Below are 65,178 nucleotides of genomic sequence, written 5' to 3' on the forward strand. Positions count from 1 at the left end.
CAAAGGGTAGTAGAAATCTGGAATTAATCCCCCAAATTGTTGTGGATGCTGAGGGACAATTGGAGCTTTCAAGGCTGAGATCCATCGATCTTTGTTAGGTGAGGGTCCCAAGGGATGTGGAGTTTGAGGTGCAGAGGAGCCATGACACTCTGCTTACCTTGAGACACACACAAGTCTAATAGTCTCCGTGGGCCCCTCCTGGACCCCTGGCTATTTGGGGGAATGTCTTTTCTTCTCCCCAACTGTACTGTTGAACGAGTGTTGGGCTTCATCTCAGTCTGTCCTTCGTTGTTCCGGCCAAGGCAGCGGTCTCCCGAAGCAATGCCAAAGGAGGGCCATTAAGGGGTGTTTTTTCTATGATCCTTTCCGTTTACCTGTAAACCACCCTTGAGCCAGGGAGGATTTGTTTAAACGCCAGCACGCACGCATACACACAATACGGTAAAAGTTCAAAGTCGAACGCACCCATAGATATTTAAATAAATATCATTGGGGCATTCGAGAGGCGCCTAACTAGGACAAGGTGGTAAAATGATATCGCAATTCAGACTTCCCTCAAACGGTGAGTAGCCGACAACCCCCCTCCCCCTCCTCCCCTTTCCCAGGTACTGGCGAGCGATGCTTGGAAAGTAATCCCAAGGGTCCGCGTCAATACCGCCGCAGACTGGTCAGTTTCCGTGCTGAGCCTGTAGTTTCACTCGGTCAGTGTTGCGATCCACTCTGGGCAGGACGGCAGGTTTAACCTTGATACGCCTGCCAATGGAAGTTCCCTCTAATGTTAATTAATGTCCCTTTGTCTTACTTATTTGCAAAGTGTCTTGCTTTGTCCTCCTTCCTCCCCTTTTCCTGCTCTTCGTCTTCTTTCTCAACCGGAATTGGCGAGCTCTCTGAGATTAGGAATCCACCCCACAGGTGACAGGTGAGCTGTATTTGTGTCTGACTGCTTCGGGCTTGAAGCTGCGAATAGGGATTGCAATGTTGCCTAGGCTCCGGTTCCAGCAACACACACCGCGAATGATTTAGAGCTTCTGAATTAGGGGGGGGAGGGAGGAAATAACGTGGCATTTCGGGTTAAATCGAGCTTATTAAATTGGGAGTGTGGCTCCATTTTTAACCTCGCTACTGTCAGGCTGATCTCCCTGTTGCACTGGTCTAACAAGCACATCTTGGGTGCAACAGACCTCACCGGGAAGTTGCAGCGTGAGGTCTGGGTGCAGAGCTGAACCGTGGAAGTTGAAAACGGCCCCACCATCACTTGTTTGCTTCGCCTGCCATTGGGTTTGAGATCACTTGCAGGTTAACCCCAGGGCAGTGTGGAGCCAGATTTACAAAGCCTGCATTTTATTCCCTCTTGTTTTAAGAATGAATACTCGGGATGTGGACGTCGCTGGCAAGGCCGGCATTTATTGCCCATCCCTCGTTGCTCTGTGACGGCAGTGAAGCAACCCAGTGGTTTGCTAGGCCACGTCAGAGGTAGGGATACCAACTCTGGTTGGAGGTATTCCTGGCGGTTTCAGCCACAAGACCTCTCGCCTCCAAGCGCCCCGCCCCAGTCAAAACCCACCTTTACCCCATCAGCAATATTTTTCTAATAACTAATAAACGAAAGTTTCCAAAGAAAATGACAAAGCTCATGACTTGTTCCAATGCCACGATGATTTTGTTTCTGATCCAAGATTGCAGAGCGGACAAGCGGCCTTACAAGCATCACCGGCTGGAGCTGGCTGGGGGTTTGTAAGCGAGCTTTGCCTGAGGGCCTCAAATGCTGCGAATCATGAGGGGCGCAGCCGGGCCATCGATCGCAACCACCGATAAGGGCCGCACTCGGGCTGAAAGGGCAGCGGCTGCAGAAATTGAAGGCGCGAGAGCCGCGGTGCACAGCGCGGGCCATCGATCGCGATCGGGAGATAAGGGCTTTGGAGTGCGAGGCGCAGCCGGGCCATCGATCGCAAGCACTGATAAGGGCCGGGCCGCTTTCAAGTGCGAGGCGCAGCCGGGCCATCGATCGCATCCGCTGATAAGGGCCGCACTCGGGCTGAAAGACAGCGTCGGGGGACGGGTGAAGACCGTCAAGCGCGGGAAAACCGCCATTGAAGTGGGCGGGGAGAGCGAGAAGCGCGGGAAAGCCGCCATTTTTCACGGGAAAACCGCTGGGGAAGAAGACAGAAGCGGGAAACCGCCATCTTAGAAAATTAATTAGAATTTTCAGAAAGGCTGGTGTGTTCTCAAGAAGAGAGGAAAAATAAGAATAAGTAAAGCAATACTTGTGTTCTCAAGAAGAGAGGAAAAATAAGAATAAGTAAAGCAATACTTGTGTTCTCAAGAAGAGAAGAAAATTAATAATAAGTAAAGAAATACTTGTACTGTACTCGAAAAGAGAAGAAGATGCCTAAGCGAGGAAATATTAATGATTTTAATGCTGAAATAGAAGACTGGGCCACGTATGTGGAACGCATAGAAATATATTGCGTAGCCAACGAAATTGAGGATGACAACAAGGCAATAACTTTGTTAAATTCGATGGGAGCAAAAACATACGGGCTTTTGAAACATCTAATAGCACCAGTTAAACCAGTGGACCAGACTTTCGAAGAGATCGTAACAGTGTTGAAGGATCACTTGAACCCCACACCGTTGATGCTGGCTGAACGATTTAAATTTTACGCCAGAACCCAGAGGCAAGATGAAAGCAATGCGGAATACTTAGTCGAACTGCGTAAGCTAGCGAAATACTGCCAGTTTGGAGGGAATTTGACAGAGGCGCTGCGGGACAAGTTCGTATGCGGCTTGGCCAAAGAAGGAACGCAGAAGCGACTTCTGGAAGAAAACGACCTCACACTGGACAGGGCTGTCCTCATAGCTTCATCGCACGAAGCCGCAGCGAAAGGAACGGCGGAAATGCAGCAAAAGGCGGCGGCACTCGGGGTGGACCAAATTACTGCAAGCACTTCCAAATGCTACCGTTGTGGAAAGACAACGCACGACCAGAATCAGTGCTGGTTTAAGAACCAGGAGTGCAGGAAATGTGGCAAACTGGGTCACATCGCGAAGGTATGCAGGTCCGGAAAGAAGACCAACAAGCAAAGGAAGCCACCACCACAAGAATAGTACAACAAGGTGCATCAGGTGGCTGAAAAGAGTTCAGACGAACAAAATTCAGACTCAGACCCAAACAGCCAGGAGCTGGATAGTCTGAGAATCCACAATGTGGGTAAAGTAACTGATCTACAGATGATCTGGGTCACACTAAAAATAGCGGGAGTCCAGGTACGAATGGAGCTGGACACGGGATCAGCTGTATCAGTCATCAACTAAAAGGACTATCACCGGCTGTTCTCTCACATACCCTTAAGAAATACCAAATTCGTATTACAGACATACACGGGGCATAATGTATACCCCATGGGAAAAATACGAGTCAAAGTGAGAGATAGGGGCAAAGAACACCCACGAATGTATCTGTACGTATTACCTGAGGGAGGACCACCACTCCTAGGGTGGGAGTGGATGCAGAAAATAGACATGGAATGGCACTACCTACAAGCAATGACGAGTGAGGACTCGGTGCAGACAAGCAGCTCAGACTCCAAGCCGGAAGACGATAAGTCCAGCTTACGTATGAAAAACAAGGTTAACATGAACTCACGGACTAAGGTTGGAAAATCGATGGCGTGCATAAAGAGAGAGAATTCTGAGTCTGTTCAAGTTACAGACATATGCATTACGGAGGAACACCGGGCTCGAACTCAACGTTATTTCAAAGTACAACAACAATTAGAACAATTAAGTTACCGCCTCGTACAAGAGATGAAAACAATGAAAAAGTTCTATGACACCGAATGGGAGAGGCTGGAAAGACAACAGAACCTACTGGCTCAAGCAGAGAGCGACCATAGAGCCATCGTGACCAATTACCGATCACATCTCCCTTATGATGTTCAGGAGTTAGAATATTTGCATGATCTAGAGATACAGCAGAAGGGCAAACCACACTACACTGAGGATTTTGTTCTGCAATTAGAGATGGAGCTAGTGCAGGCAAGGTTAAGAGAAGTTGAATCGCAGTGTGCTCTTAAGGAGATGCAGAAACAAATCTTGGACATGGAAAAGAGAAACGCTTCTTTACCTGATGTGAATAATGTGGACATGTTGCGAGAGGGGATTATTGAGGCGAAACTGAAAGAAGCTAAGCAAAGGATGTTGGAACTTGAAACACAGAACCAAATCAGCAGAAATCAGCTATGTCGAGCAGAGAAGGAGTGCTATGGTCTACATGAGAAGGTGCAATATCTCTCAGCCCAGAATAAGGGGCTACTCACTCAGTTAAATGAGAGTAAATGGGAAATGGCTGAGATAGACTGCAAGAATAAAGAAGAATTGATGGCAGTGAGACTTCGAGAGGCAGATAGCATAGCAGCCTTGGCTGAACTCCAACAGGAAATTGCAAAAAAACCAATTGCAGAGGAATCTTCAGGAAGCCAGGATTTTATTCCAGTCCTTCTTTACGACTCCTTACAAGCAGAGTGTGAGAAGTTGAAAGAACAGTATGGACAGGCCCAGGCTACAATTCTGGAGGGGATTAACTCGGCAACCCCCGAAAAGCTAGTTTCAGTAGAAGCATATGAACAACTAAAGGTTGAACATGAGCAAGAAGTCCAAAGGCTGCAGGAAATGTTTGATGAGCTCCAGGCCAAGGCTGCCTCATCGGTAAAGATTCCATCCATAGATGAAACATTAGTGGTGGAAGAGGAGAGGGGTTTGGAGCTCTCAAAAGTTATGGAAATAGCTGAGGTTGCAACACAGACTGAGAAGATGGCAGCAGAGCAACCCTTGGATACCAAAAGTACGCTGACTCACGTCAATGTAGAACAACAGACCGCTGAAACAGCTGCTCTGGTAGAGGGATTGAATAGTCCGATCAATCAATCTCCAAAGGAAGTTGAAGTATTAAAATCACAAATGAGGTCATTAGTAAACGACTTGCTGAAAGCCCAGAAAAAGCTGGATGAAGAGGTACACATGAAGAAGTCTCTTCAGGAAAGATGTCTGGATTTGGAACAAGAGCTGGCTAACGTCCAGCTGGGTATGGAGGAAATAGACGACCCTCTCGCTGGCCTAGCTCAGGACGACACCGAATATTACCATGACCTGGTGGACTACACCGAATATTGCGATGTCCTGTCCTGCCCAGCTTGTAACTTCGACTCCCAAAGTGCAGAAATCATGGAGGAGCACCAAAAGTCTACGGAACATCGGGTGAAGCTGGCTCTATGACGGAAACAGGAGGCAGAGAAGGAGGAACTGCGCAGGCAGCTGGCAGCTGACAGTGGAGCCCAGAGAGTCTCCAAGAAGCAGAAAAGGAAAAGTCGAAACAGAAGATGACCCATCTGAACCATTATCACCTCTACCAGATCACACACGTGGTCCCTCCGAACGGAGCCAAATCAGTTCGGAAGTTCAAACTGTTAAATCCATGGAAGGACTATTGAATGAGTCACTTCAGCAATGTGAACTGTTTTCCGCAGAGACTGAATCTGTGATCTGTTTTGACATGAAGTTATATATGTTATGTTAAACATGAAGTTATATGACGTTGACTCCATCGAGAGTATATCTGTAAATTGTTATATGATGTTGACTCCATCGAGAGTATATCTGTAAACTGTTTATATGAAGTTGAAGATTGTATGTTTAAAGGGGATTCTGTAAGTAATAAGCTAAAAAGGGAGGAGTGTTGTGTATGTAACCGTTTACCTTTAAGGGAACTATAGAATGTAACCGTTCGCCTTTAAGAGCACTACTTTAGGGTGGCACTATTTGTTGGCTCATGTATACTGTAATACCGATAGTGACCACACCAGTATATAAGGGTTGTGATACGTTAACTAGGGCAGAATCGCCCGAACCTCTGAATAGTAAAGACCTGTTTTATTTTGTTAATCGTGGAGTCTGTATTATTTACAATACAACCCACAGACTTAACAGTGGCCAACCCTCCAGGATTATCCTGGAGTCTCCAGGAATTAAGGATCACCGCTGCAAGCAAACCAGGAGGGAAAACCAGAGGGGCATTTAAAAAAATGTGGGTTTGTTTCACTTTCTTAGAACAATTTCATTTATTTTCCTACATTGCAACAGTGACTACCCTTCAGAAGTACATCATTGGTACAAAGGCTGTTTGACTGGGTGGGGCGGCTGGAGGTAGAAGGTGAGGTGATGAAACATCCAAGAATGCGTCCGCAGTTGCCAATCTACGGCAGCACCTCCCAAACCCGTGACCTCAACCACCTAGAAGGACAAGGGCAGCAGGCGCATGGGAACACCATCACCTCCAAGTTCCCCTCCAAGTCACACACCATCCTGACTTGGAAATATATCGGCCGTTCCTTCATCGTCGCTGGGTCAAAATCCTGGAACTCCCTCCCTAACAGCACTGTGGGAGTACCATCACCACACGGACTGCAGCGGTTCAAGAAGGAGGCTCACCACCACCTTCTCGAGGGAAATTAGGAATGGGCAATAAATGCTGGCCTTGTCATTCCAAGAATGATAAATAAATTAAAAAAACATTGGAACACCTTGAGAGGCAGGAGAAAGGGAGGCAGGAAAACAGGCAAGGGATGACCCAAAACTCTAGTGGCAGCCTATTAAAAGAAATTTAAATTCGTTTAAAAAAATTTAAAGATATAAATAAATAAATGAACAAGTTAAAAGGTTACTTCCTTCCAGCAGCTTCAATCAGAAAAACAAGATGGAGTCCCACTCAAGAGACTTGAGCACAAAAATCTAGGCGGACACTCCAGTGCAGTACTGAGGGAGTGCTGCATTGTCAGAGGTGCCGTCTTTTGGATGAGACGTTAAACCGAGGCCCCGTCTGCCCTCTCGGGTGGATGTAAAAGATCCCATGGCACTATTTCAAAGAAGAGCAGGGGAGTTATCCCCGATGTCCTGGCCAATATTTATCCTTCAATCAACATCACTAAAACAGATTATCTGGTCATTATCATGTTGCTGTTTGTGGGAGCTTCCTGTGCACAAATTGGCTGCCGTGTTACCTACATTACAACAGTGACTACGCTTCAAAAGTACTTCATTGGCTGTAAAGCGCTTTGGGATGTCCTGAGGTCGTGAAAGGCGCTATATAAATGCAAGTCTTTCTTTCAGCTGTGCTGAAAGTTAAGAAATGTGATACAGGGCCACCTAGTGGCCACAAAATGGGAAAAATTAAACAACAACAACTTGTATTTAGCACCATTAATGTAGTAAAATGTCCCAAGGCGCTTCGCAGGAGTGTTATAATTGAAAAAATTTGACACCGAGCCACATAAGGAGAAATTAGGCAGTAGCGAAAAATATAAAAATGGTTTGTAAAAGCTATAGGTATGTGAAAAGGAAAAGACTGGCGAAGGTAAATGTAGGTCCTTTAAAGTCAGAGACGGGCGAATTTATAATGGGGAATGAGGAAATGGCTGAGAAATTAAATCAATACTTTGTTTCTGTCTTCACGGATGAAGACTCAAAAAACTTCCCAGAAATACGAGAAAACCAAGGGTGTTGCGAGAATGAGGAACTTAAGGAGATTATTATTAGTAAAAAAACAGTACTAGCAAAATTAATGGGACTAAAAGTCAATAAATCCCAAGGACCAGATGACCTACATCCTAGGGTTTTGAAAGAGGTGGCCATTGTGATAGAGGATGCATTGGTTGTCATCTTCCAAAATTCTAAGATTCTGGAACGGTTCCTGCAGATTGGAGGATAGCAAATGTAACCCCGCTATTTAAGAAAGGAGGGAGAGAGAAAACGGGGAACTACAGACCAGTTCGCCTCACATCAGTAGTTGGGAAAATGCTGGAATCTATTATAAAGGATGCAATAACTGGGCACTTAGAAACGAATAGTAATATTGGGCAGAGTCAACATGGATTTATGAAAGGGAAATCCTGTTTGACAAACCTATTAGTTCTTTGAGGATGTAACTAGTGGAGTAGACAAAGGGGAACCGGTAGATGTGGTGTATCTGGATTTTCAGAAGGCCTTCAATAAGGTCCCACACAAGAGGTCGATGAACAAAATTAGGGCACATGGAATTGGGGGTAATATACTAGCATGGATTGAGAATTGGTTAACAGACAGAAAACAAAGAGTAGGGATAAATGGGTCTTTTTCAGGATGGCAGGCTGTGATTAGTGGGGTACCGCAAGGATCGGTGCTTGGGCCCCAGCTATTCACAATCTATATCAATGATTTGGATGAGGGGACTAAATGTAACATTTCCAAATTTGCTGATGATACAAAGCTAGGTGGCAGTGTCAGTTGTGAAGAGGATGTGAAGAGGCTTCAAGGGGATCTCGACAGGCTCAGTGAGTGGGCAAGAACATGGCAGATGGAATATAATGTGGATAAATGTGAAGTTATCTACTTTGGTAGAAAAAACAGAAAGGCAGAGTATTTCCTAAATGGTGAAAGATTGGGGAATGCAGATGTTCAAATGGACCTGGGTGTCCTTGTCCATGAGTCACTGAAAGTGAATGTGTAGGTGCAGCAAGCCATTAGGAAGGCAAATGGTATGCTGGCCTTCATTACAAGAGGATTTGAGTACAGGAGTAAAGAAGTCTTACTCCAATTATATAGGACCTTGGTGAGACCACACCTGGAGTACTGTGAACAATTTTGGTCTCCTTACCAAAGGAAAGATATACTTGCCATAGAGGGAGTGCAACAAAGGTTCACGAGATTGATTCCTGGGATGGTGGGACTGGCATATGAGAAGAGATTGAGTAAACTAGGCCTGTATTCTCTTGAATTCAGAAGAATGAGAGGGGATCTCATTGAAGCATACAAAATTATTACAGGGCTTGATAAGGTGGTTGCTGGGAGAATGTTTCCCTTGGCTGGGGAGTCCAGAACCAGGGGCCACAGCCTCAGGATAAAGGGTAGGCCATTCAGGACTGAGATGAGAAGAAATTTCTCACACAGAGGGTGGTGAATCTTTGGAATTCTCTACCCCAGAGGGCTGAGAAGGCTCAGTCATTGGGTATATTCAAAACAAGTCGATAGATTTCTGACTAGTAATGGCATCAAGGGATATGGCGATAAGGCCGGTGAATGGAATTGAGTCAGAAGATCAGCCATGATCTCATTGAATGGTGGAGCAGGCTCGAAGGGCCGAATGTCCTACTCCTGCTCCTATTTCTTATGTTCTTATGTTCTTAAAAGCTTGGTCAAAGAGGTGGATTTTAAGGAGCGTCTTAAAGGAAGAAAGAGAGGTAGCGAGGCGGAGAGGTTTAGACAGGGAATTCCAGAGCTTAGAGCCTAGACAACAGAAGGCACGGCCACCAACTGTTCAGCGATTATAATCAGGGATGCTCGAGGGCAGAATTAGAGGGGGTTTGTGGGCTGGAGGAGATTACAGAGATAGGGAAGGGCGAGGCCATGGAGGGATTTGAAAACAAGGATGAGAATTTTGAAATCGAAGTGCTGCTTAACCGGGATCCAATGTAGGTCAGTGAGCACAGGGGAGATGAGTGAATGGGACTTGGTGCGAGTTAGGACACGGGCAGCCGAGTTTTGGATCACCTCAAGTTTACGTAGGGTAGAATGTGAGAGACCAGCCAGAACTGCGTTGGAATAGTCAAGTCTAGAGAAATCAAAGGCTTGGATGAGGGTTTCAGCAGCGGATGAGCTGAGGCAAGGGTGGAGACAGGCGATGTTAAGGAGGTAGAAGTAGGCGGTCTTAGTTATACGGCGTATATGTGGTCGGAAGCTCATTTCAGGGTCAAATATGACACCAAGGTTGCGAGCAGTGTGGTTCAGCCTCAGACAGATGTTAGGGAGCGGGATGGAGTCAGTGGCTAGGGAACGGAGTTTGTGTCGCGGACCGATAACAATGGCTTCAGTCTTCCCAATATTTAATTGGAGAAAATTTCTGCTCATCCAGAACTGGATGTCAGACAAGCAGTCTGAGAATTTAGACACCGTGGAGGGGTCGAGAGAAGAGGTAGTGAGGTAGAGCTGGGTGTCGTCAGCGTACATGTGGAAACTGACGCTGTGTTCGGATGATGTCGCCAAGGGGCAGCATGTAGATGAGAAATAGGAGGGGGCCAAGGATAGATACTGGGGGGACACCAGAGGTAACGATGCTGGAGCAGGAAGAGAAGCCATTGCAGGTGATTCTCTGGCTACAAATAGATAGATAAGAATGGAACCAGGGGAGTGCAGTCCCACCCAGCTGGACGACGGTGGAGAGGCGTTGGAGGAGGGTGGAGTAGTCAACCGTATCAAAGGCTGCAGACAAGTCAAGAAGGACGAGGAGGGATCGTTTACCTTTGTCGCAGTCACAAAAGATGTCATTTGTGAATTTGATGAGAGCCATTTCGGTACTGTGGCAGGGTCGGAAACCTGATTGGAGGGATTCAAACAGGGAGTTGTGGGAAAGATGGGCATGAATTTGGGAGACGACAACACGTTCAAGGACTTTGGAGAGGAAAGGGAGGTTGGAGATGGGGCGGTAGTTTGCAAGGAAGGAGGTGTTAAGTCTGTGTGTTATATTGCGAATTACTACACAGACCACAAGAGTAAACTTTAACAGGACTTTACTATTCGAAGGTCAGGGCGGAACTGCCCAATAAATCATTACACAGCACTTATATACTGGTGTGGTCACCGCCAGTATTACAGTATACAGCAGCCAAGATAAAGTAGTGCAACTCTTAAAATAGTTCTCTTAAAGGTGGAACGGTTACATACAATAGTTCTCTTAAAGGTGGAACGGTTACATACACTACAATCCTCCCTTTTTAGCTTACAATATATATATTCCCTGATGTAAGAAAAAGGAGACTTACCATCAAGTAACTTTAAAGTAAGCTTTAAGTAACTTATAAACACACTATATACAAGAGAGGTCTTTACCATGCCTCTGGTAGAAGCCTCTTACAATACTGAACAGACCAGTATTTATACCAGTCCAACAGGAAGTGACACATGACAGGAAGTGAGGTATGTACACAGTTCATAGTTCACAGTTCACAGGAAGTGATGACATAACTTCCCGGAAGTTATTATTTTTATCACATTCTTCCCTCCTGCAGGTTTAGGAGGCTGTGGTCTACCTTTTGGTCCGCAGCCGCCGAACAAGGAAGAGTCGCACCCGTTTGGATTCCCGTCGTTGAGGGTCGCTGGTCCGCTTACATGCGGTTGGCCATTGGCCAGAGTCCGTGTGGCCTGGATTGCCCTGTGAAGGGTCGGGGAGATCATGGCTTCGAGTACGAGCCCCAATAGGTTCAAAGTCAGACTGCCTCTGTTCAGAGGGAGGTGCAGAGCTGGTCTCTGGCAGACCAGTACTTTCATGCGTGGTACTGGGAGGGTCGCAACCTTGAGCACGGGGTTCTACCGGCACCAAGCTAGTTGGTGTCTGATCAGGATCCTGGAGAGGGGTACCCGATAGGTCCCAAGAGTTTCCTGGTGAAATGCCATCACCCGATGTCCCACTAGGTCCTGGTGGGCAGGGAGCCAGATCCCGTAATGATACGGTAGATTCTCGGCCGTCGGAATATCGTATGTTTGCATAGGTGGGGTTGGCATCGGTTAGTTCGACCTCGTCTACAAGAGGGTCATTTTTAGATGTCCGAACGTATCTTCGGAGTAATACAGGTCCAGGAGTAGTTAGCCATGACGGGAGTGATGTCCCATGAGATGAGCGACGCTGGAATCCAAAGAACCGCTCATGAGGTGTAGTATTTGTGGCTGTAGAAAGCAGGGACCGTATAGAGTGCAATGCATCCGGAAGCACTGTTTCCCATTGCTGGTCTGGTAGGCCCCGAGATCTTAAAGCGAGACGTACGGAATTCCAGATGATACCGTTATACCTCTCTACCTGCCCATTTCCGATGGGATGGTATGGTGTTGTTTTGCTTGTAGCAATTCCCCGTTCTGAGAGGTAGTCCTTGAGTTCCCTCGACATAAAGGATGGACCCCGATCTGAGTGAATATAAGCCGGCATGCCACAGAGAGAAAATACCTGCTCAAGGCAGCAGATTACGGTGGACGCCAGCATATTGGAGCAGGGGAAGGCAAACGGAAAACGTGAATATTCGTCGATCATGGCGAGCAAATATGTGTTCCGAGTTGAAGAGGGCACTGGGCCCTTAAAATCGATGCTAAGTCGTTGCATCGGTTGGGTTGCATGTATGAGTATACCATCTGAGGGGCGGAAGAACTGAGGTTTTAATTCCGCACAAAGCCGGCATTCTGAGCATATTTTCTTTACATCTCCAGTGGAAAAAGGGAGATTCCGTGATCGTACGAAATGTAGCATGCGCGTAACGCCAGGATGGCACAAACCATTGTGGACATCCATGAGGGTGGAGGATGACATAGTGGAGCAGAATGCCCGTGTGAGGGTGTCCGGGGCCACATTCTCCTTGCCAGGCCGATAGAGAATGGTATAACCAAAAGAGGCCAGTTCCATCCTCCAAAGTTGTATTTTATTATTCTTAATTTTGGTTCGTTTTCGATTATCGAGCATGAAGGCGACTGATCGTTGGTCCGTGATCAATGTAAAGTGCTGGCGAGCTAGAAAATGGTTCCACTTCCGTACTGCCTCTATGATGGCTGTGGCTTCTTTCTCAACCGGAGGATAATGTAGCTCGGCACCTTGTAAGGTCCTGGACATAAATGCTACAGGACGACCTTCCTGATTCAGAGTAGCCGAGATCGCCACCTCCGAGGCATCACATTCAACCACGAAAGGGAGATTCTCATCAATGGAGTGAAGAGCCGCTTTCTCCAACTGTTTTTTGAGAAGGTTAAAGGCTGCAACAGCCGCTGTTCCCAGTGGAAATGATCTAGCATGCAGCAAGGGTTGGATTTTGTCCGAAAAATGAGGAATCCATTTAGCGTAGTATGCAAACAGACCGAGAGCCCGACGTAAAGAAGCTGGATTCTTAGGTGACGGGAGCTCTTGGAGCGGGCGAAGTCTTTCTGGGTCTGGCTTAATGATACCATTGCCTACGCAGTAGCCAAGGATGTTGATGGTCGGTTGCGACTCAACAGATTTGGATTCATTCAGGGTCAAATTACGGCGATGGAGGGCATCCCGAAATTTTTGGAGGTTGGAGTCGTGTTCCTGTCGATCGTGACCTGCAATGGTAATGTTATCAAGATAGGGAAAAGTGTCCCTTAGGTTTTCCTGCTTAACCAGGCCATCCATTGCCCGTTGAAAGACAGCCACTCCATTAGTAACCCCGAATGGGAGGCGACGAAATTGGTACAGCCGTCCATTAGCCTCAAAGGCTGTGTACTGCTTATCTGAGACCTTCAAGGGTAACTGATGATAGGCACTTTTTAAATCGTAAGTTGAGAACACTTTGTATTCGGCCAGTTTATTAACCATATCATCAATGCGTGGCAATGGGTAGGCGTCCAAGTCGGTATATTGATTGATGGTTTGCGAATAATCGATGCATAGTCGCTGTTTGTGAGGTTTTAGAGGGTTCTTGACAATGACGACTTGAGCCCGCCAGGGCGACGAACATGGTTCAATGATATCCTCTGCTAGAAGTCGAGAGATTTCAGCCGCAATAAAAGATTGGTCTTCCTGATTAAAGCGCCGCGATTTCGTTATTATCGGTTGGCATTGAGGCGGAATACTGGCAAATAATGAGGGTTCATCAAGTGAAGCTGCTGATAATGCACAAAATGGTAATTTAGATGGTATATTAGAAATAGTAAGTCCGGGTTTGGATCCACCAAACTCAATGGTGAGTTTCTTATGCTGTTTTTGGAAGTCCAGCCCTAAGAGGAGATCACTACATAAGTCTTTGAGCACCGAAAGTCGGGTGGAGGGATACATACGACCATGAAGTGTCATATCAACAACACAAAAGCCGGAGATTCTGGTATTAAGTGATGACTGGGCCATCGCAATTGCCTGGTCCGATGGGAAGACATGTAGTTTCAATTTCGCAACAATCTGTTCCTTAATGAAACTATCAGTACTTCCTGAGTCAATTAAGGCATCTAAGGTATGCCCTTTAATTGAAATTTTTGTGGCTGCCTGAGACAGGTTCTGTGGGCAAGCAGCTGTAATTGGTGTCGTTGCACAGAGAGTGGCTAAAACTCTCGGTGTGCTTCTTCGGGAGAGAGCTCGAGAGGAAGCTTGATAGGTCCTAGCTGGAGCATCTTGATAGGCCCTAATTGGGGCAGTTCGGTAGGCCTTAGCTGGATTGGCCCTCGTAGAGGCCCTTGATAGGCAAACTTTAGCAAAGTGTCCTTTTTTCCCGCAATAACTGCAGATTGCATTGCGAGCAGGGCAGGTTTTCCTAGGGTGAAAAGCATCTCCACAAAAGAAGCATTCCTTCCTAGATTGCCAAGAGGCTGCTAAAGTGGGGTCGTCCTCCTCTTCTTCATCAGAATTATCAGAATTAGATTCCCCCATGATAGGGTTCACCTGAGACCGCTTGAATTGTCTGGTTGCAGCTACAGCAGCAGATCGAGATCTGGGCAGCTGATAGAGGTCTGCATTTCTCTTTGCCAAATCCAGTGAACAAGCTAGGTCAAAAGCTTTTTGTAGCTCAAGTGTTTTACTTTCTAGTAGACGCTGGCGTATAAATGGAGAGGCAATCCCGCAGATGAAAGCATCACGAATCATTTCTTGGCGGTACAGCTCAGCTGAGGCTGCCTGAAAGTTACAATCTACGCTGAGCCTGCGAAGTTCTTGCAGGAATTCGTCAATTGATTCCCCTGGCCCTTGTCGGGCTGTGGCCAGTAGATGTCTAGCATAGACCTCATTTGGGGTCTTCGCATACAGTTTCTTAAGTGCCCGAATCACCTCTTCGTAATTATCCCATTCATCAACATATTCGAACACTTTTGGGGTCACATAATTGACAAGTATCTTCAATTTAGCAGGAGCATCCACTTTACATTCATCCAGAAAATTCTCAAAAGTACGATACCAATGCTTCCATACCCTGCCAGCTGCTGGTGTATTCGGGTCCAAGTCCAGACGAATAGGTCTAAGGATTTTCTCCATGATGGGTGGTTCCCTGGATCCTTAACTTCCGAGTTTGTCTGAAGGTCTAGTATTTGTCAGTGTAAATACTAAGTTACTTAAATTGATGTAAGAAAAAGGAGACTTACCATCAAGTAACTTTAAAGTAAGCTTTAAGTAACTTATAAACACACTATATACAAGAGAGGTCTTTACCATGCCTCTGGTAGAAGCCTCTTACAATACTGAACAGACCAGTATTTATACCAGTCCAACAGGAAGTGACACATGACAGGAAGTGAGGTATGTACACAGTTCATAGTTCACAGTTCACAGGAAGTGATGACATAACTTCCCGGAAGTTATTATTTTTATCACATTCCCCATTAAACATAACATCATAACATAGATACACAACTTCATGTAAACAGTTTACAGATTCAGTCTCTGCGGAAAACAATTCACAGATTCAGTCTCTGCGGAAAACAGTTCACAGATTCAGTCTCTGCGGTGGCGCCTCCTGCGCTTCCTGATTCGGTCCGGATAACGCCTCGGTGGTGTAGTAGTTTTCGATGGTGTAGTAGGTTCTTGTTGCTGGGGTGACTCATCTAATAGTCCTTCACTGGACTTAACAGCTTGAACTTCCGTAGCTTCAGAACCAGCTTGAACTTCCGTAACTTCAGAACCAGCATTGCTGACTTCTAAAAGCTCGAGTACCTTGGGAAGTTTTTCTACTTCCAAACTGATTTGACTCAGTTCGGAGGGACCACGTGCGTGACCTGGTAGAGGTGATAATGGTTCAGATGGGTCATCATCTTCTGCTTCGTCTTTTCCTTTTCTGCTTCTTGGAGACTCTCTGGGCTCCACTCCCAGCTGCATGCACAGTTCCTCCTCCTCTTCCTCCTGTTGCCGTAGTAGCGCCACCATCTCCCGGTGTTTCTTAGACTTTTCGTGATTCTTCGTGGTTTTTGCACTTTGGAAGATTTCCCCACAAGCTGGGCAGAACAGGTCGTGGTAATATTCGGTGTCATCCTGAGCTAGGCCAGCGAGAGGGTCTTCTATTTCCTCCATGCCCAGCTGGACGTTAGCCAGCTTTTGTTCCAAATCCAGACATCTCTCCTGAAGAGACTTCTTCATGTGTTCAGCTTCATCCAGCTTTTTCTGGGCTTCCTGCAAGTCTTTTACTAATGACATCATTTGTGATTTCAATACTTCAACTTCATTCGGAGATTGATTGATCGGACTATTCAATCCCTCTACTGGAGCAGCTGTTTCAGCATTCTGTTGTTCTACATTGACGTGAGTCAGCGTACTCTTGGCATCCAAGGGCTGCTCTGCTGCAATCTTCTCAGTCTGTGTTGCAACCTCAGCTATTTCAATAACTTTTGAGAGCTCCGAACCCCTTTCCTTTGAAGATTGAAGCTCGTGTTCAAGTTTTTCCCATTTCAGAGTCTTGTCCCTCAGCATATGAAGAAGTTGGCTGACCGTTAACTCTTCTGACATCAGACGTTTCCCAGTATCGTCGTCATGTGTTTTTGACGTATAGGCTGCAGGGCTGTTTGTAACCTTGCACTGGGGCTCCTTTGCTGCTTTTAATTCGCCATCATCCGCAGCCTCCACCATTCGAATTTCAACAAATGAATCGTCCGGTGATGCTGCACCCAACTTCAGTAGGAGCTCGGAATTCATGGCAACCAAATCAGCCTTTTCTGCCTGCAACCTGCTAACAAGCGCCTTCAGTTGCTGAACATCTTGCTCCACCAGATTAGAGCACGCACCTTCAGAAACCGAATCAGCTTTGATTCGTTTGGCCTCCTCGCGCAGACGGTTTGTGTGTTCCTGCTCCATTTTCTCCATCAGCTGCTTCTGCTGTCTTTCCAGATTCTCCCACTCTGTGTCAAAGAACTTTTTCGTTGCATTCATCTCTTGCTCAAAACGGCGAATCATTTGTTCTAATTGCTGTTGTAGTTTGAAATGGAGTTGAGTTCGAGCCCGGTGTTCCTCAGAAATGTGCATGTCTGTAGACTGGACAGACTCAGAATTCTCTGTCAAACTATGTTGTTGTTGTTCAGTGGAATTCTGTTCTGATACTTTGTTCTCCTCTGAAGCATAAGCATTTATGCACTCCTTCGTTTTTCCATCATTAGTCTGCAAGTCCATTTTAGACTTGTCTTTTGCACATGGGCTCGTCTTACCATCATCAGTTCCAGAGTCTGAGCTGATTGTCTTCACCGAGTTCTCACTCTTTATTGCTTTTAGGGAGTGCCAGTCCATATTTATTTTCCTGATCCACTCCCGTCCCAGAAGTGGTGGACCTCCCTCAGGTAGTACATATAAGTCCATTCCTTGGTGTTCTTTGCCCTTGTGTCTCACCTTGACTTTTATCTTTCCGATGGGGTATACTCTTTGCCCCGTGTATGTCTGCAATACAATCTTGGTATCTCTCAAGGGTATATGTGAGAATAGCCGCTTGTAGTCCCTTCGGTTTATGACTGTTAGGGCTGATCCTGTGTCCAATTCCATTTTCACTTGGACTCCGGCTATCTTGAGCGTGACCCAGATAGTTTGTAGGTCAGCTTCCTTACTCACATTATGAATTCTCAGACTACCCAGTTCCTGGCTGTTGGAGTCTGAATCCGAATTCTGTTCATCCGAACTCTTCTCAGCCACCTTATGTACCTTTCTGCACTTTTCCTGCGGTGACTTTTTGTTGCTGGTCTTCTTACCTGACCGGCATACGTTAGCTATGTGACCAAGCTTGCCACATTTTCTACATTCCTGGTTTTTAAACCAGCATTGGTTCTGATCGTGTGTTGTCTTTCCACAACGATAACATTTCGTTGTACCCAAAGCCATTTGATCTACGCCGAGTACCGCTGCCTTCAGCTGCATTTCCGCCGTGCCTCTCGCTGCGGCTTCGTGCGATGCTGCAATAGAGATAGCCTTATCAAGTGTAAGATCATTCTCTTCGAGCAGTCGCTTTTGTGTTCCTTCCTTTGACAACCCACACACGAACTTGTCTCTCAGTGCCTCTGTCAGATTTTCCCCAAACTGACAGTATTTCGCTAGCCTACGCAGTTCAACCAAGTACTCCGCGTTGCTTTCCTCTTTCAGTTGCGTTCTCGCATAAAATTTAAATCGTTCCGCTAACATTAGCGCTGTGGGGTTCAAATGATCCTTCAGGACAGCAACAATATTAGCGAAAGTCTGATCCGCCAGTTTAGCTGGTGATAGAAGATGCTTCAATAGCCCGTATGTCTTCGCACCCATTGAGTTTAGTAAGGTTAGTGCTTTATCATCATTTGATATTTTATTTGCCTTACAATATATCTCTTTGCGTTCTACATACGTGGTCCAATCTTCCACATCGGGATCGAAATCGTTGATGTTACCACGCTTAGGCATCTTTGCAATCTTTTTGAGAAACAACAACGAAATTTTTCTTTAACTTTTTTTTTTTCAAAAATGGCGGTTTCCCGCGCTTATCTTCTTCCCCGCCTCTGAGAATGGCGGTTTCCTGTGCTTGTCTTCTTCCCCGCCTAAATGGCGGCTTCCCGCGTTTCTTCCTCTGGCGGGAGGGGTAAAGCTTTGCCCTCGGGCGACGACCGCTGGCTTTCGGGGTTCGCAGCCTGCGCGCCGGCTTCAGTTTATTCTGAAAGCGCGAGAACAGCTGATTGAGTTCCTTGTTCCCTTTCCCGACGGGCAACCGGGCGCTGGGGACAACCAGTTGGCGGCGGACAGTTCCAGCTCTTGGTCCTTTGCGGAAAGCTGCTGTAAGCCGCTGGGCGGAAATCTCGCTCGGTCTCCCTCGCTCGGTCCCGTTCTCCCTCGCTCGCTCGGTCTCCCTCGCTCGGTCCCGTTCTCCCTCGCTCGCTCGGTCTCCCTCGCTCGCTCGGTCTCGTTCTCCCTCGCTCGCTCAGTCTCCCTCGCTCGCTCGGTCTCTTCTCTCTCCCGCTCGCTCGGTCTCGCTCGCTCGCTCGGGCTCTGTCTCTCCCTCAGCGGTTTTCAAGCGTGCCTCCCAGCCCCTCTTGCAGTCCGGTCCTTTCCCCCCCGGCTGCGGCTGAGTTCTCCGCGGTTTTTTTTTTTTTTTTTAATTTTCTCCCGCGCCTTACGATCCCGGTTGCTGCGCCTCGTGGCCTCGGTAGCTGCCCAGCCTTTTTCACCGGTCGCGGTCGAGCTGTCTCTCGACGCTGTTGCGTCTCCCAGCCCGCTTGTAGCCCGGTCTCTCACACCGGCTGCGTTCCCGCTTGTAGCCCGGTCTCTCACACCGGCTGCGTTTGCCTTCACCGCGGCTTCCGTGCCCTACGCTGCCCCAGTCTCAGCGCCTCTGGCCCCGACTTCTGTCCGGCTCCTTTCCCCGGCCGTGGTCGAGTTCTCCGCCCTTATATCCTCCGTTTTTTTTTATTTTCTCCCCTACTCACAGTCAACGTGGCCGACTTGCTTCTCGTCGCTGATCGGTTCACCCACCACCGTGATAGAAGGGACGATCACTGCCTGTTGCTGATGGAAGGCTTCGTGTCAGAATTCTTCCTTCTTTGCTCTGCAGACTCGAGTCTTCTCTCAGCAGAATGACGAGGGCGGATGCCTCTTCTCGACGCCCGTTAAACTGCCTTGGATGTATCTCTGCCGCAGGGTAAGATCGAACTCGTCGCCACTGTTAAGTCTGTGTGTTATATTGCGAATTACTACACAGACCACAAGAGTAAACTTTAACAGGGCTTTACTATTCGAAGGTCAGGGCGGAACTGCCCAATAAATCATTACACAGCACTTATATACCGGTGTGGTCACCGCCGGTATTACAGTATACAGCAGCCAAGATAAAGTAGTGCAACTCTTAAAATAGTTCTCTTAAAGGTGGAACGGTTACATACAATAGTTCTCTTAAAGGTGGAACGGTTACATACACTACAGGAGGGATCAAGTGTTGGTTTTCTTTTGAGGAGAGGAGTGATGATGGCAGATTTGAGGGAGAGGGGGACAGTACCTGAGGAGAGAGAACCGTTAACAATGTCGGCTAACATGGGAGCCAGTAAAGGAAGTTGGGTTGTCAGCAGTTTAGTGGAAATAGGGTCGAGGGAGAAGGAAGTGGGTCTCATGGACAAGATGAGCGTGGAGAGGTCATGAGGAGAGATCGGAGAGAAACTGGAGAAAGTTGTGAGTTCAGGGCTAGGGCAGGGGGGAACCTTAGAGGAAGTTTGGCCCACTGGGCTAGGGGAAGGAAGGGAAGTGGCAGAGGCAGCTGAACGGATGGTCTCAATCTTGGAGACAAAGAAGTCCATGAGCTCCTCACACTTGTTATCGGAGGTCAGGGGGGGAGGGGTTTAAGAAGACGGTTAGCAGTAGAGAATAGGAGCCGGGGTTTATCTTTGCATTCCAGAATGATTCTGGAATAGTGAGCAATTTTGGCAGACGAGAGCAGGGCCCGATAATGCTTTATGTGGTCCAGCCAGATCTGGCGGTGAATGGCTAAACCGTCATATTCGTTCAAGTCTGCATCCCTTGGACTTAAGGGAGCGAAGATGCAAGTCATACCAGGGGGAGCGGCCAGGGTGAGAGAGAGTAATTGTTGTATTAGGGACTAGGGCATCATAGGTGGTGGTGAGGGTGTGGTTGAGCAGATCGGTACCTGCAGAAATATCGTGCTGAATGGGGAGGGCCAAAGACTGGACAGTTGTGATTTCATAAGTGCATTTGTAAGAGAGTTGGGAGAGCGTTTTTTCCAGGGGCGGACACAGAAGGAAGTAGGGTTGGCGGGGGGTTGGGGGGGCGGTGGAAGGGGGATGTGGGTGGAGAGCAATACGAGGAAGTGGTCAGAGATGGCTTTATCTGCGATTGACACGATGGTTGTAGCGAGGCCACGAGAGATGGCAAGGTCAGGGGGATGGCTGTGAATATGGGTTGGGGAGTTTACACGGAGGGAGAGATTAAGCGAGGATAGAAGGGTAATGAATTCAGAGGAGCGAGAGCATGATGAATTGAGGTGGAGGTTGAAATCACCGAGGATGAGAAGTCATTCGGTGCTAAGGGAGGAGCGCAGTGAAGCTATCTCGGTAATAAAAATGTTATGGTACTTGGGTGGGCGGTAGAGAACAAGAATTTTAAATGAGAGGGGTGGAATAGGGTGAGATGCTCAAAGGAGGAGAAAGTGTGAGAGAGGAGGGGAACAGACCAAGCTGTGATTTGGTGATGAGAGCCATACCACCACCACGGCGGTCTGAGTGGTGGAAGGTATAGCCAGGTGGGGAGGCTTCATTTAAGGATAAAGTGTCATCACCCCTCAACCAAGTTTCCGTCAGGGCCTGAATGTTGATGCAATCATCCACAATAAGCTCATGGATGGCAAAAAAATTGTTCGCAACTGAACGGACATGCTGGAGGGAGATGCAGAGTGTGTTGGTGATGGCTGCCCCACTGCCAGCGTCCACAGGGTCAGCGCTGGGGGGGATGAGTTGGATGTGGAGGAGATTGGCAAGATTTGCCCCCAGTGGGTGCGCTGGGCGCGAAGGTCAGCGAGAGAGTAGGATGGGACAGTTGGGGTTGCTGCTCGTAAGGCGGCAGCGATGAGTGCCTCGATGGGCCCTTCGTAGGATGCCAAGAGAGGCACAGAGGGAAGCTGTGGGCTTATCTAAGAGGGAGTCAAGCCTGGGATGACAGCAGGAGAGTAGGAAGGTCGAAGAGTAATGAAGGATTGCGGTAGGGATTTGGGAGGGCAGTGTATCCGAGAGAGGAGAGATGAAAGGAAGCATAACGACAGGAGAGAGCGGTCAGGGAGGGATAGAGAGAAAAGAAAAATAGAGGGAAAAGTGGAATGGCTCGGGTCCGGAGCGGCAGCCAAAGTGCGCATGTGAATGGACACAGGAAAAGCTCAGGTTACATAGGCCTTTTTAAATGTAATATTTAATGGAATACATATTTCCTGGTAGCAGGTAATAGGTTGGGGACAATAGTAGGGAGACTAGGGTCAAAGTCAGAGGTCCCGTGGAGGGACAAAGCCAACGTGAGCAGGATGGGGCCGGTACGGAGCATCGGCGCACCGCTGTCCAAAGCAGGCGAGTGAAGTCCAGGAGCTATTTGAAGGGTAGAGAGTTTGACGATGAAGGTTGTTGCTGTAGGAATGAAAGTCGGTAGCGGTGCAGAAAGATGATGGTGAAATTGACGCAAGTTGGAGGTCACCGTAGATCAAAGCAGCAGAGAAAAAGTAAAACCACAAGCTAGCGACCAGCAAAGCTGAAAACCGGTAGAACGAGTCACTGGCAGCTGCTACCAACAAGCCAGCAAAGCTGAAAATTCAGTAGAACCAGTTCAGCAGAGACACAGCCGGAAGTTTAAAGGTAAAAATCTTTTAGCAGCAGAAATAGAGACACAGCAGGTAAGTTTTACAGTGTAATCCAGTGCAGAAACGTAGTGTAATCCAGTGTAGTTCAAAACAGAAATGTAGTCCAGGTGTCCAGAGATCGGAAACCAATAAAGGAAACTTTCAACTTGGGAGGATTCAATATGAAATGTCGACAGAAAAACTTTGACACAAAAGTGTGATGCCAAATCGTGAAAACAATGGACAGGAAGTGCATGCCCTACACACAGATTTGCTTATAAGAAATAGAGTCACAGGGCAGGATTTTCATTGGGCCGTGGAGGCGGGATTGGAGGCGTGTGGGGGGTTAAAATCTCGAAATCGGGGGGCACGAACCCATCCCGGCCCCAACCCGCTTCCATGCCAGTTTCAAAGGAGGCGGTTACCTGCCCTGCGCTGGGACCCACCTCCCCAAGGCGGGAAGGGGATTAGTGCCAATTAACTGCCTGTTAACAGGTAGTTAACAGGCAGTTTTTAGCCTAATCCCTATTTTTATTGCTGAAGTGTAAGATTCCCGACAGCTCCAAACCACGCCAAGTTAGCGAGGTGGGCCGTCGGGCTGAAGGGCTTGGAGGGTTCGAGATGTCCGGTGTTCAGGTGAGTGATGGGTGCATGAGTGCAGAGGTAAGTGTGCTTGGTGTGTGTAAAGTGTTTAAAGAAGTTTTACTTACATTTACTTACCTTTACAGCCTTCCTTCCTTCAGGTCTCGGGAGTCCCTCATCTCACCGGCACAGAAAGTAGAATGGCCGTGAGCTGTCAAAAGTTGCAGCATTCAGCTTTCTGTTCCGGGGAGATCTCGAAATCAGCCTGAGAGGAAGGAATTAACTTGGAGTACAGATTGTCAGTGTTTGACAGCTTCAAACAGCTGTCAAATGCTGATATTTCATCTGTCAAAAGCTTTTGACAGATGAAATGTCAATCTGTGACATCACCTGTTGCCGGGTGGCCCTTAATTGGCCTGCTGAGCCCGCTGGGCGGACTCAACAAGGTCAATCAAGTGACAATCGTGTGGGTTGTCCACAACTCGATGGAGGCGGGACTACAACCCCAAAAGTTGTTGTCCCGCCTCCTACACGCCGCCTCAATGAAATTCCAACCCATATTTTTTTCAGATAATAGAGTAGGTCTTTGAACAAAATGTACCATATGCCCACAAAGCTTTCCTTCCCCTTGTATATTAGTCAGATATTATAAAATGTAATTTTTCTTTCTTTTCAACAGACCATTTCAAGTTTGTATTGATTATGGCAGGCTGTGTTGTAGCATGGTATACGGGCCAGCTATTGGCAAACAGCATGATGGATGGCTTAGTACAGCGGACCTTCAACACAATTCAGAAGGCGGCGCAGAAAACTGTTATTATAGGTAAAAAAAAAATTGCTGTTTAGTCTGCAGGTTCTGCAGTAGTACAGATTCCAAGTTTGTTGCTCTCCGTCCAGATTAGACCATCATGTCCAATGATGGAACATCCAGTACCATAGGTGCTGGGATAGAACCATAGATATTCACTAGCAATGAAGGATTCCATACAGCCCTTCACAGCTGTGGGATTCATCCCACTGCTCTGATCTTGTATCTTCCTCTGCTTCAAATGATTATCCAATTTTTCTTTTTTTTCAAAAAAATGCAATGATGTCAGCCTCAACCACTTCCTGTGGCACAGAATTCCACACCCCAGCTATCTCTGCATGAAGACATTTCTTCAAACCTCTCTCCTCATTCTCGCAGTGACAATCATGAATATCCCTCGTCACTTACCAGAGGAAATGGACCTTTACTAATCGCCCTATAAAGGCACTTAATCATTTAAAAATCTCGATTATATTTCCTCTTAGTCTTCAGTACCTCAAGTCTCTCCTCATACCTATAGTTTCCCATCTCTGCCCTCACCCTGGTGAATCTATGCCCAACACTCTCTGTGGCTTTAATGTCCCTTCTATAATCGAGTGCACAAAATTGCGCACAGTACTCTGTGTGACCTAGCTACTGTTTTGTATAAATTTATCATTGATTCTTTACTCTTGTACTCTATGCTCCTAATTATAAAATCTAGATTCTTATGGCTCTTTTTTTAATGCCTTTATCTACCTGTACTCGTGCTTTCAGTAAATTATCTATCTGAACCACTGAGGGGTCTCTGTTCATCCACAGTCTCCATTATCTTTCCATCACTGTAGAAACTAATACATAATCGAGGCTGACACTCCAGTGCAGTGCTGAGGGAGCGCACTGTCTTTCGGATGAGACGTTAAACCGAGGCCCCGTCTGCCCCCTCGGGTGGGCGGAAAAGATCCCAAGGCACTACTTCGAAGAGGAGCAGGGGAGTTATCCCCGGTGTCCTGGCCAATATTTGTCCCTCAATCAACATCACTAAAACAAATTGGCTGTCGCGTTTCCTTCATTACCACAGCGACTACACTTCAAAAGTACTTCATTTGCGGTAAAGTGCTTTGGGACGTCCTGAGGTCGTGAAAGGCGCTAAATAGATGCAAGTCCCTTCGTTCTTCTTTACTAGTCCAGTAACATAACCAGCACGCTTGAGCAAGTCGGGGGCATATTTCACTCCTGCTGATGACTGGAGCTGGCTGGGGCTTTTTTTTTTATACGCCCCATTACTTGTTTTTTTTTTCTCCTAAACTATATTACTCCCTACTTGTGTTCCCAGAAACAACAAGCAACTTCATCGAGAGAGAATTGGAAAACAATTTTTTTTTTGCCAAGTGATTTTCCTTTTCAACGTGTTATAAATATATCTTTCACTACCTGTAATATTTTCAGCACCTCCCCCAAAGCGACATAAATGTGATCACTGGACACCGTGCCCTACTGGAACCTTTGCCTTCCTGGTGTTGAGTGGCGGTGCGAAATCCAAACCTCCTAAAATTTGTTTTGAGGATGAAATGTGAGTAACACTGATTCCTTTTCACTTTTGATTGCAACCCCTGTGATCAAATTATTACCCTCAGCAACTAGGTGTTGATTATTTAACTTGACACTATAAGGGGTAATTTTAAAAATAATAAAGGGAGGGGGTTCTCTACGACAATTATGTGCCCACCTGGTTGAGCAATGTCAGTGTGGGAATGAAATATTTATTTTCATTTTTCTTACACCGCAACCAGTCCAGCTTCCTTTACTCAGCCCCAGAAATGTGCCTTAGCTCCCAATCTCTGAAGAGCACAGCCTACTGCACTGTGGTGAATAGTTCCAGTTCCCACACGAGCTTTTCTTACGGTTTACACAAGAACAGGAGGAGGCCATTCAGCCCCTCGCGCCTGCTCTGCCATTCGATTAGATCATGGCTGATCTGCATCATAACTCTATTTACCCGCCTCAGTTCCACATCCCTTAATCAGCCTGAAGTGCCGAGTGGATGATCTATCTCGGCCTCCTCCTGAGGTCCCCACCATCACAGGTGCCAGTCTTCACTTGATATCAAGAAATAGCAGCGCGCACTGAATACAGCAAAGGCTATGGGCCCCAACAACATCCTGGCTGTCGTGCTGAAGACTTGTGCTTCAGAACCAGAGGTCAATCATCTCAGCCCCAGGACATCACTGCAGGAGTTCCTCAGGGCAGTGTCCTAGGCCCAACCATCTTCAGCTGCTTCATCAATGACCTTCCCTTCATCATAAGGTCAGAAGTGGGGATGTTCGCTGACAATTGCACAGTTCCATTTGCAATTCCTCAGATAATGAAGCAGTCCGTGGCCGCATGCAGCAAGACCTGGACAACAACCAGTGCTTTGTGCATTGAGTGCTGTTGGAGTTTTGCTAAGTGGGAGAAAAATCATTTAAGTGTATTTTGTGAATTTTAGTGTGTTAAGAAGTCAATTATTTGAAGTAAGTTTAATTTTTTAAGGGTTTTTTAAACTCTTGGGCAGTTTAAACAGGAAGTAGAATCCAGGTATAAAAAGGGAGGGGCTAGTGCGGTGCACGGAGTGCTTTGTGCATTGAGTGCTGTTGGAGTTTTGCTAAGTGGGAGAGTTCGGATAAGTGGGAGGTGAGGGTGTGTTTTTTGCTCTGTTTTATTCCCCACTCCCAGGCTTAGACAGCACTGCGCAGGCGGAGCAGCGAGACGAGTCAACCAAACAGGCTCCACAGACAGTATTCAAGGAGGAGGTTGGTGATCAGCTGGTTGGTTGGTTTTCTTCCTTCTCTTCTCTTTCATACCTTTAAGTTGGTAAGTCCTATTGAATAGTGGTGTGATATTATCATATATATCCGGGCAGGGTCTTCATAACTAATAATAAGAAATTTAATTAATTATATAGAATGGAGCAGGTGATGTGTTACTGTTGCGAGATGTGGGAGCCGGTGAACCCCATTGAGGCTAACGGTGATTACACCTGCGACAAGTGTTTGCTGCTAGAGGAACTCAAGTTCCATGTTATGGAGCTTGAGACCGAGCTTCGGACACTGCGACACATCAGGGAGGGGGAGAAGTTCCTGGACTCTATGTTTCAGGAGATGGTCACACCTATGAAGTTAATTACTGCAGATGTAGTCCGTGGTCAGGGACAGGACGGTGTGACTACGAGTGAGGAAGGTACAGGGATCCAGGATGTAGTGTTGAAGGAGACGCAGCCCTTGTTCTTGTCCAGCAGGATCGAGGTTCTTACTCCCTGTGAGGGCGGGAGCGGGGACTGCAGGGAGGATGAGCAACCTGGCCACAGCACCGTGGTACAGGGGGCCATTCAAGTGGAGGGAGTAAAAAGAAATGTTGTAGTGGTAGGGGATAGTATCATTAGGGGGATAGATAGGGTTCTCTGCAGTCAAGAGCGGGAGTCCCGAAGGCTGTGTTGCCTGCCTGGTGCCAGGGTTAAGGACATCTCTTCTGGGCTGGAAAGAAACTTGCAGTGGGAGGGGGAGGATCCAGTTGTCGTGGTCCATGTTGGTACAAACGACGTAGATAGGACAAGGAAGACGGTTCTGTTAAAGGAGTATGAGCAGCTAGGGGTCAAATTAAAAAACAGAACCTCAAGGGTAATAATCTCTGGGTTATTACCTGAGCCACGAGCGAATTTGGCTAGGATAAATAAAATTAAAGAGTTAAATGCGTGGCTCAAAGACTGGTGTGGGAGAAATGGGTTTTGCTTCTTGGGACACTGGCACCAGTACTGGGACAGGAGGGAGCTGTTCTGTTGGGACGGACTCCACTTGGCCAGTGCTGGGACTAGAGTCCTGGCGAATCATATAACTAGGGCTGTAGAGAGGGCTTTAAACTAATTAGTGGGGGGGAGGTTTCTAGAGAGCAAATAATAGAAATGACAACAGAGAAGGTCATAGACTTAGGTAGCAGTGGGGGAATTAAAAAACAGAATGTGTCAGGAAGGGACAGAAGGTATGGAGTAAAAAGTAAAGTACTAAAAAGGGAAAAAACAGGAACTAAGTGTTACAAAACATATTTGAGAGTTCTTTATCTGAATGCACGTAGCATTCGTAACAAAATGAATGAGTTAACGGCACAAATAATGACATATGGGTATGATCTTGTGGCCATTACAGAAACATGGCTGCAGGGTGACCATGACTGGGAATTAAACATACCAGGTTATTTAACAATCAGGAAGGACAGGCAGGAAGGGAGAGGAGGTGGGGTGGCTATGTTAATAAAGGAAGGAATCACTATAATACAGAGAAATGATATTGGGTCAAAGGAGCAGGATAGTGAAACAGTTTGGGTGGAGGTAAGGAATAATAAGGGGAAAAAAACACTAGTGGGTGTAGTCTATAGGCCTCCGAACAGTTGCAACTCTGTTGGACGGAGTATTAATCAGGAAATAGTTGAGGCTTGTAATAAGGGAACAGCTATAATTATGGGGGATTTTAATTATCATATTAACTGGACAAATCAAATTGGGCAGAGCAGCCTTGAGGAAGAGTTCATTGAGTGTATTAGGGATGGGTGTCTTGAGCAGTATGTAACTGAACCGACCAGGGGGCAAGCAACCTTAGATTTGGTCCTGTGTAATGAGACAGGATTAATTAAAAATGTCCTAGTAAAGGATCCCCTTGGAATGAGTGACCATAACATGGTTGAGTTCCATATTCAATTAGAGGGTGAGAAGGTTGGATCTCAAACAAGCGTGCTGAGCTTGAATAAAGGAGACTATGAAGGTATGAGAGCGGAATTAATTAGAGTGGACTGGGAAAATAGATTAAAGGGTAAGACGGTACATGACCAGTGGTGTACATTTAAGGAGTTATTTTACAACTTCCAAAAAAAATATATTCCACTGAGGAAAAAAGGGTGTAAAAGAAAAGATAGCCATCCGTGGCTAAGTAAAGTAATTAAGGATAGTATCCGACTAAAAACAAGGGCATATAAGGTAGCCAAATCTAGTGGGAGGATGGAAGATTGGGAAGTCTTTAAAAGACAGCAAAAAATAACAAAAAGATTGATTAAGAAAGGGAAGATAGATTATGAAAGTAAATTAGCAAAAAATATAAAAACAGACAGTAAAAGTTTCTATAGTTATATAAAAAGAAAAAGGGTGGCTAAAGTAAATGTTGGTCCCTTAGAGGATGAGACCGGGAAATTAATGATGGGAAACATGGAGATGGCAAAAACACTGAACAATTATTTTGTATCAGTCTTTACAGTAGAGGACACTAAGAATATCCCAACACTGGACAAACAGGGGGCTCTAGGGGGGGAGGAACTAAATACGATTAAAATCACGAAGGAAGTGGTACTTGGTAAAATAATGGGACTCAAGGCGGATAAATCCCCTGGACCTGATGGCTTGCATCCCAGGGTCTTGAGGGAAGTAGCGGTAGGGATTGTGGATGCATTGGTAATAATTTTCCAAAACTCACTGGACTCAGCAAAGGTCCCGGCAGATTGGAAAACTGCTAATGTAACACCCTTATTTAAAAAGGGTAGTAGGCAGAAGGCTGGAAACTATAGACCTGTTAGCCTAACATCTGTGGTTGGTAAAATGTTAGAGTCCATTATTAAGGAGACAGTAACGGGACATTTGGATAAACATAATTTAATAGGGCAAACTCAGCATGGTTTCATGAAGGGGAAGTCATGTTTAACAAATTTGCTTGAGTTTTTTGAGGAAGTAACATACAGGGTGGATAAAGGGGAACCAGTGGACGTAGTGTATTTAGACTTCCAAAAGGCATTTGACAAGGTGCCACACAAAAGATTATTGCTCAAGATAAAAAATCACGGGATTGGGGGTAATATTCTGGCGTGGGTGGAGGATTGGCTCTCTAACAGAAAGCAGAGAGTTGGGATAAATGGTTCGTTCTCAGATTGGCAACCAGTAACTAGTGGTGTTCCGCAGGGGTCAGTGCTGGGTCCCCAACTCTTTACAATCTATATTAACGATTTGGAGGAGGGGACCGAGTGTAACATATCAAAGTTTGCAGATGATACAAAGATGGGAAGGAAAGTAGTGAGTGAGGAGGACATAAAAAACCTGCAAAGGGACATAGACAGGCTAAGTAAGTGGGCAGAGATTTGGCAGATGGAATACAATACTGGAAAGTGTGAGGTTATGCACTTTGGCAGGAAAAATCATAGAGCAAGTTATTATCTTAATGGCAAGAAACTGGAAAGTACTGTAGTACAAAGGGATCTGGGGGTCCTGGTGCACGAAACTCAAAAAGTTAGTATGCAGGTGCAGCAAGTGATCAAGAAGGCCAATGGAATGTTGGCTTTTATTGCTAGGGGGTTAGAATATAAAAACAGGGAGGTATTGCTGCAGTTGTACAAGGTATTGGTGAGGCCGCACCTGGAATACTGCATACAGTTTTGGTGTCCATACTTAAGAAAAGACATACTTGCTCTCGAGTCAGTACAAAGAAGGTTCACTCGGTTAATCCCGGGGATGAGGGGGTGGTCATATGAGGAGAGGTTGAGCAGATTGGGACTCTACTCATTGGAGTTCAGAAGAATGAGAGGCGATCTTATTGAAACATATAAGATTGTGAAGGGGCTTGATCGGGTGGATGCGGTGAGGATGTTCCCAATGATGGGTGAAACTAGAACTAGGGGGCATAATCTTAAAATAAGGGGCTGCTCATTCAAAACTGAGATGAGGAGAAACTTCTTCACTCAGAGGGTGGTAGGTTTGTGGAATTTGCTGCCCCAGAAAGCTGTGGAAGCTACATCATTAAATAAATTTAAAACAGAAATAGATAGTTTCCTAGAAGTAAAGGGAATAAAGGGTTACGGGGAGCGGGCAGGAAGTTGGACATGAGTCTGGGTTCGGAATGGTCATGGCCCTGTGGGTAGTGGAGCGGGCCCAGGGGCCGTGTAGCCTTGTTCTGCTCCTACTGTGTTCTAATTCTGTTAGATTTCAGGAGATGGTTTTATTCCTGTTCCTGGCTGGGGTGGAGATCGCCTTTACAGAAGGTAAGTACTGTAGAAAATATAGGGACAGAGTGATCTCCTGGAAGAATTTCGATCGCCTAGATGGGTCGGAGAGGAATTTCCCAGATTTTTTTCTCCCAAATTGGCCATTGGGTCTTTATCTGGTTTTTCGCCTCTCCCGGGAGATCACATGGGTTCGGGTGGATGCAGAGTGATAGAAGATTTGAGGTTAGGATCAGATCAGCCATGATCTTATTGAATGGTGGAGCAGGCTCGAGGGGCCGATTGGCCTACTCCTGCTCCTATTTCTTATGTTCTTATGTTCTTATGTTCTTAACCAGGCTTGGGCTGATAAGTGGCAAGTAACATTCGTGCCACACAAGTACCAGGCAATGACCATCTTCAACAAGAGTGTAACCACCTCCCCTTGACATTCAATGGCATGACCATCATTGAATCCCCCATCATCAACATCCTGGGGGGTCACCATTGACCAGAAACTTAACTGGACCAGCCACATAAATACTGTGGCTACAAGAGCAAGTTAGAGGCTGGATATTCTGCGGTCAGTGACTCACCTCCTGACTCCCCAAAGCCTTTCCACTGTCTACAAGGCACAAATCAGGAGTGTGATGGAATACTCCCTACTTGCCTGGGTGAGTGCAGCTCCAACAACACTCAAGAAGCTCAACACCATCCAGGACAAAGCAGCCCACTTGATCAGCACCCCATCCACCACCTTAAACATTCACTCCCTCCACCACTGATGCAGCATCGCTGTAGTGTGTACCATACAGCAGGTGCATGGGAACACCACCATCTATCTCCAAGTTCCCCTCCAAGTCACACCATCCTGGTTTGGAAATATATCGCCATTCTGTCATCGTCGCTGGGTCAAAGTCCTGCAACTCCCTACCTAACAGCACCGTGGGAGTACCTTCACCACACGGAATTCAGTGGTTTAAGAAGGTGGCTCAACACCACATTCTCAAGATCAATTTGGGATGGGCAATAAATGCTGGCCTTGCCAGTGACGCCCACATCCCGCGAATGAATGAATAAAAAATAAATACCCTTACCTAACAAAAATCTATTAATCTCAGTTTTGACATTTTCAGTTCAACAACTTTTTGGGGGAGAGAGTTCCAGATTTCCACTACCCTTTGCATGAAGAAGTGCTTGTTGACATCACCCCTGAACAGCCTGGCTCTAATTTTAAGGTTATGCCCCCTGGATCTGGACCCCTCCACCAGAGGAAATAGTCTCTCTCTCTCCCTCTCTCTCTCCCTCGCTGCCCCACCAACTCCTTGTGATCATCTTAAACACATCAAATAGATCACCCCTTAATCATCTAGAAAATAAGAACATAAGAAATAGGAGCAGGAGTAGGCCATTCGGCCCCTCGAGCCTGCTCCGCCATTCAGTAAGGCCATGGCTGATCTTTGACCACATCTCCACCTTCCTGCACTATCCCTATATCCCAAGGAATATTCAAGGAAATACAAGCCTAATCTATGCAACCTGTGCTCCTAATTTAACCCTTTTAGCCCAGTATCATTCTAGTGAAAGACTTGTAACTTAAAATGACAACTTCAGCTAACACAATGAATTAATTTTGTAATGTATTTTTAAACAGACTCTTGGGTAGTGTGAAGAAGAACTTTGACAGGGGCATGAATATTGCCATTGTGGAAGGTGAGTTTTCATTTATCAGAAATGAGTTGAATTACCGTAAAATGTCACACTGTGAGGCATCCGTCGATTTATAGCTAAGGGATATTTGGGGTAGGATAGGGAACAACTTTACATGTTGGCACCAGCTGGCAGCATTGAGAACTCTCGGAGCAGCTATATTATGGTCTGAGGCAGAAACGTTCTGCCTCCCAACACTGTACCTCATTGTCGGAAGAGAACCCCTGCAACACCAGTGTGGATTTTCCACTTCCTAAATCAACCATCCTTGTACAAAAGCAAAATACTGCGGATGCTGGAAATCTGAAATAAAAACAGAAAATGCTGGAAATACTCAGCAGGTCAGGCAGGAGCTGTGGAGAGAGAAACAGAGTTAGCGTTTCAGGTCGATGATCCTTCGTCAGAACTGGAAAAAGTTGGAGCCCTTTTGTGGGCACTCTGAGTGAGATTCCCAAATTGTGAGCAGTTTGTGCTTTGGGCATGCCTGGGAAATTGGTTGGGACTGCCCAAACCCATTTTACTCAAAACCTTAACTGTTATGAGCTTGATTCAAATCCAAGCTCCATAAGAGATGAAAGCAGGAATATGCCACCTAGTAGAGGGGAGTTTCCTCAATCCAAGCACGCCTGCAGTTAATGGTCCCCATACAGGAACTTGTTGCAATCATTGCTACTGACTCAAATTCAGTCGATCACCATTTAACAAACTCCATCTTTGAACATCTTATTTACCTAGACTTGTTGCTATCCCTCCTTGTATTTTATAGAGAATCATACAGCACAGAAGGAGGCCATTCAGCCCATCGTGCCTGTGCTAGCTCTTTGATAGAGCTGTCTAATTAGTCCCAGTCCGCTGTTCTTTCCCCATAGCGTTGCAAATGTTTTCCTTTTCGGGTATTTATCCCATTCCCTTTTGAAAGTTACTATTGAATCTGCTTCCACCATCCTGGTATTCTTTGCAGAACAACGTGAAGGGCAACTTTAGTGGAAGGCTAAATTGTTGTGGTGGGGAGAATGTTAAACACAGCTCTGAGAGTCCTGGGTAATTATTAATATCTTTGGGATCAGTTTGTTATATAATCTCAGTCATGACTCCCTCCTCACAGCCCATTCATTTATGATGCTAAATTGAGAAGCTGATGTTTTGAGCTAACATGGGAGCAAGAGGAATCATCTCGGACTGTCTTTTTTTTATAATCTGTTCTTGGGATGTCGGCAACGCTGCCAAAGCTATGTATATTTCCCATCCCTAGTTGCCCTAAGAAGGCGGGGGAGTGGACCTTCTCCTCGAATCACTGCAGTCCTTGTGGTGGTGGTGCTGCCACGATGGTACAGGTAGACTATCCTTTATCCGAAAACCTTGGGACCAGCTGTGTTTCGGTTTTCGGAATTTTTCGGATTTCAGAAGGTTTTCATCTCCGTATCTGACAACAAACACTGTTGCTTAGCAACAGCTTGTAAACACTCGGGCCCTGCCTTGGAAGCATCTCTGAAGCTGTTGCTAAGCTACAGAGACTCTTTCCACAGCCTGACTGTTTAAAAAAATGCTAGGGGAAGAAAAAAAAACGAACAAAACGGCTGCTGATTTCTGCCGTTAGATCGAGGTTTCCGGCTCCCCCTGCTCCGCATCTGAATTCCTTGACTTAGCGGGGGTCTGGGGCTCGACTGCCGCCGCCAGTTGTGGGAAAGCCGGATATCGGCTGACTCCTACACTAAGCTGGCCCGCAAATCAGGTCGGGGGGGGGGGGGAAGAAAAGACTATCGGACGGGCCGCTGCAGCTATCGGACGGGCCGCTGTATTGTTGGGTTCACTCTCCCAGTACCTCCTTCACACTGCCCGGCTCGGCCTGCAATCTCCTACCCAGGAGGGAACTCTGTGACCCTCTGCCCTGCTCACAGGGAAAGGCAGAGCTCCCGGACCACTCCTGTCATGTTTGGCGCCACTCGGGTCATGTCGTGCGCACGACTTACGCTCCACGAAAAAACTTTCGGTTTTTAGAGGTTTTCGGTTTTCGGAAGTGCGGATAAAGGATAGTCTACCTGTATTTGGTAAGGAGTTCTAAGATACTGACTCAGTGATGAAGAAGGAATGGTGGCAATATATCTCCCAAGTCAAGATGTTGTGTGACTTGAAGGTGATGATGTTCACATGTCCTTCTCGGTAGTGGTGGTCACGAGGGAGGAAATAAGTTTTCTTCTTGCTCAACCAACTTGTTGATTTGAGGAGAGAAAGAAAATACTTGCTGAATGTCAAGGGCCAGACCAAAGTTCTTAAACCTAACAATGTTTTTTGGAAAGTCTGTATGGTGGAAATGGGGTCATTCCAAGCTCCCATGTGGAGCCAGAGACAGGGTCGGAGAATCAGGGCAAGTACAATAGTGAGTCAAGGCCAAACCCTTTGAGTGAAAACTAGTTGCCCTCTCTTACAAGTAATGATATTTGAAAATGATGTTCTTCATTACATAAATCAGAATCTTAATAGTTTTTCCTCTTGTGTTTCTTCCTGCCAGCCAAAACAGGAAAACCTGTGGATACCAGCCATTTTGATCTGTGGGAAGGAGGTAAGAAAGACACTGTGACCTCAACAGTACTCGCTTTATAACTAAAAAAAACTTTTCTTTTTGAAGAAGACAGAAATTGGCATCAGGAGGTTAATGTTGATAAGAATTTTTAGGGTGTAATTTTTTTTTTTACACAGAACTTTCAAAGATACTAAGTGAATTTAATTTCTAAGAACACTATATGGTGTTAACCTTGAGATCAAACAAACCATGGCTATTCTGAATGCTGCTTTCAGAGTGTGAGTGAGACTGGCATACATAAGAACATAAGAAATAGGAGCAGGAGCAGGAGTAGGCCATCTGGCCCCTCGAGCCTGCTCTGCCATTCTGTGAGATCATGGCTGATCTGATCTTGGGCTCAGCTCCATTTCGCTGCCTGCTCCCCATAGCCCTCGACTCCCCTATTGTTCAAAAATCTGTCTTATCTCCACCTTAAATATATTCAATGACCCAGCCTCCACAGCTCTCTGGGGCAGTGAATTCCACAGATTTACGACCCTCTGATAGAAGAAATTCCTCCTCATCTCAGTTTTAAATGGGCGACCCTTTATTCTGAAACTATGCCCCCGAGTTCTAGATTCCCCCACGAGGGGAAACATCCTCTCTGCATCTACCCTGTCAAGCCCCCTCAGCATCTTATATGTTTCAATAAGATCACCTCTCATTCTTCTAAACTCCAATGAGTATAGGCTCAACCTTTCTTCATATGTCAACCCCTTCACCTTAGCAATCAGCCTCATGAACCTTCTCTGAACTGCCTCCAATGCCAGTATATCCCTCCTTAAATAAGGAGACCAAAACTGTACGCAGCACTCCAGGTACAGTTGTAGCAGGGCTTCCCTGCTTTTATACTCCAACCCTCTTGCAATAAAGGCCAACATTCCTTTTGCCTTCCTGATTACTTGCTGTACTTGCATGCTAACTTTTTGTGTTTCATGCCCTAGTTGCTGTGAGGGACCATCTTGCATGTATACAAATCTTTGAAGGTAGCAGGACAAGTTGAGAAGGCCTTTAAAAGGCATACAGGATCCTTGGCTTTATAAATAGAGGCATAGAATACAACAGCAAGGAAGTTACGTTAAACTTTTATAAAGCGTTGGTTAGGCCCCAGCTGGAGTATTGTGGCCAGTACTAGGCACCGCACTTTAGGAAGGACGTCAAGGCCTTGGAAAGGGTGTAGAGGAGTTTTACTAAAATGGTTCCAGGGACGTGGGACTTCAGTTACGTGGAGAGCCGAGAAAAGCTGGGATTATTTGTCCTTGGAGCAGGGGAGGTTAAACGGAGATTTGATAGAGGTGTTCAAAATCATGAAGGGTGTTGATAGAGTAAATAAAGCGAAACTGTTTCCAGTGCTAGAAGAGTTGGTAACCAGAGGACACAGATTTAAGGTCATTGGCAAAAGAATCAGAGGCAAGAAGAGGAAAAAAATTATGCAGCGAGTTGTTGTGATCTGGAGTGCACAGGATGGTGGAAGCAGATTCAATGGTAACTTTTAAAAGGAAATTGGATAAATACTTGAAGGGGGAAAATTTGCAGGGCTACGGGGAAAGAGCGGGGGGAGTGGGGCTAATTGGAGAGCTCTTTCAAAGAGCCAGCACGGGCACGATGGGCAGAATGGCCTCCTTCTGTGCTGTACGATTCTATGATTCTTCTGGTGACCATTCTTACAACGGAGTGGTTTGGTAGACCACTTCAGAGGATGTTAAGATTGTGGGTTTAGACTCGCACGTTGGCCCAGCCAAATTTCCTGCCCTGAAGCATATTAATGAAGCGATTTGGGCTTTTACAATCAAACAGCTTTCACATTCATTTTTATCTGCTACTAACTTGCAAATTACTAGACTTACTGAATTTGATCTCCGAGTGTGCTGAGTTGGTGTGGGGAGGGGCTTGAGCCAAAGACCTCTAGATTGCTAGCCCACTACCATTACTGCTACACTTCTATATCGACACCTGTGCTGGTTTTGCATCATTTGCATTACTGGCTGCTCTTCCCCCCCCCAACCCCCCCAGGCACTTTTCCTTCATTTTCTTCCCTTAATTTCTTCTCTGATTGTTGTCCAGGGCCCCAAACGCTCTGGGCTACATCCGCTAGCTTTAACTTCTCTTTATATTTCAGATGCTGACTTTCACCCATTGGTATTTTCACCTATTTTTTATGCTATATATATGACCTCTTTCATTTCACTGGCAGATAATTCAGGGCGACTGATTGAATTTGTTAAAAAAGCACCGGATGGCTCCCTTATCTTGATGACGACCTTTGATGACAGTTCCTCGAGGTGAGTGTAAATAAACCCCAGGCCTGCGAACATTAGCAGGAGGGAAAGGTTAAAGAGATGTAGCAGTGCGTAACACGTGCCACTGTAAATAATGTAAGTGGTTGAAACACATTCCCCTTGTGAATACCGCATCTGCACCACAATGATTAATGACCAGGAGGGGAATCACTGCTGAGCCTTAGCACTGCTCATCCTACATCCACACATCTGCTGTTATGACCTCAGGATGTCCCAAAGCACTTTACAGCCAACGAAGTACCATAAAATTGACCAACTAGTGACCATCCTTCTTAGTAAGAGATCGACAGGGTTTCTATGTGGTCGAATTTTTTTTATTCGTTCCTGGGCGTCGCTGGCAAGGCCAGCATTTATTGCTCATCCCTAATTGCCCTTGAGAAGGTGGTGGTGAACTGCCTTCTTGAACCGCTGCAGTCTGTGTGGTGAAGGTACTCCCACAGTGCTGTTAGGGAGGGAGTTCCAGGATTTTGACTCAGCGACACTGAAGGAGCAACAATATACTTCCAAGTCGGGATGGTGTGTGACTTGGAGGGGAACTTGGAGGTGGTGGTGTTCCCATGCACCTGCTGCCCTTGTCCTTCTAGGTGGTAGAGGTTGCAGGTTTGGGAGGTGCTGTCAAAGAAGCCTTGACGAGTTGCAGCAATGCATCTTGTAGATGGTACACACTGCAGCCACGGTACGCCGGTGGTGGAGGGAGTGAATGTTTAAGGTGGTGGATGGGTTGCCAATCAAGCGGGCTGCTTTGTCCTGGTTGGTGTTGAGCTTCTTGAGTGTTGTTGGAGCTGCACTCACCCAGGCAAGTGGAGAGTATTCCATCACACTCCTGACTTGTGCCTTGTAGATGGTGGAAAGGCTTTGGGGAGTCAGGAGGTGAGACACTCGCCTCAGAATACCCAGCCTCTGACCTGCTCTTTTAGTCACAGTATTTATGTGGCTGGTCCAGTTAAGTTTCTGGTCAATGGTGACCCCCAGGATGTTGATGGTGGGGGATTCGGTGATGGTAATGCCGTTGAATGTCAAGGGGCAGTGGTTAGACTCTCACTTGTTGGAGATAGTCATTGCCTGGCACTTATGGGTTGCAAATGTTACCTGCCACTTATCAGCCCAAGCCTGACTGTTGTCCAGGTCTTGCTGCATGCGGGCATGGATGGCTTCATTCACCTCACCTCACTTCTGGAACTCGGCTCCTTTGTCCATGTTAGGACCAAGGCTGTAATGAGGTCTGGATCCGAGTGGTCTTGGCAGAACCCAAACTGAGCATCAGTGAGCAGGTTATTGGTAAGTGTCACTTGATAGTAATTTGCTGATGATTGAGAGTAGACTGATGGGGCGGTAATTGGTCGGATTGGATTTGTCCTGCTTTTTGTGGACAGGACATACCTGGGCAGTTTTCCACATTGTCAGGTAGATGCCAGTGTTGTTGCTGTACTGGAACAGCTTGGCTAGAGGCGCAGCTAGTTCTGGAGTACAAGTCTTCAGCACGATAGCTGGGATGTTGTCGGGGCCCATAGCCTTTGCTGTATCCAATGCACTCAGCTGTTTCTTGATATCACGTGGAGTGAATCAAATTGGCTGAAGACTGGCTTCTGTGATGGTGGGGATGTCAGGAGGAGGCCGATATGGATCATCCACTCGGCACTTCTGGCTGATGTTAGTTGCAAATGCTTCAGCCTTGTCTTTTGCACTAGCATGCTGGGCTCCACCATCATTGAGGATGGGGATATTCATGGAGCCGCCTCCTCCTATTAGTTGTTTAAGTGTCCACCACCATTCGTGACTGGATGTGGCAGGACTACAGAGCTTTGATCTGATCCGTTGATTGTGGGATCGCTTAGCCCTGTCTATAGCATGCTGCTTCCGTTGTTTAGCATGCATGTAGTCCTGTGTTGCAGCTTCCCCAGGCTGACCCCTCATTTTTAGGTACACTTGGTGCTGCTCCTGGAATGCTCTTCTGCACTCCTCATTGAACCAGGGTTGGTCCACTGGCTTGATGGTAATGGTTGAGTGAGGGATATGTCGGGCCATGAGGTTACAGATTGTGGTGGAATACAATTCTGCTGCTGCTGATGGCCCACAGCACCTCATGGATGCCCCGTTTTGAGCTGCTAGATCTATTCTGAATCTATCCCATTTAGCACGGTGGTAGTGCCACACAACATGGTGGAGGGTGTCCTCAGTGTGAAGACGGGTCTTCGTCTCCACAATGACTGTGCGGTGGTCACTGCTACCAATACTGTCACTGACAGATGCATCTGCGACAGGTAGATTAGTGAGGATGAGGTCAAGTAGGTTTTTCCTTCGTGTTGGTTCTCTCACCACCTGTCGCAGGCCCAGACTGGCAGCTATGTCCTTCAGGACTCAGCCAGCTCGGTTAGTATTGGTGCTACCGAGCCACTCTTGGTGATGGACATTGAAGTTCCCCACCCAGAGTACATTCTGTGCCCTTGCTACCCTCAGTTCTTGTTCCAAGTGCTGTTCAACATGGAGGAGTACTGATTAATCAGCTGAGGGAGGGCGATTGGTGGTAATCAGGAGGTTTCCTTGTCCATGCTTGACCTGAATCCATGAGACTTCATGGGGTCCAGAGTCAATGTTGAGGACTCCCAGGGCCACTCCCTCCTGACTGTATACCACTGTACCGCCACCTCTAGTGGGTCTGTCCTGCAATGGTACTGGACATACCATGGGATGGTGATGGAAGTGTCTGGGACATTGGCTGAAAGGTATGATTCTGTGAGCATGACTATGTCAGGCTGTTGCTTGACTAGTCTGTGGGACACCTCGGCCAATTTTCGCACAAGTCTCCAGATGTTGGTGAGGAGGACTTTGCAGGGTCGACTGGGCTGGGTGTGCCGTTGTCGTGTCCGAAGTAGGTGCCGAGATCCATGCCAGGTGGGCCGTCCGGTTTTATTCTTATTGTTTTCTGTATCAGTTTGTTACAACTGAGTGACTTGCTAGGCCATTTCAGAGGGCAGTTAAGAGTCAACCACCTAGGCCAGACCGGGTAAGGATGGCAGATTTCCTTCCCTAAAGGAAATTAGTGAACCAGATGGGTTTTTACAACAATCCGATAGTTCCATGATCTCCATTACTGATACTAGCTTTTTATTCCAGATTTAATTAATTAACTGAATTTAAATTCCCCAGCTGCTGTGCCGAGTTGGTTTCAAGGTTACACCCCATCAGGTAGACTGGGCCCAAGTCAACCCTCCATGGCACCAGTTGGGTTTGCAGTACTCCGCAGCACTATTGATGATTGAGCACCCAGCTCGTTAATGCAACCTGCAGGGGTAGACGTGTCTCTGGGGCAGGCATTCATCCCATTCAACTCCAGCTAACCTTGCAAGCCAATGTCCTAGTGGCTAGGGTGGTCCTGGCTGGATAAGCCACAGGAAGGACACCAGTGCTCTGTGCTGGTAACTTTACACATACTTGGGGGTTCCTAAGCCTCAGGTCATGTCAACCAATACCTATGTTCTTTGGACTTTGGGTATGTGTGGTGTGTCCTTATAGGGAAGGAGTTTAGGCTCCAAAATGGGCAAACCTGTGTGGGTTTCTCAGTAGTTTAGCTTGAAGGGGACCGAGTGTAACATATCAAAGTTTGCAGATGATACTAAGATGGGAGGGAAAGTAGTGAGTGAGGAGGACATAAAAAACCTGCAAGGGGACATAGACAGGCTGAGTAAGTGGGCAGAGATTTGGCAGATGGAATACAATACTGGAAAGTGTGACATTATGCACTTTGGCAGGAAAAATCGTAGAGCAAGTTATTATCTTAATGGCAAGAAACTGGAAAGTACTGAAGTACAAAGGGATCTGGGGGTCCTGGTGCACGAAACTCAAAAGGTTAGTATGCAGGTGCAGCAAGTGATTAAGAAGGCCAATGGAATGTTGGCTTTCATTGCTAGGGGGATAGAATATAAAAATAGGGAGGTATTGCTTCAGTTGTACAAGGTATTGGTGAGACTGCACCTGGAATACTGCGTACAGTTTTGGTGTCCATACTTAAGAAAGGACATACTTGCTCTCGAGTCAGTACAAAGAAGGTTCACTCGGTTAATCCCGGGGATGAGGGGATGGACATATGAGGAGAGGTTGAGTAGATTGGGACTCTACTCATTGGAGTTCAGAAGAATGAGAGGCGATCTTATTGAAACATATAAGATTGTGAAGGGGTTGGATCGGGTGGATGCGGGGAGGATGTTCCCGATGATGGGTGAAACTAGAACTAGGGGGCATAGTCTTAGAATAAGGGGCTGCTCTTTCAAAACTGAGATGAGGAGGAACTACTTCACTCAGAGGGTGGTAGGTCCATGGAATATGCTGCCCCAAAAAGCTGTAGAAGCTACATCATTACATAAATTTAAAACAGAAATAGACAGTTTCCTAGAAGTAAAGGGAATTAAGGGTTACGGGGAGCGGGCAGGAATTTGGACATGAGTCTAGGTTCGGATCGGTCATGGCCCTGTGGGTAGCGGAGCGGGCCCAGGGGCCGTGTAGCCTGATCCTGCTCCTATTTCGTGTGTCTAATTCTGTTAGATTCAGGAGATGGTTCTGTGATAGTGGATTGGCGGTTAGGATCAGATCAGCCATGATCTTATTGAATGGCGGAGCAGGCTCGAGGGGCCGATTGGCCTACTCCTGCTCCTATTTCTTATGTTCTTATGTAAATGCTCAGTTCCACTGGGCACGCCCCACCCAGTTTAGAACCAGCAGGTGTAGGAGCCAAGTTTGCATACTTAAGTCGGCCCCAGCCTATTCAGGCGAGGGTGCCGTTCGCCTGCCCCAAAATCACAGCATTCTGGACATTAGTGACGTTTGGCCACTCCATTCCCACTCAAAAACAGGGACAAATATCACCCCCAATGTGCTTTACCAAATTAAGAACATAAGACGTAGGAGCAGGAGTAGGCCATTTGGCCCCTTGAGCCTACTGTGCCATTCAATAAGATCATGGCTGATCTGATCTTGGCCTCAACTCCACTTCCCTGCCCGCTCCCCATAACCCTCGACTCCCTTACCATTCAAAAATCTGTCTATCTCAACCGTAAAAATATTCAATGACCCAGCCTCCACAACTCTCTGGGGAGGAGAATTCCAAAGATTCACGACCCTCTGAGAGAAGAAATTCCTCCTCATTTCCGATTTAAAAGGGTGCCCCCTTATTCTGAAACTCTGCCCCCTAGTTCTAGATTCCCCCATGAGGGGAAACATCCTCTCTGCATCTACCTTGTTGAGCCCCTTCAGAATCTTATATGTTTCAATAAGATCCCCTCTCATTCTTCTAAACTCCAATGAGTACAGGCCCAACCTGCTCAACCTTTCCTCATAAGACAACCCCCTCATCTCTGGAATCAACCTCGTGAACCTTCTCTGAACTGCCTCCAATGCAAATATATCCTTTATTTAAATAAGGAGAGTTAAACTGTACGTAATACTCCAGGTTTGGTCTCGCCAACGCCCTGGACAGTTGTAACAGGACTTCCCTACTTTTATACTCTATTCCCAATGTGTCTCTAAACCAGTTCCAAAACAATTTTAAAAAATTAAGTGCAGCGTACACATGAGTAAGAAGCATGGAGATACAACGTCTGTTCTGAATGGGATTGGCTGTCATTTTTTTAACTCTCATTAGCAATCCATGCCATTTCTAAGTGTGTCGCCTCCTTTTCTCATTACTCCAAGGCTTACAGAAGCTGCCAAGAAATACATCGAGGGGTTGGGAAGCACGGAGATACGGAAGTTGACCTTCCGTGGAAACTGGGTCTTTCTCGGCACCAAAGGATTCAGGCTCCCAAAGGACTTCCAGAGGGAGAAGGTTGGTGAACTGGAGGTTTTTTGAGGTCCTTCATTGGAAAGGTCTTCTCATCCTTTCATTGGGTTCTTTTCCTGCTCCTGCTAAACATAACAGCCAGGAATTTCCTCGGAGCTGCTCCTGCTCAGCAAAGTTATGGTGGGAGCAGATCTGAGGAAATTCCCAGCCAATGTGTAGGAATTCCAAAGCTGCTCATGGCTTAACATGGGTTACACTTTGGTTGTCTTATCTGAGGAAGGATGTTCTTGCCATGGAAGGAGTTCAGCGAAGATTCACCAGACTGATACCTGGGATGGCAGGAATGACGTATGAGGAGAGATTGGGTCGATTGGGCTTATACTCGTTGGAGTTTAGAAGAATGAGCGGGGATCTCATTGAAACTTATAAAATTCTGACAGGACTGGACAGACTAGATGCAGGAAGGATGTTCCCGATGGTCGGGGAGTCCAGAAACAGGGGTCACAGTCTAAGGATAAGGGGTAAGCCATTTAGGACAGAAATGAGGAGGAATTTCTTCACCCAGAGAGTGGTGAACCTGTGGAATTCTCTACCACAGAAGGCAGTTGAGGCCAATTCATTAAATATATTCAAGAAGGAGTTGGATATATTTCTTAAGGCTAAAGGGATCAAGGGTATGGGGAGAAAGCAGGGACCGGGTACTGAAATTGGATGATCAGCCATGATCGCATTGAATGGCAGAGCAGGCTCGAGGGGCCGAATGGCCTACTCCTGCTCCTATCTTCTATGTTTACATTTATATAAATCTTAATTTCCAGTTCTATAACAATCTAAGTGGAGGCCTGGAACAGTTTACCCATCTAGCCTCTCGGCCCAGATATCAGGCAACCACAGAATAGCAAATACACTAAATGAATTCTCCTGTGGATAGTCTCTCCAGCAGGGAAGTTGAATTTTCAGGGACGTGACAGAGGAAGCACTAAAATAAATAGAAATTTTACATAAGGAAGTTAAAAGGAATGATATGATGAGGAAGCTGAAGGAAGAGAAGGCACCTGTCTCGAACTGACTTCAAGAGTACGTAAAGACATGGCTCGCAAAATCGGCCAATTTCTTGCCATTATTTTTAGGGAATCATTCGAATTGGGAACCGTGTCGGACGATTGGAAAGTCGGCAACTGTGGTAAACCACTGTAGTTCACTGTGTTCACTGTTGTTGTTGTTGTCGTTCACTCTTGTTTCACTGTTGTGCCGGACTATGCCTCAGCTGACTCCGCCCCTGGGCTACCGAGTATAAGAGCGGCCGCATGGCAGCTCCTGGCATTCGGTCGTCCACTAGAGGCATAGTCCTGATCTGTCTGAAGTGCAATTCAGTAGTTAATAAAAGCCTGTCGTTCTGAACTCTGCTCAGCCTTTTATTAGAATTGATAGCGCATCAATTTTATTAACTACTGAAAAAAAAAAAAAAAAAAAAACGATGCTGCAGATTCTTAAGATCAAGTGCCTGGAACTCGACCCGCAAGAACCGGACTCGACTGCTAAGTTCTCGCACTGGCTGCACTGTTTTGAGTCCTTTCTGACTGCATCCGGCGAGACCGTCGCCGCCGATGCCGACAAGCTCAGGGTGCTGAACTCTAAAGTAAACCACCGAGCTTTTGCCCTTATCCGGGACGCTACGAGCTACCAGGGGGCTATCGACATCTTGAAGGAGCAATACGCACGCCCGGTCAACTATGTTTACGCAAGACATCTCCTGGGGTCTCGCAAACAACAGCCCGGGGAACCCACAGAAGCATACATACGGGCGCTGAAGGAACTCGGCCGAGCCTGCGAATGCAAGCAAGTAACAGCCACGGAACATACGGAGGAGCTCATCCGGGACGCCCTCGTGGCGGGCCTCAGGTCCACTCACACACGGCAGCGACTGCTGGAAAGTAGCGAGCTCGACCTGAAGAAGGCGATTTCACTCACCCTCTCGTTGGACGTAGCCCACCGGAACATGGAGGCCTACTCCCCGGACCGCACGGCCGCCTCATGGATGCCGCAGCCACCGCCACCTTGGGACGCGGCGCCGCCACGGGCCCTGGCCTCAACTGCTGCAGCGATGTCCCGCCCGAGCCAGAAATGTTATTTCTGTGGCCAAACCAAACACCCCAGGGTGCGCTGCCCTGCGAAAAACGCGGTCTGCTCTGCCTGCGGTAAGAAGGGACACTACGCTGGCGTCTGCAGAAGTCAGAAGACCCCTACCTCCAGCAGCGCCGCGTGCGATTCGTGGGAGTGGCCATCTTGCCTCCCTCCAGCCTCGTGGGGATCGGGATCGTCATGGGCGCCGCCATTTTGTCCTTCCTCTCCGACGCCGCCATCTTGTCCGCCATTCTGCCAACGGGCCCCCGACTCACCCACCGCCGCCTCACCGGGGTTCTACAGCGACGCTACCGACTCCACAGCGGCCTCCATCACGCTGGATCAATCCAGACCCCATCAGCTAGCCAGGTCCACGATGGACATCCAGGTAAATGGCCGCGCCACAACTTGCCTTTTTGATTCCGGGAGCACGGAGAGCTTCATACACCCTGATACAGTACGGCGCTATTCCCTCTCGGTCCGGCCAACGCGCCATCGGATCGCCATGGCCTCGAAATCCCACTCAGCAGACGTCGGCGGCTACTGCGTAGTGACCCTCTCGGTGAAGGGCTCCGTATATAAAAATGTAAAGCTATTCGTCCTGCCACATCTCTGCGCTGCCGTTCTACTGGGGTTGGACTTTCATTGTCACTTTAAGAGTGTCACCTTGACATATGGTGGACCTCTTCCCCCACTCACTGTCTGCAACCAGCAGTTTTTAAATTGCCCGCCGCGCCCCACCTGTAGTCTCTCCACCCTCAAAATCACACCCCCCCCCGTTCGCCAACCTCACCCGCGACTGCAAGCCTATCGCCACAAAGAGCAGGCGATACAGCACCGGGGACAGATCCTTCATAAGATCTGAGATGACGCGGCTCCTGAAAGAGGGGATTATTGAGGATAGTACCAGCCCCTGGTGAGCCCAGGTGGTAGTCGTTAAGACTGGCAACAAGCAGCGCCTAGTCATCGACTACAGCCAGACTATCAACAAGTACACCCAGTTGGACGCATACCCCCTCCCCCGCATAGCCGACATGGTTAATAAGATAGCGCAATACCGCGTTTTCTCGACCATTGACCTCAAGGCAGCATACCACCAAATCCCTATCCGCCCTGAGGACCGCCAGTACACAGCTTTCAAGGCAAACGGCCGCCTTTTTCACTTCCTCAGGGTTCCTTTTGGCATCACCAATGGTGTCTCCGTCTTCCAGAGGGAGATGGACCGGATGGTCGACGAGAATGCGTTACAGGCCACGTTTCCCTACCTGGACAACATGACCATCTGCGGCCATGACCTGCAGGACCATGACGCCAATCTTGATAAGTTCCTCCGCACGGCCCAACTCCTAAACCTCACGTACAACAAGGAAAAGTGCATATTCCGCACAGCCCGCCTCGCTATCCTTGGTTGCGTGGTGAAACACGGAGTCATCAGTCCTGACCCTGACCGGATGCGCCCGTTGATGGAACTTCCCCTGCTCCACTGTCTCAAGGCCCTCAAAAGGTGCCTGGGCTTCTTTTCCTATTATGCCCAGTGGGTCCCTCATTATGCGGACAAAGCCCGTCCACTTATCAAGTCCACTTCCTTCCCCCTGACGGCGGAGGCCCGCTTAGCCTTTCACCGTATAAAAGATGACATTGCCAAGGCCACCATGCACTCGGTAGACGAGTCCATCCCCTTCCAGGTGGAGAGCGATGCATCCGACTTTGCCCTGGCCGCTACCCTTAACCAGGCGGGAAGACCCATGGCCTTCTTTTCACGAACCCTCCAGGGCTCCGAACTCAGACACTCCTCTGTGGAAAAAGAGGCCCAGGCCATTGTGGAGGCGGTGCGCCACTGGCGGCACTACCTGGCTGGAAAACGATTTACCCTGCTTACTGACCAGCGTTCAGTTGCTTTCATGTTCAACAACAAGCAGAGGGGTAAAATCGAAAATGACAAGATTTTGAGGTGGAGAATCGAACTTTCCACCTACAATTACGACATCTTGTACCGGCCAGGGAAACTCAACGAACCCTCAGACGCTCTATCGCGAGGCACATGCGCCACCGCGCAGATCGATAGACTACGGGGCCTCCACAACGACCTCTGCCACCCGGGGGTCACCAGGTTCTTCCATTTCATTAAGGGCCGCAACCTGCCTTACTCCATCGAGGAGGTCAGGACCATGACCAGGAGCTGCCCAGTCTGTGCAGAGTGCAAGCCGCGCTTCTATAGGCCTGACAGAGCAAACCTGATCAAGGCCACCCGCCCTTTTGAGCGCCTGAGTATCGACTTTAAAGGGCCCCTCCCCTCCTCTGACCGCCATGTGTACTTCCTCAACATAGTTGATGAGTACTCCCGTTTCCCTTTTGCCATCCCCTGCCCGGACATGACCACCGCTACGGTCATTAAATGCCTGCACAACCTCTTTGCTCTGTTCGGTTTTCCCAGCTATATTCATAGCGACCGGGGCTCGTCCTTCATGAGCGACGAACTCCGTCAGTACCTGCTCATGAGAGGTATTGCCTCAAGCCGGACCACCAGCTACAACCCCCGGGGGAACGGACAGGTTGAAAGAGAGAACGCGACGGTCTGGAAGGCGGCCCTCCTAGCCTTAAAATCTAGGGGCCTTCCGACCTCCCGTTGGCAGGATGTCCTACCCGATGCGCTCCACTCCATCCGGTCACTGCTGTGTACAGCCACCAACGCAACCCCCCATGAGCGAATGTTTGTTTTTCCCCGGAGGTCCACATCTGGTAACTCACTACCACACTGGCTGACGTCCCCAGGGCCCGTCCTGCTGAGGAAGCATGTAAGGTCCCACAAAACGGCTCCCCTGGTAGAGAAGGTTCACCTCCTCCATGCCAACCCCCAGTACGCCTACGTGGCATACCCGGACGGGCGGGAGGATACAGTCTCCATTAGAGATCTGGCACCCTCGGGGTCCACTGACCCGCCACCATTGCCCCCCACCACGACCCCCTCCGACACGGCCCAAAATTCAGTAGACCCAATTCTCACCCCTGTCCATTCCACCCCAGTAGACGGCATGCCGCGCCCCCAGGACCAGCCGGAGCCCACTCGCCCACCCAACACCAAAGGGGACGATACGCCGGTGCTGGACCCCGCTCAAGACGCGTCGTGGGAAGCTGTACCATCGCAACCGTCGCCACGAAGATCTCGACGGCAAACGAGGCCGCCCGACAGACTCGCCTACTCGAACTTTTGATACACTTCACCCCGCCGGACTTAATTTTAAACGAGGGGTGAATGTGGTAAACCACTGTAGTTCACTGTGTTCACTGTTGTTGTTGTTGTTGTCGTTCACTCTTGTTTCACTGTTGTGCCGGACTATGCCTCAGCTGACTCCGCCCCTGGGCTACCGAGTATAAGAGCAGCCGCATGGCAGCTCCTGGCATTCGGTCGTCCACTAGAGGCATAGTCCTGATCTGTCTGAAGTGCAATTCAGTAGTTAATAAAAGCCTGTCGTTCTGAACTCTGCTCAGCCTTTTATTAGAATTGATAGCGCATCAGCAACATATCGCCAATCTTTAACAGACCATAGGGATGACCCAGGAAACTATTGGCCAGTGAGTTTAACATCTGTTGTGAGTTAAACATTAAAAGGTATTCTGAATGAGTGGATAATGAAACACCTAGGTAAACTTGGTATGGTAAGAGTGAGTCAGCAAGGATTAATGGGCAGGAGATTTCACCTAAGAAATTTGCTTGCACTCTTCAAGCGAATGTTGGACCTTGTTAACCATGGGTGTGAATATATTTAGATTTCAGTGTTTGATACCGTGACAGGAAGTGATTAGTTCATAAGTGAAGAAGGCATGGAACAGGAAGCAAACTTCTGAGGCAGATTGAAAATCGGCTAAAGGAAGACAGACAGACTTGCATTTTTATAGCGCCTTTCACGACCTCCCAAAGCACTTTACAGCCAATGAAGTACTGTTGAAGTGTAGTCCCTGTTGTAATGTAGGAAATGCGGCAGCCAATTTGCACACAGCAAGCTCCCACAAACAGCAATGTGATAATGACCAGATAATATTCTTTAGTGATGTTGGTTGAGTGATAAATATTGGCCCAGAACACCAGGGAGAACTCACCTGCTCTTCTTCAAAATAGTGCCATGGGATCTTTTACGCCCACCTGAGAGGGCAGACGGGGCCTCAGTTTAACATCTCATCCGAAAGACGACATTTCCGACAGTGCAGCACTCCCTCAGCACTGCACTGGAGTGTCAGCCTAGATTTTTGCGCTCAAGTCCATGGAGTGAGACTTCAGCCTCCTGAAAAACTTTGTAAATAATCTACATCCTAGGGTACTTAAGGAAGTGGCCCTAGAAATAATAGATGCATTGCTGGTCATCTTCCAAAATTCGATGGAATCTGGAACAGTTCCCATGGATTGGAGGGTAGCTAATGTTACCCCACTGTTCAAAAAAAGGGGTAGAGAGAAAACGGGGAATTATAGACCGGTAAGCCTGACATTGGTAGTGGGGAATATGCTAGAGTCCATTATAAAAGATGTAATAGCAGAGCACTTGGAAAACAGTGACAGGATCGGACAAAGTCAACATGGATTTACAAAAGGTAAATCGTGCTTGACTAATCTACTGGAATTTTTTGAGGAGGTAACTGGTAGAATAGATAAGGGAGAACCAGTGGATGTGGTGTATTTGGACTTTCAGAAGGCTTTCGATAAGGTCCCGCATAAGAGATTAGCGTATAAAGTTAAGGCACATGGGATTGAGGGTAAGGTACTGACTTGGATAGAGAACTGATTGGCAGACAGAAAGCAAAGAGTTGGAATAAACGGGTCTTTTTCCGAGTGGCAGGCAGTGACTAGTGGGGTATCGCAGGGATCGGTCCTAGGACCCCAGCTATTCACAATATATATTAATGATCTGGACGAGGGAACTAGATGTAATATCTCCAAGTTTGCAGACGACACAAAGCTGGGTGGGGGTGTGTGCTGTGAGGAGGATGCCGAGAAACTCCAGTATTATTTGGACAGGTTGGGTGATTGGGCAGATGCATGGCAGGTGCAGTATAATGTGAAAAAATGCGAGGTTATCCACTTTGGTGGCAAAAACAGGAAGGCAGATTATTATCTGAACGGCAATAGATTGGGAGAAGGGGAAGTGCAACGAGACCTGGGTGTCCTTGCGCACCAGTCGCTGAAGGTAAGCATGCAGGTGCAGCAGGTGGTTAAGAAGGCAAATGGTATGTTGGCCATTGTAGCGAGAGGGTTTGAGTACAGGAACAAGGATGTCTTGCTGCAGTTGTACAGGGCCTTGGTGAGACCACACCTTGAGTATTGTGTGCAGTTTTGGTCGCCTTATCTGAGGAAGGATGTTCTTGCCATGGAGGGAGTGCAGCGAAGATTCACCAGACTGATACCTGGGATGGCAGGAATGACGTACGAGGAGAGATTGGGTCGATTGGGCTTATACTCGCTGGAGTTTAGAAGAATGAGAGGGGATCTCATTGAAACTTATAAAATTCTAACAGGACTAGACAGACTAGATGCAGGAAGGATGTTCCCGATGGCGGGGGAGTCCAGAACCAGGGGTCACAGTCTAAAGATAAGGGGTAAGCCATTTAGGACAGAGATGAGGAATTTCTTCACCCAGAGAGTGGTGAACCTGTGGAATTCTCTATCACAGAAGGCCAATTCATTAAATATATTCAAGAAGGAGTTAGATATATTTCTTAAGGCTAAAGGGATATGGGAAGAAGGCAGGGACAGGGTACTGAGTTTGGATGATCAGTCATGATCTCATTGAATGGCGGAGCAGGCTCGAGGGGCCGAATGGCCTACTCCTGCTCCTATCTTCTATGTTTCTAAAGCGGAAACGGCAAAGGGTGGTTGTAAGTGGAGCTGTGTCACCATCGCAAGGGGTCATGGGGATCAATGCTGGGGCTATTGCTGTTGGCAGTATAAATAAGTGATTTGGAGCTGGGGTAGAAGTAAAGCTAAGTTTGAGGATAATAACAAATGGTGGGTTGATTTCAAACAGTATAATAAAATTAACCAAATACAAAGGACTCTGGGTAGGTTGGGAAGCTGGATTGATGAGTTGGTAAATGGCATTTAATGTGGGCAAATGGAAGGTAATGAGACCAGGGAAGGGAAATAGAATCATAGAATGCTTACAGCACAGAAGGCAGCCATTCGGCCCATCGAGCTTGTGCCGGCTCTCTGCAAGAGCACTTCAGCTAGTCCCACTCCCCTGCCTTTTCCCTGTAGCCCTGCACATTTTTATCCTTCAGGTACTTATCCAACTCCCTTTTGAAAGCCACAATTGAGTCTGCCTCCACCACCCTTTCAGGCAGTGCATTCCTGATCCTAACCACTCGCTGCGTAAAAGTTTTTCCTCATGTCGCCTTTGGTTCAAGACCAATCACCTTAAATCTGTGTCCTCTGGTTCTCGACCCTTCCGCCAATGGGAACAGTTTCTCTCTATCTACTCTGTCTAGACCCCTCATGATTTTGAACACCTCTATGAAATCTCTTCTCAATCTTCTCTGCTCTAAGGAGAACAACCTCAGCTTCTCCAGTCTATTCACATAACTGATGTCCCTCATCCCTGGAACCATTCTTGTAAATCTTTTCTTTACCCTCACTAAGGCCTTTACATCCTTCCGAAAGTGTGGTGCCCAGAATTGGACACAGTACTCCAGTTGAGGCCAAGCCAGTGTTTTGTTTTATAAGGTTCATCATAACTTCCTTGCTCTTGTACCCTATGTCTCCATTTATGAAGCCCAGGATCCCGTATGCTTTTTTAACCGCTTTCTCGACCTGTCCTGCCACCTTCAACGATTTGTGCATATATACCCCCAGGTCTCTCTGTTCATGCACCCCCTTTAGAATCGTACCCTTTAGTTTATATTAACTCTATACGTTCATCTTACCAAAATGTATCACTTCGCACTTTCCTGCATTAAATTTCATCTGCCACGTGTCCACCCATTCCCCCAGGCTGTCTGTGTCGTCTTGAAGTACATCACTCTCCTCCTCACTGTTCACTATACTTCCAAGTTTTGTGTCATCTGCAAATTTTGAAATTGTTGCCCTGTACACCCAAGTCCAAGCCATTAATATATAACAAGGAAAGCAATGGTCCTAGTACCGACCCCTGGGGAACACCACTGTATACCCCAGTCTGAAACAGTGGGAATATAATCAAATTGGAGGACACAACACAGGAGAGGATCTGAGGCTATTGTTAGATAGTTTACTGACGTAAACAGCACAATGTGCAGCAGCGGTGAGGAACACTAACTGGATCTTGGGATGTACAGCCAGAGGAACGGCGTACAAATCTCAGAAGGTGATGGCGTCAGTTTGGCCACACCTGGTCGTCACACTACAGGATATCGAAAGTTTGCAGGAAAGGGCTGCCAAACTGATAGCTAATTAAGGTATCTGAGCTATGAGGGGAGGTTGAAGATCCTGGGAATGCTTCCTCTGGGAAGAAAAGGCTCCGGAGAGACATTATTCAAATATTCTAGACCCCTTAAGGAATAACTTGAACCCCGATAATGCGTTTGAGACTCCCACAAGCTCTAGAACAAGGGGACACAGGCTCGAGCTTCAAATAGGTGAGGTGCATCGACACTTTAGGCAATGTGGTGAATATGTGGAAAATTTAACCGGAGAGTTGGATAGATGTTTGAGGGAGTGGTGATTGAAGGGTTTTAGTTTTGGGGACTAGCCAGATGGACTGCACAACTCTTTTTTTTCTTCTTTGTTCCTATTCCTATTTAACATGGGGAGATCCAGAGAGGGAGCAATGGGGAAAAGAAGACCTGCATTTCTACAGAAACATTATCAGCCTTTTCTTTTTATTTGAACAGATTATCAACAAGAAGAAGGGCGGAAATCGATATGGTAGCTGGCCGGCCGAGATCCAGATTGATGGCTGCTTCTCACCAAAGACAGACTACCTGTAACAGGCGTTCTTGGCCTCTCAGCGTGGTTCACAGCACAGTTCAACTCCCCTGCCTCATTACCATGCTCGGACCGCTGGACACATTTCAGTAGGATGAAAACGGTCACTGGAAGCAGCAACTGGCAGGACGACGGGCTCCACCCCGCACACGATCGATCAAAGCGGGAAAGAATTGAAATAAACAATTACAAGGGTGCAATTTTAACCTAACTCGCTGGGCGGGAAACGCACGGGATTGCGTGGAAGGCTGGGTTTTGCACCCCACCAATATTACTGTCCATTCGGGCAGGGTGTAAAAACCAGCGTTGCGCCCGATCCCGTCAGTTTCTCAACAGGTGGGCGAGGTTTAAAATTTGCCCCCCCAAATTTTCCAGCTGCTCGAATCAAACAAGGGTCTGCGTTCCAGGTAGCCTTCCGCACAGGGGAACTGATATTTAAGAAAGCTGCTCCTCCCTATCTCTGTAACCTCCTCCAGCCCTACAACCCTCCGAGATCTCTGCGCTCCTCTAATTCTGGCCTCTTGAGCAGCCCTGATTTTCATTGCTCCACCACTGGCGGCCGTGCCTTCGACTGCCTGGGCCCTAAGCTCTGGTTAAACCTCTCCACCTCTCCTTAAAACCTACCTCACTGACCAAAATTTTGGTCACCTGTACTAATATCTCTTTGTGTGGCTCGGTGTCAAATTCTGTCTGATAACACTCCTGTGAAGCGCCTTGGGACATTTTACTACATTAAAGGTGCTATATAAATGCAAGTTGTTGTCATAGATTTGCCGCCAACTTCGGAGCAGTTGTCTGAATTAAGTTGACACCTGGCAAAATGTATAAAAACAGAAAATGCTGCAAACACTCAGCAGGTCAGGCAGCATCTGTGGAAAGAGGGACAGAGTTAATGTTTCTGGTCCTCTTCCAGTTCTGACGAAAGGTCATCAACCTGAAATGTTACCGTTGTTTCTGTAGCCACAGATGCTGAGTATTTCCAGCATTTTATGCTTTTATTTCAGATTTCCAGCATCCACAGTATTTGGCAAAATGTTGTCTCGAGTTGCCATTAAATACCAATGTCCCCATTATTCTTTAGTGGCATCGTCTATAATTCTGCATATTAATTCTGATTTTTCCACCTTATCCAGATGCTGTTGTAATGCAACGACATGCCTTCCGTTAAATATAAGGGAGGGGGGGGAAATTGGGTTGCTTTGCGCCTCCCGTTACCGCTGCTAACGGGGCACAAAGCAACTAGCGCCCGGGCGCGGCGCCGTCCATGTCTCCCGTGAAATTCAGTGGGAGGTTAGCAGCAGTGCTAACGGGTAGCGCCCCGCGGCGCTGCGGGCGATGACATCATCGCCGTGCGCAGCGCCCCGGCCGTGATCTTCAGGAGTGCCCCCTGACTTACCGCCGGACGCTATGTCCGACGGGGTCAGGGGGGCGTACCTGCGGCCGGGGAGGTGCAATTTAAAGGCGAGGTGCGGGGCGGCCATTTTTGTTGCTGGCCGCCTGCCAGCACCTGCCTGCGTTCTTGTCCCCGGCCTCCTGAACGCCCCCCCGCGGAGTGCCGGCTGCGCCTCGAAGAGCCCAGCACTTCTCTTGAGTGCCGGGCTCTTTTTGCCGGCACTCCCGATCCCCAGGAGCCCAGCTGGGCCCCGGGTCGTGCTACGCAAAGCCCCTCCCCTTTAATAAGGGGAGGAAGGCCTGCAATACCATGGCGCGACGCGTTGCGCCGCGATTTTGACTCGCAGCGCCCCAAGAGGGATGTGGGGCGCTTCCAGTAGTGCCCCGCTTCCCTCTTGGGGCGCAACCACTCAAGTTCCGGTGCGGAGGGTGCTAATTTTTCCGGGGTGTTAAAAGTAGTGCCCCGGCGACATTAGCGCTACTCAATTTTTAGCCCAAGGGTTCCAGACAGACAGCATCAAACTGTAGCAGTATAGATATGGTTGCATTTCAGATATTGTGGAAATGAGATGCCTCAAAATGGTACCTGGTCACACTGCTTGAATTAAGTAAGTGGGCAGTTAGGATTCTTGCTGGTCATCTCAAGTTGAGTTGCTCTTGTTTACTTCATTGGTTCCATACTGTAACAGCAGCAGTAGGAAAAACATTGAGCTCATTCATTTTGAAAATGGAGTCGGGGGGGACGAAATAAGCTAATACCATTCCCGCTCTCAAAGAGGACGATGGGCAGAAAATCAGTGGAAAGGTGAATCTAATATCATACGCGGACTTTTGGGTGAAATAAAAGTAATGGCCCAGACTTTGCGGTGGTAATGGCAGCGAAACCGTCAACATTCGCCGTCATTACCCCTCTGAAACTGACTGGAACTTCGAGATTTAGCGCATGCGCGGAGAAACGCGGAAATTTGTGGTCAGTCATTCCCTGCTCCGCCACAGGCTACTTCAACAGATTAAAACCGCCCCTATTCCGCTTTAATATCTCGTTAAAAACCTCGTAAAAAGTTAAGCCTATTTCAACAGGATGTAACTGGGTTCTTAATGGCGTTCTGAGTAATAACTACTGCTGAACAGTCATTCTGGCCCTGAAAAACTAACTTTGTATTTGTAGAATGTCAAATTTCCGTTGATAAAATTACGAGATTTTTATTTAAAAATTTACATTAAAAAAAAAAGTTTGTTTGATATTTCAGCTTTTACCTTAACCCCTGTGTGTGTCCCCCAATCTTTTTTTCACTCTCTGTAAAATGTTTAATAAGTGAATGATAAAAGCTGCTTTTTATTTCCTGGTTTGCTGTCTGAGAATTCTTCAATGTGATTGACTGCTTAGTTAGCTTGTTGACACCACTGCTGCTGGATGCTGGAGATCTCCTATAGACAGCAGTACAATCAAATTAACGTCAAGAAAGCTAAAGTTTTCGCCACAGAGATCGCGAGTTCTTTTGTGGGTAGCTTTCTTTGAGGTCAGCGGCGAGTGCCCTCACTTCACCGCTGACCGCAAATTCCGAGCCTATGTATAAATGTGAACTTCCTGTCTATTTGACTGATGTTGAGTTTCCATTTGCATTGGTACTGTAATAAGTGGGGCTGTCAGTTCTATTCAATTTACGCCCACTTATGTTGTGGGACAGATTCTACATCTTCTGAGACAGCACAAAAGCAATTGAGCGCATACACACACACAACACACACACACACACACAGGGTCATGCATTCACAGCTCTTTGTAATTCTTGATTAAGGCTTTCATTTCTGCTAATGGACCTGCCCTGATACCTGGTGAAGATCTGGGCAGTCCAGCAAGTGGCAAATGACAGAACATGGGGGGGGACTTAGCCCACTCTCAGTCAGAGGGGGGAAAAAGTGCTGAATGGTGCCAGCAGCCATTTATGTCGTTGCGCCAACTGCTGCCTCTGGTTGTGCAGGAGGTGAATTTCTGCGACTTTCGAGTTAACCTACAGTGCGGCCACCAAATTGGTGTAAGGAGTTAGAAAGTAAACTCATCAGAAGTCTGTAGTGTAAGCGGATGTAGCAGAGTCACAAAGCAGGCAGAGGGCAGCAGAAGGTTGTGATCATGTCTTAAATCCTAATATTTTCCTTTCTACTGATGCAAAGTTATTTCATAAAAGGACAAACTAAGCGGTTTGCTCAGTACTCCCTCAGTACTGCACTGGAGTGTCAACCTAGATTATGTGCTCAAGTATCTGTAGTGAGGCTTTAACCCACGACCTTCTGACTCAGAGGCGAGAACATCACATTGTTATCTATATAAGTATTTGAAAATTTCAGGATTATCTACTACTTTGAGCATAAACCAGCGCACTCATCCCATCAAGCCTAGTCCTTCTCCAAAACCATGCACACTCTACTCGATTAGAATCTGATGCCTTAAGAAATGAAGCAAAACTGCAGGAAATTGATCCATTCTCACATACCCGTCGCTGGATGCTGATTAGCTCCAGTTTACCCGTGTTGGAAAGTACTTCAAAATATATCAACGATTTTAGAAAAACCCAGAGGTTCTGAAAATCCACAACAATGCCAGTGAACTCCGGACATAGGTCCAGCCAACAGCATGCTACCTGAGGGAATATTTCCCGTACGCAGAGAAATCATAAACAAGTTTAGAAAGAACGCATTCATGGTTTTGCTACATCTAGCCCACAGAGAAAGACTTTAGAGATTTAAATGCAAAAACTCAGCAGAAACTCAAGTTGGTGGTTTTATTTTCAATTGATGTCGGTTTTCATGCATACATCATGAACGATCTTTAGAATCATTGAGGACAGAAGGAGGCCACTCGGCCCATGGTGCCTGTGCCAGCTCATTGAAAGAGCGATCCAATTGGTCCCATTCCCCTCCTCTTTCCCCGTGGCCCAGCAAATGTTTCCTTTTCAAGTATGTATCCTATTGCCTTTTGAAAGTTACTATTGAATCTGCTTCCACCGCCCTTTCAGGCAGCGCATTCCAGATCACAACAACTCGCTGCGTAAAAACAATTTCATCTTCCCTCTGGTTATTTTGACAATCTTACATCGGTGTCCTCTGGTTACCGACTCACCCGTCAGTGGAAAGAGTTTCTCCCTATCTACTCTATCAAAGCCATTTATGAATATATATTTTTAAATAAAATATCCCATCTTCTATTGTTCACCCATCCCTCCTCCAGTGCATTTGTCTTCCTCAGTTTTCCCTCACCGGTTCCCCCTCCAATATCAGGCATCAGGCTGATTGGAGACACCAGGAGCGGAGCATAAAGCAGCGGGAGAAACAGCGGCGATTTGATCGGAGACACCAGGAGCGGAACATAAAGCAGCGGGAGAAACAGCGCCGACCTGATTGGAGACACCAGGAGCAGAGTATAAAACGTCAGAATTCAGAAGTGACGTCGGCAGAAGGGAGCGGATTGGTGAGTAGCTGGTGGGTATGTTCGGTTAAGCTTTTTTAAGTTTTAAGTGTATTTGTGCTAAGTAGTTCATAGCCTATTAATAGAGGGAGAGCGCTGATTGGTTAGTGTTTTTTGTTAAGTTCTTAAGTTTATTTCTGTCAAGGTAGTTCATAGTATATTATATAGAGGCAGGGCAGCTCAGTCCCGTGAATTGCACATCCTGTGCCATGTGGGAAATCCTGGACGCTTCTTGCGGCCTGGACGACCATGTGTGCGGGAAGTGTCGCCAACTGCAGCAACTCGAGCTCCGGGTTTCGGAGCTTGAGCAGCAGCTGGAGTCACTACAGTGCATCCGCGAGGCTGAGAACTTCATGGATAACACATTTCAGGAGGTGGACACCCCGCAGCTTAAGAGTGTGCAGGCAGAGAGGGAAGGGGTCCCCTGAGTGCATCTCACTCTCTAACCAGTATTCTGTTCTGAGTACTGGTGGGGGCGATGGTTCTTCTAGGAAGTGCAGCCAGAGCCAGGTCCACAGCACCACAGGTGGCTCAGCTGTATGGGGGGTGGGGGGGGAAGGAGGAAGAGTGGGAGAGCAATAGTGGTAGGGGACTCACTAGTTAGGGGAGCAGACAGGCGTTTCTGTGGCCACAGACGTGACTCCAGGATGGTATGTTGCCTCCCTGGTGCCAGGGTCAAGGATGTCACTGAGCGGCTGCAGGACATTCTGAAGGGGGAGGGTGAACAGCCAGAGGTCTTGGTCCATATCAGCACCAATGACATAGGAAGAAAGCGGGATGAGGTCCTGCAGGCAGATTTTAGGGAGCTAGAAAAGAGATTAAAAAGCAGGACCTCAAAGGTAGTAATTTCTGCATTACTCCCGGTGCCACATGGTAGTGAGTATAGAAATAGGAGGATAGAGCAGATGAATGCGTGGCCGGTGAGATGGTGCAGGAGGGAGGGTTTTAGATTCCTGAGGCATTGGGACCATTTCTGGGGGAGGTGGGACCTGTACAAGCCGGACGGGTTGCACCTCAACAGGGCCGGGACCAATATCCTCGCCGGGGTTTTGGGGGGGGGGGGGGTTGCTAGTGCTGTTGGGGAGGGTTTAAACTAGCTTGGCAGGGGGATGGGAACCTGAGAGTAGTTTCAGAAGGGAGGGAAGCAAAGCTGGAATTGGAGAGCAGAAAATTAGTAAGCAAGTCTGGAAGACAGAGGAAACAAAGGCTGGAAAATAGACACCAAGGGAGTTTGGCAGTGCTAAATAGTATATACAGGTTGACTATCCCTTATCCGAAAACCTTGGGACCAGCTGTGTTTCGGTTTTCGGAAATTTTCGGATGTCAGAAGGTATTATTTCAGACTGGGAAACTCTGAACATTAAATTAATTTGGTAATTAGTATTTGTATTTAATATAAATTTTAAAAGTTCAGGCTACCTCTTGCGACTGTTCCGTGTCTCATTCCCCTTCCTGCTTCTCTGTGCTGCCGCTCCCAGTCTGTTTACAGCTCCCCCTGCTCCGTGTCTGAATTCCTTGACTTAGCGGGGGTCTGGGGCTCGACTGCCGCCGCCAGTTGTGGGAAAGCCAGATATCGGCTGACTCCTGCGCTAAGCTGGCCCGCAAATCAGGTCAGAAAAGCATCGGCCGCGTCGGGTCATGTCTGGCGCCACTCGGGTTATGTCGTGCGCACGACTTACGCTCCACAAAAAAACTTTCGGTTTTCAGTTTTCCGAAGTGCGGATAAAGGATAGTCTACCTGTACTTCAATGCAAGGAGTATAGGGAATAAAGCACGTGGGAGTATGATATTATAGCTATTACTGAGACATGGCTGAAAGGGCAGGAATGGCAGCTCAACATTCCTGGTTACAGGGTTTTCAGACGAGATAGAGAGGGGGATGAAAAAGGAGGTTCGCAGCATTGATTAAAGAAACAATTACAGCGGTGAGGAGGGATGATATGTTAGAAGGATCATCCAATGAGGCCATATGGGTTGAACTGAAGAATTAGAAAGGGGCAATCACACTGCTGGGTGTGTATTACAGACCCCCAGTCAGAGGGAGATAGAGGAGCAAATATGTAGGCACATTTCTGAGAAGTGCAAACGCAATAGGGCAGTAATAGTAGGGGATTTCAACTACCCCAATATCAACTGGGACAAAATTAGTGTGAAGGGTATAGATGGTGCAGAATTCCTTAAATGCATTCAGGAGAACATTTTCAGCCAGTACATGGCAAGCCCAACAAGGGAGGGGGCAGTTCTGGACTTAATTTTAGGGAATGAAGCTGGGCAGGTGGGAAGGGTATCAGTGAGAGAACATTTTAGGGGTAGTGATCATAATTCAGTTAGATTTAGGGTAGTTATGGAAAAGGACAAAGATAGACCAGGAATAAAAGTTCTCAATTGGGGAAAAGCCAATTTTACTAAGCTGAGATATGATTTAGCCAAAGTGCACTGGAAGCAGCTACTTGAAGGTAAATCAGTGTCAGAGCAGTGGGACACATTCAAGGAGGAGATAGTGAGGGCTCACCACAAGATTAAAGAAAACGGGTGGGACTAACAAATCCAGAGCTTCCTGGATGTCAAGGGGCATACAGGGTAGGATAAAGAAAAAAAGGGAAGCTTATGACAGATACCGAGTGCTCAATATCATAGAAAACCCTAGAGGAGTACAGAAAGTGCAGGGGTGAAATTAAAAAGGAAATTAGGAAAGCAAAGAGAGAGCATGAAAAAATATTGCCAGGTAAAATCAAGGAAAACCCAAAGATGTTTTATAAATACATTACGAGCAAGAGGATAACTAAAGAAAGAGTAGGGCCTATTAGAGACCATGCAGGTAACCTGTGTGGAGGCAGAAGACATGGTATGGTCCTTAATGAATACTTTGTGTCTGTTTTCACAAGAGAGGGACGATGCAGAAATTGCAATCCGGGAGGAGTGTGAAATATTAGATGAAATAAACATAGTGAGAGAGGAAGTATTAAGGGGTTTAGCATCTTTGAAAGTGGATAAATCTCCAGGTCCGGGTGAAATGTATCCCAGACTGTTGAGTAAGAGAGGAAATAGCAGAGGCTCTGACCATCATTTTCCAATCCTCTCTAGCTACAGGTGTGGTGCCAGAGGACTGGAGGACTGTTAACGTGGTACCGTTGTTTAAAAAGGGATAGATCAAGTAATTACAGGCCAGTCAGCCTAACCTCGGTGATGATGTCATCTTTTCAAAGGCACATGGTTTTTTAATATTCTGTGTTTATTTCACGTGTTAGTTCTTAACACTTTAAACTGGGCATTTTCATTGTGTTCCCTCCAAACTCCAGACCTTTCGGAAGCGCCACACTGCCATTTCAATCTGTCTCCTCTTAGGCAGTCCCTCGGAACCGAGGATGACTTGCTCCCACATTAAAAATGAGTTCTCAGGTGACTGATGAGTCCAATGCAGGACCTACTGTCTCTGTCACAGGTGGGGCAGACGGTGGTTGAAGGGGCGGGTGGGTGGGGTGCTTGGGTTGACGTGCGCTCCTTCCGCTGCCTGCGCTTGGCTTCCGCTTGCTCCCGGCGAAGAGACTCGAGGTGTTTGGCGCCTTCATTTCAATAGGGTCATTGTTTTAGTATATTTAACTAATTCCCATTTCAAAGCTTGTATGTTTACAACTTTGTTAACAACTGATCTTTATCTCAGAAGCCTGTATTTCTGTTTACAGCTAGTGTCGGAGGTTTTTTAGATTTTTAAACCCAGTTTCTCATGTATTAATAATGTCAGAAATCATAGGATGGTGTATTTTTCTGAAGTATGGCTTATTCCTTCACAATAAGAGCACGGAGGTTATGCTTGCACTGTATAAAACACTAGTTAGGCCGCAGCTAGAGTACTGCATGCAGTTCTGGTCATCACATTACAGGAAAGATGTATTGCATTAGAGAGGGTACAGAGGAGATTTACGAGGATGTTGCCAGGACTGGGGAATTTTGAGGAAAGATTGGAGATGCTGGAGTTCTTTCTTTGGAACAGAGGAGGCGGAGGGGCGACCTAATTGAGATGTATAAAATTAGGAGGGGCCTAGATAGAGTGGATAGGAAGGAACTATTTCCCTTAGCAGAAGGGTCAATAACAAGGGGGTACAGATTTAAAGTAATTGGTCGGAAGTTTAGAGGGGATTTGAGGAGAAATTTTTTCACCCAGAGGGTGGTAGAGGCAGAAACCCTCATCACATTTAAAAAGTACTTGGGTATGCACTTTAAGTGCCATAACCTACAGGGCTACGGACCAAATGCTGGAAAGTGGGATTAGGCTGGATAGCTCTGTCGGCCGGCACGGACAAGATGGGTCGAATGGCCTCCTTCTGTGCTGTAAATTTCTATTCTATGATTTCCTACAGCAAGGGGGTCTAGTGAGTGGGTCATTCCCAGGCCACCGTCAATGCTGCTCTTGCCTGCTGGCCCGCCCATCAAAGGCACATTTTTTTTTTTGGCCTGTCTAACCTCCCAGAGTGATTTAAAGTACCTCCCCATCCATGAGGAAATACCCAGCTGTTAGGGAATATATATATATATATATATATATTTATTCCCTAACATAGATTTTAATATGATTAAAATCTAATGACTTAAAGAAATCTGATTATACTTAAGCTGACCACGTGTCAAAGGATGGTGTGATGTATCAGATCCAATCACAGCTGGTAACGTCACATCGGCTGACTTAAAAACTGAGAACAATGAAAGTGCTGATTTAGCTTAACTAGAGAACAAAGGAATGAGTGATGTATCAGAGATCCAATCAGTGCAATGTAGCTGAACCAACCATAGCTCTGTATGCATGCTGCTGAGCCAATGGTAATAAAGGGGGCGGGTACATCTGCTGCTGTATAAAAACCAGCCATTTTGAACATGATGTCAGTTGCTGAAGGAAGAGATTGGATCTGGGACACTGGATCTATTATTAGAGGTAAGGACTCCTCATTATAAAAAGTCCTCGGTTGGTTGTCTAGTCATCTCCCCTCCACGCAACTCCGCAAACCTCCTGGGTAGCGAACCCTCCGCGTGGTAAGATGGCTCGAGGTCCAATATAGAGCTCTAACTTATTGACTCGGCTGAAAAGCCTACAACTCGAGACCCAAGTAAAGAAATCGATATTATGGCACCACTCGATAAACCTACAACTATTAAGGGTGGGCGTACCCCACCTGAGATTTCAGAAGACAAAATTCTATGGGAGTTGAAAGACTATATAGAATTACAGTTTGACTTACCGAAAACCTGGTTCGAAATCGAACAAAAGTACAGTACCTCCTCCGGACAATGGTCTTTGGATGACATAAAAAGGGTCTGGGGAAAAACGACCCATATGAAAGATAAAAGACGGATCAGATGGTCCATGGCAGTTATGAGTCAGATCCGACGGCGAAATGAGATTAAGACAAACTCCCAACACGATCACGACTTGACCAATGCAAAAGAGCAGAAAGATGCGATTTATGAACAATTGAAAAAGAAAACAAAATGAGCTTGAAAAGTCAAAAGTAGAAGTTAAAAAACGTAAAGATGAAGTTAAGGACTGTAAAAAACAATTGGATAAACAACCGATAGTCCCGGTAGTTGAAGAAAAGGGAAAATGTGTCAGGACCTGGAAGGGTTACCCAGATCTAAATGAAATAAAGGAGGAAGGTCGTGGGAGACAAAGACAAGAAGCGGGTCAAGAGACCGACTCGGGATCCTCTGGTAATGTCAGTGAAAGTGAAGAAGAGAAAACAGGACCCCATTTGGCCCCGTTGAGACAGAAAAGGAAGAGTAGAAAAGGAGTATGAGAAGAAAGATGGGGAAGAAAGGGCGAAGTACCAACTCCACCCGTGGGACGGAGTCCAAATTCTGATTGTAATGATACCCAGGAGAGAGGGAAATAAGTTACACAGCAAAGTAAAGACTGGCCTGGGAAATGATGAGCAAGATATAGATGCCGGATGGGATGCGATCCAACAGTGGTTACAAGTGTTTAACCCTGCAAAAACAGATTGGGGAAAGATCATAGCCTGTCAACAGAAAGGGACGGAGGAAGTGTTAGAGTACGACGGGCGATTTAAAACTAACTGGTTGGAACACTCGGGGCTGAACACAGGAGAGATAAAGAAGGAAAAAGATCTAATTTGCAGGCTAACCAATCTGAAAACTCAGCAAAAGGAAGAAAAAAACCAGGGATTTGGAAAGCCAGGAAATGCTGAGACGCCGATGGAAAAAGAGGAAAAAAGAGAAACTTAAAGTTTTACTGTCATGGAAGTTATTAACATCTGTGCTGAGACAAATAAAACACAAGATTTGCTGAGTGAAAGGAACCTTGAAAAATGACTATGAATGTTTAAGAAGTTACAGTATTTCTTTTGTCTGATTAGATGTTCTTTAAAAGAAAGATTCTGTTATGTGTGTTTTAGCTCCACCCACTTCTGTGTTAAAAGCGTTTAAATCTTTTGTCTCGTCTTGGATTTTGGAAGTTTTAAGAATGTGCGAATAAGATTGTGCCCCAAGAATTGAAAAAAAAACCTTTGAAATAATTTAAGTTAAGCTGGTGTGTGAAAACTGAGAAGAGCAACAAAAGTTTGTTGAACAAAAGATTGCGATAGATTTTTGTACTTGCAGTGCAAACTGTACAATGTTACATTAAGTTTCAGTCTAAGATTTAACCTTGGAGTCGCGGTTGCTATGGTGAAATCTTCTAAAGCAATTTGATTTGTTTAAATGTGAAAAACTAATTTATCTCCAGTTATGTTTTTACAGTATTTTGGAAAGACATCTGTAGAAAGGACAAGAAGAAATATGACGTAATTTACTGTTTTCTGCAAGAACACCTATTTTGTTTTGTTTAGTTAAAGTGTGAAAACACAACTGTCTCTTTCAAATCAGGAAAGTTTTTTTAAATTTACGTGAAGTGACGCAATTACGCCTGATAATGTTTTGCTCCACCTTCTTAAAAACCTGCAAAGGAGTTAACCCTTCCCACTGACAGCTATTTAAGTTCACCAAGCAACAACTTTAGTATGAAATTTAAAGATATTGGACATTATTAAATTTAAGTTTCTTAATTTTAAGTTAATATTTCCCCACAGTGATAGAAGGAAAATTATGATTTGATAAATGGAAGTTATCTTGTAAACTAATTGCATGATAATGTGCAACATGAACTTGTACTGGTAGTGCTAGATTTAACCGATACGGCTTTACCTACGTGGTGTTCTAAGAAAACTCACTACTGAATGGGCTCCTAGGGTTGGT

General features: G+C 46.8%; 1 protein-coding gene across 2 annotated transcripts; it reads left to right on the forward strand.

The window, feature by feature from the left end:
• The first annotated feature begins 262 nt into the window (after positions 1–262).
• LOC147107847 (protein FAM3B-like) lies at positions 263–55,819 on the forward strand. Of its 2 annotated transcripts, none has more exons than XM_086007199.1 (8): positions 263–562; positions 23,575–23,718; positions 25,132–25,255; positions 32,321–32,379; positions 34,886–34,936; positions 37,131–37,218; positions 42,922–43,054; positions 52,988–55,819. In XM_086007199.1, the coding sequence occupies exons 1-8, from the start codon at positions 532–534 to the stop codon at positions 53,081–53,083; spliced, it is 726 nt and encodes a 241-aa protein (XP_085863325.1). In that variant the 5' UTR covers positions 263–531; the 3' UTR covers positions 53,084–55,819. The 2 variants fall into 2 exon arrangements, with proteins under 2 accessions (XP_085863325.1, XP_085863326.1); XM_086007200.1 differs by lacking the exon at positions 263–562 and adding an exon at positions 640–919.
• The last annotated feature ends 9,359 nt before the right edge of the window (positions 55,820–65,178 follow it).

Source organism: Somniosus microcephalus, chromosome 14 (genome assembly GCF_052327205.1).
Source record: "Somniosus microcephalus isolate GS21.2 chromosome 14, FLI_Smic_1.0, whole genome shotgun sequence".
Lineage (NCBI taxonomy): Eukaryota > Metazoa > Chordata > Chondrichthyes > Squaliformes > Somniosidae > Somniosus > Somniosus microcephalus.

Excerpts from the sequence above, each read along its gene's own strand:
- LOC147107847 (XM_086007199.1), top strand. The coding sequence starts at position 532 with ATGATATCGCAATTCAGACTTCCCTCAAACG. Across the intron at positions 563-23,574 it reads ATTCAGACTTCCCTCAAACG|ACCATTTCAAGTTTGTATTG; the intron begins GTGAGTAGCCGA and ends TCTTTTCAACAG. Across the intron at positions 25,256-32,320 it reads ATTTGTTTTGAGGATGAAAT|ACTCTTGGGTAGTGTGAAGA; the intron begins GTGAGTAACACT and ends ATTTTTAAACAG.